Below are 72,089 nucleotides of genomic sequence, written 5' to 3'. Positions count from 1 at the left end.
TAGTATAAAATTATTTTAAATAATGTAAATATATAATTATAATAATTAATGATATATTTAATAATAAATTACAAATACCATATATAACAAGTTAATATTTTACTATGTATATATATAGTTAGAAATATAGAATTTCAACTTATTTAATTATAGTTAAACTTAAGTTAAATATAAATGTCTTAAAAGATATATTTATATATATTAAAGATAAGTACTATAGGTGTTAGAGCTAAATTATATATATATTAGAGATAAGTACTATATATATTAGAGCTACGTAATATATATATTAGTAATAAGTAATATATATATTATTAAAGATTTTATATAGTAAATATAAAAACTTTTCTCATTATTTCTGATAATATCTATATCTTACAAATAATAAAAGAATATAATTTTATTTTTAAAATATAGTTAATTTAACACGGTAGTTATTTTTTAAAAATTTACTTCTTAATATATTAATATATTAATATAATAAACGTTAATATATATATAAAATAAAATAAAAACTACTATGAAAGAATATAAAAAGTTTCTCTTATAATATAAAAGCTTGAATATAAGAAAAAGCGTTACCAAGTACTGAACAGGAGCAGCGTAGGCACGCTGTGATGGAGGCACGAAACGGCTACCCAACTGCCAACAACTGGCCCAGTGCCGATCAACCAAGATCACAGCTGTAAACAGCTGTAATCGGTTGATCGGCCAGCTGAAAACGGCAGCTGGGAAAGGAGACTAGAGAAAGGGTAACGAGGATGGCTAGAAAGGCATGGCAAGAAACGAGTGAATAGCTGTAGGTCCTGATGTCTACAGGTCTAAGTCTAACTGATGAAAATATGAGTGCGCGACCCATATAAATAGACATCGAAAAGGCTACGTGGCCTAGATCCACCGCACCACTACAGTACTTACATAGTAAAGTTACGAGAGGGTTTACGGGTAAGGATAATAATATAAAGCGATATAACGAAAGCCTTAATATATATATAGTATATACGGTAAATATATTTAATTAATGTTACGGAGCAGTTGAAGCAGCCTTATAAGCCTACATACCGTAAAGCGTAAATGTAGGCGTTTACGTTTTATACGATAGTAAGGAGGAGCAGAGCGTACGTGATGCTGGAGACCCGGATAGGTCTACTCGAAGGTATACTCTATCGAAGACTATAATACGTACGATAGTCTAAGATAGATGAAACTAATACCGCTATATTAACCGAAAGGCAAGGAATCTAATGTAGTTATCGTATCTTAGCTATGCCCCTTGGTCGTAGAGATATAGTAGTCGCTAGCCCGAAGGTATAAGAGGTAAGGAGAGAAAAGGGATAAAACGTAAAAGTTACTTATTCGGCTATAGCGGTACGACGAAGTAACTTAAGTGCCTATAACTAAGATAAATATATTAATTAAAGAACGACGAGTCTAATAATAAAAACGAATCTTTAATTAAAGTAAAAATAATAAAGATAATAATCTAACTAAGTATTAAATTAAATTATAAATATAATATAGCCCGTACTTACGGAAGCTATAATTACTTTATATAAGTATAAGGCCTATCGTAACGTATTACGTAATATATTAAGCGGATATATTTTACCGTATTACTATAACTTCTTTAGTTTAATTATATCGTAAGGAATAATTAAATTAAAAATGATAATACGATAAGTCCCGATTAATATCTCCCTTTAAAAATTATCGCGAAACTCTATTCCTCCGGCTATTATTTAATTATTATAGCCGCGCCTTTAACTTATCGTTTAATATTATAAGGAGGCCCCTTTATTACTTTATAATTAACTTAGCTTAGTTTATCTTTACCGATCTAATACGATCGGCGTACTCTTTCTTTATTTCGGCTACCTTCTTCTTAGTTTCGTCCTAGCCCTCCTAGTTAAGGGAATAGTAAGGGAGCGGGCGGGTTCCGAGGATTAATTAGGTATCTTCCTTTTACTTATACGGTATAGAGATCTCCTCGGACTAGAAAGCTTTAATCCTTACTAGGCCGGGGGAAGGAAAGGAACGGGTCGTAACCTTAACGAGGTTATCGTAACGGAGGTTTATATCCGTTAATACGAGAAAGTAAGGGGGATTAGGTACTAAGGCTATAAAAGAACGGCGGACCTTCGCTTACGCGATCGAGCGAACGGAGGATTTACGGCTAAGGGATTCGCCGATCGGCGTATTTTAAACGGATGCTATAACGTTAATAAGGTCGATTCGCTTTTAATAATTTACGGCTTATTAAAAACGCTTAATAATACCTACCCCCTCCTTTAAAATTCGAACGCTATAAAATTACTTTACTACCTCGGCGTATTTTCTTATAGTATTAAGGAAATTAAGCCTCTTATTTTCTTAGTCTTAACGTACGACTTCGATCGATTATTTAAAGATAAGATATAATAAAACGCCGCTTTAAAAACCGTAACTATAGTTATTTTATTAATTTATTAACGCGACGTAATAAGTAAACTAAGAGGTTATACCGGGCTCGAGGCTACCGTCTTCCTAGGCTCGCTATAATTAACCGAGCGTATGCGCCGCCTAATCGAAGGCGCCGTTCCTAACTATATTAAAGCTATATAATCCCCGAAGCTTAGGAAGGTATAGCGCTACGGCGAAATAAGCCTAGGAGAACTTCGAGGAATCGGTAATAACTCGTTTAGGATTTATTAAATCCGTATAAATCGTAAAGATTAAAATAAAAGCGGGGTTATCGAAGAGGTACCGGCGGGTTAAGAAGTTAAACGATTCTACCGATCGATAGCTTATCGTTTAATACGGATTTATTTCGAAGGCCGCCTTCCTATCTTCGAGGTCGTAACTTATTATGATATAAAGGGTACGGATATTTTCATTAATAAGGTAATCGTAACGGGCGATATAAACGAAAGAATTAACTAGAGCTACTTTCGTTTATTCTTATTATTATTAGTTTATAGTTCGGAACCGATTAGCGGATAGCCGGAAGGCCTAGGCTATATCGGATCGTAGCTCGATCTAGCCCCTCCCCGAATCGTAATTATCTAAAATACTAAGCTAATACTTCTTTATATTACTCTAGTTATCTTTACTACTGTAAATCTTCCGTAGGAGTTTAATTAAATCGGCTAGATCGGTACGACGTACGTCTCTATAAATAGAGGAAAGGAAGAAGGAGAAGGGAACGCCGGCGGAACGGGGGAAAGATATCGTAAAAAATAAAAAAAAAGAATTAAAAGAAGAGGGAAAAAGATAATAAGTTAAAAGTAAAAATAAGAATTTAAATTAATAATAAGGAAGGCAGGCTAGAGATTAATAAGAATATAATAATTATAGGGGGGGGGGGGTTTCGAAATAAGATACCTAAAGAGGAAAAACAGAGGGAAGAAGGGAAACGTATCGACGATATAATTAGATATATCTTTACGGCTAACGTTTTAGGAAAGCGCGTTCCCCCGTATACGTATAAAGCTATAATAAGAGATACGTTAGCTTATAACTTCCTATCATATATTCTTAATAAAGTAATAAATACGTACGTTCATAGACTCGTAATTAAACGTAGGTTAGGATAAGTACTATTAAGACTTTCCTAAGTACGGTACTTACGACCTAGGTAACGTATTCGACTCTTTCGTTCTCGTCCGACCTCCCTTCTTATTTTTCGCTATTCTACGGTTCCGATTTATTTCCTTTCTTCCTTTCCTTAGGTCCTTTATCTTCGTTTTAATTCGTTTTTCGATTTTTCTTAATTTTAGATTTATAATTTCGTTATCCCTATCTCTCTCTTTCTTATATATATATATATAATAAACCCTACCTCCTAAAAGAAACTTTTAAAACTAAACCGGGCGTCCGCCCTTAAGCTACTCGAGTAGCTTAGGGCTACGGGAATTACCGACGAAAAGATCGCCGGGGCGTCTAGGAAAGCTAAGAATAATAAGAAAAAAACCGTAACGTATTAACGGGTTAAGTCGATACCGTCGCTAGTAAACTTAATAAATAAATAGCCTAACGAATCCTTTTACCGCTTACCTTTTACCGAGAAGTTCCGGGACGTTAATCGATTAATTCCTAAGCCTTAGTAGGTACCGTATATCCCGTACTCCCGCCTCTTAAACTAAAGCCCGAAAGTAATTATCGGCCGGTAGCTCCGAAGTATCGAAGGAATTCGGATAATAAACTAATAGCGCTAAGTATATAGCTTTTAATATTAATAAGATCTATTAATCGAAAGCTAGATTAATTAATGGTAAGATAATTCGTAACGTTTGGTTTTATTTTCTAGGTAGGCCGGCGGCCGGCCGGTATATTATATAGGAAATCCCGAGTAAGAATTTCTAGGAGGTTACCTACCTCTAGAGCTATGCTATACTCCTTACCCGTTACGTTTAGTCTTTCCGTCGTCGGACGTTATTTATAAAAATTAATAATAAAGGCCCGGTTAACGAATATTTCCGTCGATTAGCGACGGACCTTCGTTACGTCGTTAGTTTATTCGTTTAATAATATAAGATACCTAACGAGGTACCTTACTAGTACTACGAACGTCGGCTCGCCTCTTCCGATACCGCTAAGTACGCGGGTATATAGCCGTTCTTTTCTTATCGTTCCCTAGCTCCCGATCGTATTTTCAGGTACTCCTACGGCGTCTACCTCTTCTTTATTAACGGGGTACGTTATAAATTCCGGGACGAGCGGTTTACCTACCTTCGGACGAGGATAAATCGTAATATCCCTTTAGTAAAGGATCTAAGCTAGGCCGTATACCCGCTTATAATACGGGTAACGGGAAACGAATTACTAATTATAATAAACTCGAAAATTACTACGTTCCGGGGGTCGGGAAGTAAGTAAGTTTTTAGTTTTCTTAGTAATTAATAAATAAGGGATAAGATAAAGGGACTAAGAGGAAAAGAGAGGTATTAATCGGCGGGTATATATTACTTCTAGCTTATTTTTAGATGCGTATTCCTTTTCTTTCCTTTTTCTTTTGCTTTTATTAATATAAATTACTTTCCTTACTTTCCTTTTAAATACTAAAATATACCTATATTAAAATATAATAGTTTCGTAATATTAGGATATTAATATTCCGGATTTCTAACGATAAACGTAAAGGATAACTTATCTAAGTATAAGAACGCGTTAATCGGCGTTAATAATCTATGGAAATATATTTTCTTTTAAGGTAAGAAATAAGGAAGCGCGTATCTATTAATATTATAATTTAAGGTATTAATTTCGTATATAGGCTACCGGTTTAATAACTATATAGAAATAACTTCTTTCCTCCTTTACTTAGGAAAGCGACTATATATTAAGCTCTTAGGTTTTATTACCCTTCGATCGGTATAGGTAGGTCATTTTAAGGCACTATAACCTTATCGTATTATAGTAAAAGGGTTATTTATATAGTCGGGTCGATCTTCTTAGTCCGGGTTTATCGTTAGGTATAACTTCGTATCCTTTAAGCTTTTTATTTAATATTTCTACTATAATTCGCGCCTTATCGTTCGGGGCTAACCATTTTTCTTCTTCGTCGTCGATTACCGAGGATAGAAGCTCTAGGCTTTCTTTAGCTTAAGGGTCGTTAGTAATCGTCGATTCCTAGTCCTTATATTTAATCGGTAGTAAGCGTATATTTTATTCGTCCTCCTCCGGGTTTTCTAGCTCCTAAAACCCGTTAGTATCTTAGATAAATTTCCGTAATCTATAGCCTAAAACTAGGTATAATAACGTAACTCTATCCGGTTCTTTAAGCTTATAACGACTATAGCTTAAATCTTTAGCGGTTAAATACGGTTTCTTTTAATAGTACTTTAGTTTTACGGCTATCGACTTATTTATATATCGTAACGTATCGTATAATAATACGAGGTCGTCGGTTTTTAAGGGCTCTTTTCGTATCCGGTAAACGTTCTTCTCGTCCTAATACCGGATAGCTTCTTTATATTTAGCCGCTAGAACCTTAGCTACGGTTAATATATTTTCCTAGCCTCTCTCGATTAATCGTACGCGTATAACTAAAAGCGATTCTCGGTCTAGGATATTCTTTTAGTTTATAATACGTTAGGTCGGAATAACGGTTTCTATTAGAATAATAACGTTACGCTTTTATATTAATTCGTATAACTATATTCTATATAAGCGCGTCGAAGTTTTATCTACTTATATAATTACCTTTAATAGGTTCGTCTACCTTTAATTACTACCGTTTATACCTTTTATAATGCCTTCGCGAATTACTTTATATCTAACCTCGATTATATCTTAAGATTACGGGAAATAAATAATACTGACTTTAATTCTAGTACCGATTAACTCCGTTACTTTACGGACCTTCTTTTTATTTTCGGAACCGCTATTATACTTAATTACTAGGGATACGCCGTATTATAGGAGTATCTACTCCTAAAGGAACTTAGCGATCGTCTTAAAATCTATCTTTTTAATGGCTCGGACTTCGAGAAAACTAAATAATTCGTCTCGTACTTCGATTATTATAATAAATCCGTTATTTATTAATATATATTATACGTTTATTACCTAATAAGTAAGAACGTTAACTAGCTCGTTATTTAAAGCGGGGTCGACTTTCCGAGTATTATTTCCTTTTTAATATCTAGGATACGATTTAACCTTTCGAACGACGTATTCGAATATACCGCGCTAGTAATATAATTTAATTATCCGATCGTAGGTCGAAATATGTCCCTTATAGCCGAAATCCTTATAGTAATCCTTAATTATAGCTTTACGTAATTTCTCTTAGTCGATAACTCGTCGTATGCCTTTATATTTCTCGGGCTTCCTTTATAGGATACCCTCCGAAACGACGTATTTAAGCGCTTCCTTCTTAAACCGGATCTATCGCTTTTAATACCCTATTAATCGGTTATCTCTTAACCGAATAAGTAATTAAAATCGCGTAGGAAATATTACTATTTCTTACGACTCTATCGATTATTCTTCCGGCGATTATAACGATAGGGCTTTATCGCTAGATTATTCGACGACGTTAAGTAATACGACTATATTCGTATATATTATATTAAGCTATATATTAATAAAATCCTTTATATCGCCTTTCCATTAATTATTATCGTCGTCGCTTAGACCGTTAGATTTACGTAAGAAACCGTCCGTAGCGAAGTATCTCTTACCGGGTATATATTAAATATCGAAGTTAAATATCTTAATATAAGCTATCTACCTAATAAGGATAGTACCTAGGAGACTAAAGAATCCGTCGTTAAGCTAGGCGATTAATACTTTAGCGTCGGTTTTAAGTACGAAGTAAATACCGTAAAGGTAGTTTCGAAGCCGTCGTAAGGACTTAACGATTCCTAGATACTTTCGTTTCGTAGCGTCGTAATTTGACTCCGCCTTTTTTTAAATCCCTAACTCGTATTTCGGAGGTCTAAAGTTATCTTTATCGTTATCCTAACTTAATACGTAGCCCTAACCGTTTCTTAATACGTCGATTTTTACTCGGATTAATTATTTGATAATATAGTTTAAAATATTTAATACCGGTACGTTAATAAAAGTAATCTTAAGCGAATTTATAATATATTATTAATCGATACCTTAGATAAAATATACTCCCTTACGTATTAATATTAGGAAAAATTTAGCGACTATAGCGTAATAATCGATCTATATCCTAAAGAAAACTATAATATTAATAAAAGACCTTACTTCGTTTATATTCTTATATAACTTTTACTCTAAGATCTTAACTATTTTCGCTTCCGAGGACTTCCTATCGTTTATACCGTATAAATATCTAACGATTACCGTATTATCTTTATATTAAGTAAACTTAATGGCGCTAATAATAATATTAATTAATTCGAAGTTTAGGAAAACGGCGTCGATATTCTCTAAGTGCTTTAAGATAAAGCGTCGTATTCCCGGAAAAGCCTTCTAGTTATCGTATCTCGATACTAGCCCTTTAATACTAACGTCGTCGAAGAAGGGCTCGTATTTAATAGGAATTAAATCGTAAAGAATTCGTATAACGACTCGGAAAAAAGCGGTAATTAAATTCGTCGCGCCTTATAGTAAAGTCGTTATACGTAAAAGGCTAATAAAATTAGCGAACGTAGTTAGGTTACGGTTCGTTTCCGTTAACGTTACCTAATCGTATCTAGAAAAAAAGTCGATAACTATAAGAATTAAATATATAACGAATTCTTAGGTAAAAAAGTCTCTATCTCGGCGTAAAAAGGCGTCGCGAATAATCTAGACGTTACGTTTCATCGTAGATTTAATAAATCGTAAACTATTATCTTTCTTTTTAATTACGAATTACGTATTTCGATAAGAACCGTAACTCTCTTCTAAGATTCCGTTCTTTAGTCGTATACGTAAGACTTCGATTACTCGTTCCTTAAAGGATACTAGGATAAGGATACTCTTAGCTTATTAGGCGTTATATAATACCGTTCTAATCTTATAATCGGGGTAAACTTTAGGTCGGATTTTCCCGATTTTAAAGAAATCCTAGGCTAAGGCTATCTCTCTTCGGTATAGAATCTTAATAAGTACGTTTTTCTTTTAATTTGTTAATTCCGTATCTAATAAACCTACTTTAATAATATTAAGCCTTTCCGTTATTAATCTAATACCTCGGAGGTTTCTAGCGAATCTTAGGATAATATTCTTATAAGGTTTATCGCGCTATAATGCCTCTAGCGGTTCGTATTTCGCTTTAACCTCTCCTAATATCTAATCCTTTTAATTAAATATTCCTAGTAATATCTAGCCGTTTAACGGTACGTTATTTACGGGCTAAACTTTACGCGACTTAGGTTTATATATAGTATTTATTAAAAACGTACGTTTAACTTAGTAAGTTAATTCCGAAATAAAGGCTAGGTCTCGCCTATGTTATTTCGATTCTTACGTCGTATATCGAATTACTTTCGTAACCGCTTTATTAAAAACGTAAAGAAATTCTTCGTCGCTTAATTTAGCGATCGCCTTATTTCCTTTATCTAGATTAAGTTCGAGGGCCGATAAGTCCTTAGCTTCGGAAATAGGTACTACTTCTATATCGTTGTCGTAAAAGTAAGTATAATTAATTTTAGCTTAGAAATTAACGTTAGTTTCTAAGTACTCGACTAGGAACGCGTTTTTAGGCCTATATACGTTATTAAAGCGGCTTAAGGAAGTAATAGCATTTAGTTTTCTTAATCGCCGAGTATAAGGCTTAATAACGTATCGCTTCTTAAGTTAATAACGAAAGGAATTATTATCCGGGCCGAGCTAAAGTTAACGGTTTCTATAAAGGTACTTCTATCGAATTCGAGTTTTATGCGGAATTAAAAAATAAAGTTTATACCAAGTAATAAAGGATAACTAACGAACCTATCTTTAACGACGTAAATCGGTTAACGAAGGTAATAATTAATAAGTTAAATGGAACCGTCGATTATTCTTATATATAGGGTCTCTATAGAGGATCTAAAACCTCGTTATATCGCTTAAATATTAGTTATAAGAAAACGCTACTTCTTTACGTAGCTTTCTACGATTATACTAAACTACGTTCCTATATTGATTACCGTAGATATGAGAGCTTCGTTCCCGTTAGGTCCTACGTTAATTACTAGCTTAGGAAAAGGCCGGATATAGTTCCTAGTATCCTTTACGATAATAAAATTTACCGATATTTTATTCGAAGGGTCGGTAAACGAGGCGGTAGTTTACGGTATGCTAAGTATTTTAACGCTTTCTTTCTAATCCTTTTATACCTATTCCTTTATAATCTTAATAACCTTAGGCTAACCTTCGTTAATTTCTATAACGCGTATCGTAAGGTACTTAATTACTTATTCCGAAAACCCGGGTATAAACTTAATTAAGTCGTCCTACGAAACCTCGAAGCGCTTTTATTATTCTTATTAATTTTATCTAGCTAAAATTCTTTTAATAACTCGTTAATAATCTTACCTTCCTAGCTTAGTTATTTATATTTAAAGTAGCGTTCCTACCGGCTTTAGTTAGTTTACGCTTAAGTTAAAATGATAGAACTTTTATATCCTCTTAATCGGGTACTTCTCTTTCGATATATTCGCCGTTAGGACCTTTAGCTCGCTTAACTACGTTAACTTCGACTAAATCCGTCTTAATAATACCCTTATAATAATAAATGCCTTCGTCGTTAATAAGACCCTTCGTTTAATTATAACCTAGGATCCTAGTCTCGTATAGTTCGTAGTTATATTTACGTTCGATTATTTAAATAACGTTAATTTCCGATACGGCCCTTAGTATTTCTTCCTACTTTAGTACTACTTCCTTATTCTTAAAGTATCGTAAGTTAAGGGATATAAACTTTAGCTTCCCGGCTAGGTAGTAATATACTATCTTACGTACCTACTTTAGAGATTCCTTACTTTAATATACGTAAAATAAAATATAATAAGCGATCGGTTTTCTTTTACGCTTAGCTTAGGTAATAATCGATCCTAAGATTAATATTAACTTTAGCTTATTTAGGTCTTCGTTTTTAAAGTAATATAATCGCTCTTTACTCTTATAATAAAACCGATTTTAAGTTATATTTATTAATAGCGGATAACGGGTATAGTTATAAAGCCGATCGAAAGTACTATAAAACGAGTATTCGAATTCCTTATAGTTACTCGATTAAGTTAATAGAATCTTATTACGTATGCCTCGGTAATTTAATATAATATTACGTCTAGAACTTATTAAGGTCTTTCCGTTAGTTTATAGGTTATAAAGACTTAGGTTCCGAACTACGTTTATTAGGAACGGGTTTTCCGATTAATATTATTAATCGGCGCTATATATACCCCTAGGGCTATAAGAGCTACTCTCCTAACGGTAGTTCTACGAAGTTATCTTTATCTCTAGAGCGTTAAATCGGTCGTAGAAAGCTTATATATTAGCTTCCTAACTAGCGCTTAAGTAACCGTAAGAAGGTCTAAACTACGAGGGAGGCGGTAGTAAAGGCATTTAAAGGCTAGGAGTCGCTAATCGTTAAATTATTTATATTATAATCTTCTCGGGCTCTTCGAAAGTTACCGTTTTATATTATCGTCGTTCTTCGGCTTAATTCTTATCGGTAATTTATATTACTATACGACGTTCCGCTTATTTATAAAGCTAGGTATAAAGAATCCGGTAGTCGATATCTCCGATATTATTATAGTTATAATTTCCTATCTTATAGAACTTTATAATTAAGGATATTAGGAATTGATCGGTTAGATATCCTACTTTTTAGGAAAGCTTTCCGTTATTATTTACGAGCTTAGAAAGACGTTTATAATTTATAAGATACGTAAAAGTAGCCTTAAGATCGTAAATTACGTTACCTCGTTCTAGTTATACGAATTTACGTTTAACGTTAACTTAATCTAGTCTATCGGTAATCTTAAAACGGTACTTTAGGGTTATAACGATAACTCTTTAGATCGTTTAATCTTTTATAACGTTATTAATACGCTTTCTAATAATCTTAATCGTAATTTATTCGCGGATCTTTTTAATTTTATCGTCGTCGCTTATATAGTAGCGGTTAAATAATCGATTTACCTTCTTTAGTTATTAAGTTATATTACGTTTATTAAACTTAAGCCTAAAGTAATCGATAAGGTTTAGGAATCTAATGATTAGTATTACGATAATCGGGATAACTACTAGTATATTTTAACTATTAGAGGCCCCGTTATTATTATTTTAAAATAATATCATAGGGATTAGCGGGATAAGTATAGAGCTACGGGTAAGGGATAGCTAAGTAGGAGTTTTATCGTCGTCCTCTTTTTCTTCGGGCGGATATAGGAGCGGAGAATTAGTATCGACTTTTAATGTCTTTACTAATAATTTAATCTTTATTACTTCGGGTCCCGACGGCGATCTATTCCGTTTCCTAGCTACGGATTCCGATTAATTTATCGGTACGAGGTATAAAGTAGAAAGAAAGGTAGTAAGGGTCTTATTATCTAATATAAGAATAAAGGTAAGATAGTTATTATCTATATCCTAATACTTTTCCTTTAGTATAAGTATTTTATTATTTATTATATTATCTTAATCGATAGGATACGGATATTATATAAGCTTCTTTAATCGGCTAACGCCTAATTAAAGTACGATACGTATTCCTTAAACTAAAAGTTTAATTATTATAAATAAGTCGACGATAATTTCTTTTATTAAGGTATAGAACTTCTAACGTATAACCTTCGTTAAGGTAATACGTATAAGGAATAGATCCCGAGTAAAGGATCGCGTTAGATACGATACCGGTTATAGCCATAGGCCGGTTTCGATTTAACGGAAGCTATTTAATAATATTAGCGGTATTACCGCTAGGCGCCGTTTTACGCCTATATTAATACTTCTCGCTATGCTAGCTATTAATTAGTAATATAAGGCCAGCCTATATATAGGTATACGTATTAGCTTAATTCTAGTTCCGTTTCCTTAATCCTTTATATCTACGTAGTCTTATTAATATTAATTCCTAGTTTTCTTTAAAACTATCGGTTATTAATAACTATTAGTTTATTAATTTTATTTATGTTATTAATGTTAATATCTATATTATATCGTATATTATATCGTCGAATCGCTACGCCTAGGTATCCTAAAATGCCTTTAGTATAATGTTACGTAGCTAGCGAGAGCTAAGCTTGGGTTGATAGGTTGTTCGCAAAGAAAGCAATGGAATGAGGGTAAGAAGGTATATATTGACTAACTAGAAAAGAAGGAAAGCTACTAGAGAATATGGAGCGATCTATAGGTATATATAGTAGTACTTAACTAGCTTAAGTAAGCTAGGTAGTTCCTATTAGGGGTATATACTTACGTAATATACCCCCTAGTTAAGCTTACGATAGTAAGGTTAATTATAATTCTTTACTTACGATGGTAGCCTAAGGGATTATTCCCTAGTCTCGCTATACCTCGTTAAGGTTAATCGATTACTAGGTACCCTATCTCGGGCTTTCTTATATCTCCTTATCCGTATATACTCCGGTTTATTATTAATAATATTTTCTCCTAAGTTATATATTCTTCGTACCCCTTACTTAGTACTTTATAGTCTATTATAAATGAAAATAATTACTCGTATAATTATTCGTATAATTACTCGCTTTCGATTAAGCGGTAGTTAACTATATATATAATGTAATAGTAGTTATTCTAATATTAATACTAAGATTTGATTTCCTTTATTACTATCGCGCGCGTTCGCGCGCGTTACCTATGCTAACCGATTCTATCGTTTCTCTTACGAAGGCGGTTAAGTATAAATATATCTAAGATTTCTCGCTCTCGAATTAAGCGTACCTTTCTTTCTTTTCCTTTCTTCCCTAGGTTATCCTTTATAGGTATATATACCTAACTATAATTAAGTAATTCTATTAATTACGCGATCGTAAGTTAATATAACTAGTAAAGCTTCGTTAATTTATTATCATAAGATAAGTTTACTTTCTTTATAGTTTACCTAAAGCTTAATTCGCGTATTATACGAATTATAATATACTTTTATTAAGTAACCGTAGGATAATAACTTAGCCTATCGCGGTAAGGGTTATTATTTATAATTAGTATATTATTTTTTAATATTAAAATATCCTAAGATAATAAAGCGATCGTTAGTTATTTTATATTAATAAATAAAGGATTATTTAAAATAATCCGTTTATTACTTACTCGTTATTTACCGATTATAATATAATACCGTAATTAATAATCTCTTAATATATTCGATACTTAAGAGCTTCGTAAGATAATATTAGCGCTTTAAGGTATCGTAACCTCGCTAGAGTAAAAGGTATTCGGCTTTTCCGCCGCGAGCTCTTAACCTATCTCCCGTATTCGTATAAGAAGTAGCGTTAGAACTTCGGCCGGTAGCCCCGCTCGCCGCGGAAAGATATTCTTTACTTCCGGGTCCGGGGCCTTAGTTATCGCTTAACCCCTTAAGGACCTTTTTACCGACGAAAGCGACGTCGATATAATCGTATCTAGCTCCTTAGCGTAACGCCTTTAAGCCTTAGTTACTTGCGTTTCTTAAGGTACCGTATCCCGAGTTATTAAAGTCTTTACCGACGAATCCTTTAAGGAAGAGTTTTCCGAGGAAGACTTTTCCTCCTTATACGAGGAAGTAATCGAAAAGGATAACCGCCCGGTTATATTAATTACTCGTAAGATTTCCTCGCGTAAAACCCGAGCTTAAATTCGCGTATATTAGGTTACGTTTTTTAATAATATCGTTATTACTCGCGTAATTTAAGCGACCGTTATTATTATTATTTCGATCCGTAATAATATCGTAAGACGAAAACGAGGATAGGAACGAAGCTATAGCGCTTTCTCGGTTCCCGGAACTATTACCGCTTCCGTTACTTCCTCTAGCCCGGCCGTTCCGGCGGTCTCGTTTAATATTCCCGTAGCGCCGGTTACTTTAGCTCTTATTACCTTCGTTATAGAAACTACCTCGGCTTTTCGTAATCGAAAGTACGGAGTTCGACGCGTAGTTCCTTACTTAGCTTATATACGTAATACGGCTTAAAATAAGTTTACTAAGGAATATTTCGATTTCTTTTAAAGTACGGGCCGTTATTACCGCTACTTATCCGGTTACGCTTACGTATCTTTATAAGTATTCTTACCTTCGTACGTCGAGGTCTAAAGCTAATATTATATAAGGCCGACGCTTTTATTTTATTAGCTACTTACTTTATCGTCGTTTATATCGAATCCTCGGTTAATATATAAGTTTTATTTTACGTTAATTAATATTCGTTAACGTTACTTATAGGCCTTTAAGTTCGTTATAATAATAAAGGAATTCTTTACGCTTTATTAAAACGAAAAGTAAATACCTACGGTTCCTAAGACCGTAAAATTACGACGAAGCGTAGCTAATTCCGGTTAGTTTACTTAGTTAAGCGTAAGCCCTTCCGTTACCGGACCTTCGACCGTTATAGCCGTACCTATCCCTAGCTTTATACTTACTAATTCTTTTATTACTTCGGTTAACGCGAGTAACGTTTCCGCCGCCTTATCGATCGTAATATCTAGCGCGGCTTCGTCGGCCGTCGCCTCCGAATAAGAGTTAAACGTAAAAATAAAAGACGTTAAAGGAAAGAAGGAAGAAAAGGAAACTTCCGAGAACGAAAAGTAATCTTTTAAGGAAGTAGTATTTAAGGTCGCTCGCGATTAAGCGCCTATGTTTTTCGGGTAATACTTATACGAAGTATTATACCGATAAACCGACCGCTTATACGAGGAAATTATTAAATATTAAAACGAACCGGCTAATACTTACGTATCCCGCTAGTCTAGCCTTATTTATTATTCCCGTAGTTAAGTTCTTAATCTTAAAGTAACCTTTCTATATTAAGATTTAAAAGTAATACGAGTTCGGTATTTAATAATAAGAAAAGTTATTTCTATATAGCGATAGTACTTTATACTTATATATTAATTAATTAAGAGGAGAATTTACATACCGGTAGTACTTACGGCGATTCTTTAAGTATTATCGTAATTATTTCTCCGCGAGTATCTTATAGGTTAAGTAATACTTTAAAGTATTCGAACGACTAACGTAATAAAGCTTTCGTAAGTCCGTTTACTAGCATTTAATTAGTATAGAGGTAGATTACTTCGAAGGTATCCTTTTAGTACTCCTAGCGTAGCTAAAAATTCTATATATTTATATAACGTAGTTTAATATTAATCCTTTCTTTTTCCCTTATTACTAGTCTTATCGTTTACTAATTATCGCTATATATCCTCTAAGGTTCTCCTAGCTTTAAGGTAATATCCCTAAAGAAACGTTTAAGAGCTATCGTTTCTTTAGCTATGTACTTTAGAGCGAGTAGTTTAGCTTTAGTCGTCGATATCGATACTATGTCCTAGCGAACGGCTTTCTATATAATCGGACCTTTAAATAAGGATATTACGTATCTTTAAGACGACTTTCTTAACTCGGAATCGTTTATAAACGAAGCGTTACTATTAATTAAGAATACCTACGCGTTATTATTCTTATCCCTATACCTTATACTAAGGAAGCGAGTAATATATAGGTATTTAATCGTTTAGTTAATCGCTTTAAAGTACTAAGGTCTTAGATTAATTAGGAAATAAGATAGTTATAACTCTACGAAAGCGACGTTTAAGCGTATTATAATTACGTTATAGAGTAGTAACCTTACTTTCTCTTAGTATTCCTTAACTTATTATTTCGAAGTAACGCCTATATACTTTACTAGTTCTATAATTAATAGTAATATTATCGGAAACTAATTATTATCCGTTAGTTTAAAGCGTTTAGTAATTTTCTCGATATAAACGTCGTATATTAAGGTTATAGTTCGTACTTTGCGATTACGTATTACCTTAATCCCTAAATATTACTTTACCGGTTTAAGTTCTTTCGTTTTATAGGTATCCTTTAACCCTTAAGTTACCTTTTATATTATCGCTTCTAAGTTTTTATAGTTTATAACTAGTATATCGTTTACGTATTAAGGAGGTACAGAGCGTACGCGATGCTGGAGACCCGGATAGGTTTACTCGAAAGTATATTCTATCGAAGACTATAATACGTACGATAGTTTAAGATAGGTAAAATTAGTATCGCTATATTAATCGAGAGGTAAGGAATTTAATGTAGTTATCGTATCTTAGCTATGTCCCTTGGTCGTAGAGATGTAGTAGTCGCTAGCCCGAAGGTATAAGAGGTAAGGGGAGAAAAGGGGTAAAACGTAAAAGTTATTTATTCGGTTATAGCGGTACGACGAAGTAACTTAAGCGCCTATAACTAAGATAGATATACTAATCGGAAAACGACGAATCTAATGATAAAAACGAATCTTTAATTAAGGTAAAAATAATAAAGATAGTAATTTAATTAAGTAATAAATTAAATGATAAGTATGGTATGTCCCGTACTTACGGGAGCTATGGTTATTTTATATAGGCATAAGGCTTATCGTAACGTATTACGTAATATATTAAAAGGATATGTTTTACCGTATTATTATAGCCTCCTTAGTTTAATTATACCGTAAGGGATAATTAAACTAAAAAGGGTAGTACGGTATATCCCGATTAATATCTTCCTTTAAAAACTACCGCGAAACTTTATTCCTTTGGTTATTATTTAATTATTACGGCCGCGCCTTTAACTTTTCGTTTAATATTATAAGGGGGCCCTTTTATTACTTTACGGCTAACTTAGCCCGGTTTACCCTTACCGATCTAACCCGATCGGCGTTTTCCTTTTTTATTTCGGCTACCTTTTTCTTAGTTTCGTTCTAGCCCTCCTAGTTAAGGGGATGGTAGGGGAGCGGGCGCGTCTTAAGGGTTAATTAGGTATCTTTCCTTTACCTATACGGTATAGAGGTTTCCCCTAACTAGAAAGCCTTAATTCTTTCTAGTCCGGGGAAAGGGAGGAGGCGCGTTATAACTTTAACGAGGTTATTATAGCGAAGATTTACGTCCGTTAATACGAGGAAATAAAAGGGATTAGGTATTAAAGCTATAAAGGAACGACGGACTTCGGCTTACGCGATAAATCGGACGGAGGATTTACGGCTAAAGGGTTCGTCGATCGGCGTACTTTACGCCGAGGCTATAGCGTTAATAAGGTCGATTCGTTTCTAGTAATTTACGGCTTACCGGAAACGCTTAACGATACTAATTTTTCCCTTTAAAACCCGAACGTTATAAAATTACTTTACTACTTCGGCGTATTTTCTTATGGTATTAAGAAGGTCGAGGTCCTTATTTTCTTAGGCTTAACGCGCGACTTCGATCGGTCGTTTAAAGATAAGATACGGTAGAATACCGCTTTAAAAACCGTAATTAAAGCTATCTTATTAGTTTATTAACGCGACGTAGTAGGTAGATTAAAGGGTTATATTAGGCTCGAGATTACCGTCTTCTTATATCCGCCGTAGCTAGCCGAGCGCGTACGCCGCTTAATCGAAGGCGCCGTTCTTAATTATATTAAAGCTAAATAATTTTCGGGGCTTAGGGAGGTATAATATTACGGCGAAATAGGCTTAGGAGAACTTTAAGAGGTCGGTAATAGCTCGTTCGGGGTCTATTAGATCCGTATAAATCGTAAAGATTAAAATAAAGGTAGGGTTATCGAGGAGGTATTAACGGGTTAGGAAATTAAACGATTCTACTAATCGGTAGCCTATCGTTTAATACGGATTTACTTTAAAGGCCGCCTTCTTATCTTCGAGGTCGTAGTTAGTTATGGTATAGAAGGCGCGGATATCCTCGTTAATAAGGTAGTCGTAACGGGCGACGTAAACGAAAGAATTAGCTAGGGTTATTTTCGTTTATTCCTATAGCTATTAATTTATGGTTCGGGGTCGATTAGCGGATAGCCGGAAGGCCTAGGCTATATCGGATCCTAGCTCGATCGGACCCTTTTCCGAATCGTAATTATCTAAAGTATTAAGTTAATACTCCTTTATATTACTCTAGTTATTTTTATTACCGTAAATTTCCCGTAGGAGTTTAATTAAATCGGCTAGATCGGCGCGACGTACGTTTCTATGGACGGAGGGAAGGGAGAAGGAGAGGGGGATTCCGGCGGAGCGGGGAAAAGACATAATAAAAATAAAAAAAGAATTAAAGAAAGGAAGAGAAAAGATAATAAGTTAAAGGTAAAAATAAGAATTTAAATTAATAATAAGAAAGGTAGGCTAGAGATTAATAGGAATATAATAATTATAAGGGGAGGGGGTTTCGGAATAGGATACCTAAAGAGGAAAAAGAAAGGAAGGAAGGAAGACGTATTAACGATATAGTTAGATATACTTTTACGGCTAACGCTTTGGAAAAGCGCGTTTCCTCGTATATATATAAAGCTATAATAAGAGACGCGTTAGTTTATAGCTTCTTATTATATATTCTTAGTAAAGTAATAAGTACGTACGTTCGTAAACTCGTAATTAAACGTAGGCTAAGGTAGGTATTATCGAGACTTTCCTAAGTACGGTATTTACGACCTAGGTAACGTATTCGACTCTCTCGTTTTCGTCCGACCTTTTCTTTTATTTCTCGTTATTCCATAGTTCCGATCTACTTCCTTTCTTTTATTCCTTAGGTCCTTTATCTTCGTTTTAATTCGTTTTTCGATTTTTTTTAATTCTAGATTTATAATTTCGTCGTTTTTATTTTTCTTTCTTATATATATATATATATAATAAACCCTACTATCTAGAAGTAACTCTTTAAACTAGACCGGGCGTCCGTCCTTAAGTTATTCGAATAGTTAAAGGCTACGGGAATTACCGACGAAGAGATTACCGGGGCGTTTAAAAAAGCTAAGGAAGATAAGAAAAAGGCCGTAACGTATTAGCGGGCTAAGTCGATACCGCCGCCGGTAAACCTAATAAATAAATAACCCGACGAATCCTTCCGCCGTTTACCTTCTACCGAAGAGTTCCGGGACGTTAATCGGCTAATTCCTAAGCCTTAGTAGGTACCGTACGCCCCGTACTCCCGCCCGTTAGACTAAAGCCCGAAAGTAATTATCGGCCGGTAGCTCCGGGATATCGAGAGGATTTAGGTAATAAATTAATAACGCTAGGTATATAGCTCTTAATATTAATAAGATTTATTAATCGAAGGCTATATTAATTAATAGTAAGATAATTTATAACGTTCGGTTCTATTTTCTAGGTAGGCCGGCGGTCGGCCGGTATATTACATAAGAGATTATAAGTAAGGACTTTTAAGAGGTTACTTACTTCTAAAGCTACGCTATATCCTTCGTTCGTTACGTTTAATCCTCTCGCCGCCGGATGTTATTTATAAAGATTAATAATAAGGGCTTAATTAGCGAGTATTTCCGTCGGTTAGCGACGGACCCTCGTTACGTCGCTAGCCTATTCGTTTAATAGTATAGGGTACTTAACGAGGTACCTTACTAGTACTACAAGCGCCGGCTCGCTTCTTCCGATACCGCTAAATACGCGGATATATAGCCTTTCTTTTCCTATCGATCCTTAGTTCCCGATCGTATCTTTAGGTACTCTTACGGTATCTATCTCTTTTTTATTAACGGGATACGCTATAAATTCCGGGACGAGCGGTTTACTTACTTACGGGTAAGGATAGATCGTAATCCCTCTTTAATAGAGGATTTAAGCTAGGCCGTATACCTACTTATAATACGGGTAACGGGGGAAGAGTTATTATTTATAATAAACTTAAAGATCGTTACTTTCCGGGGGTCGGGAAGTAAATAAGTTTTTAATTTTCTTAATAACTAATAAGTAAAGGATAGGGTAAGAAGGTAGAGAGAAAAAGAAAGGTATTAATCGGCGGATATACGTTACTTCTGGCTTATTTTTAAACGCGTATTTCTTTCCTTTCCTTTTCTTTTTCTTTTGCTATTATTAATATGAATTACTTTCCTTACTTTTCCTTTAAATATTAAAATATACCTATGTTAAAATGTAATAATTACGTAATATTAGGATATTAGTATTCCGGATTCTTAACGATAAACGCAAAGGATAATTTATTTAAGTATAGGAACGCGTTAATCGGCGTTAATAATCTATGGAAATATACTTTCTTTTAAGGTAAGAAGTAAGGGAAGGGCGTATCTATTAATATTATAATTTAGGGTATTAATTTCGTATATAGGCTGCCGGTTTAATAACCATATAGGAATAACTTTTTTCCTCCCCTACTTAGGAGAGCGACTATATATTAAGCTCCTAGGCTTTATTACTCTTCGATCGGTATAGGTAGGTTATTTTAGAATATTATAGCCTTATCGTATTATAATAAGAGGGTTATTTATTAAATCGGGTCGATCTTCTTAATCCGGGTTTATCGTTAGGTATAACTTCGTATCCTTTAAGCTTTTTATTTAGTATTTTTATTATAATTCGTACCTTATCGTTCGGGGTTAATCATTCTTTTTTTTCGTCGTCGATTACCGAGGATATAGGCTTTAGGCCTCCTTTAGCTTAGGGGTCGTTAGTAGTCGTCGATTTTTAGTTCTTATATTTAGTCGGTAGTAGGCGTATAATTTATTCGTCTTTTTCCGGGTTCTTTAGTTCCTAAAACCCGTTAGTATCTTAGATAAATTTCCGTAGTTTATGGCCTAAAACCGGGTATAATAGCGTAACTTTATCCGGTTCTTTAAGCTTATAACGACCATAGCCTAAATCTTCGGCGATTAGGTACGGTTCCTTCTAGTAGTACTTTAGTTTTACGGCTATCGACTTATTTATATATCGTAACGTATCGTATAGTAGCACGAGGTCGTCGGCTTTTAGGGGCTTTTTTCGTATCCGGTAAGCGTTTTTCTCGTCCTAGTACCGGGTAGCTTCCTTATATTTAATTACTAGAACCTTAGTTACGGCTAATATATCTTCCTAGCGTCTTTCGATTAGTCGTACGCGTATAGCTAAAAGCGATTCTCGGTTCGGGATATTCTTTTAGTTTATAATATGCTAGGTTAGGATAACGGTTTCTATCGGGATAATAGCCTTACGCTTATATATTAATTCGTATAGCGACATTCCGTATAAGCGCGTCGAGGTTTTATCTACTTATATAATTACCCCTAATAGGTTCGTTTATTTCCGATCGCTACCGTTTATACCTTTTATAAGGCTTTCGCGAATTACTTTATACCTAACCTCGATTATATCCTAGGATTATAGGAAATAAGTAATACCGACTTTAATTCTAATACCGATTAGCTCTATTACTTTACGGACCTCCTTTTTATTTTCGGAACTATTATTATATTTAATTACTAGGGGTACGCCGTACTATAGGAATATTTATTCCTAAAGGAACTTAGCGATTATCTTGGAATTTATTTTTCTAATGGCTCGGGCTTCGAGAAAACCGGATAATTCGTTTCGTGCTTCGATTATTACGATGAATCCGTTATTTATTAGTATATATTATACGTTTATTACTTAATAGGTAAGAACGTTAATTAGTTCGTTATATAAAGCGGGATCGACTTTCCGGGTATTATTTTCTTTTTAATATTTAGAATACGATTTAACCTTTCGGGCGACGTATTCGAATATACCGCGTTAATAATATAGTTTAACTATCCGATCGTAGGTCGAAGTACGTCCTTTATAGCCGAAATCCTCGTAGTAATCCTTAACTATAGCTTTACGTAGTTTTTCCTAGTCGATAACTCGTCGCATGCCCTTATACTTCTCGGGCTTCCTCCATAGGATATCTTCCGAAACGACGTATTTAAGCGCTTCCTTCTTAAACCGGGTCTATCGCTTTTAATATTCTATTAATCGGTTATCTTTTAATCGGTTAGGTAATTAAAATCGCGTAAGAAACGTTATTATTTCTTACGACTCTATCGATTATTCTTCCGGCGGTTATAATGATAGGGCTTTATCGCTAGATTACTCGACGACGTTAAGCGATACGATTATATTTACGTATATTATATTAAGCTATATATTAATAAAGTCCTTTATATCGCCTTTTTATTAATCGTCGTCGTCGTTACTTAAGCCGTTAGGTTTACGTAAGAAACCGTCCGTAGCGGAGTATCTTTTGCTAGGTATATATTAAATATCGAAGCTAAATATCTTAATATAGGCTATCTACTTAATAAGGATAGCGCCCGGGAAACTAAAGAATCCGTCGTTAAGTTAGGCGATCAATACTTTAGCATCGGTTTTAAATACGAAGTAAATGCCGTAAAGGTAGTTTCGAAGCCGTCGTAAGGACTTAACGACTCCTAGGTACTTCCGTTTCGTAGCGTCGTAATTTAACTCCGCCTTTCTCTAGATCCTTAACTCGTATCTCGAAGGTTTAAAGTTACCTTTCTCGTTATCCTAACCTAGTACGTAGCCTTAACCGTTTCTTAATACGTCGACTTTTATTCGGATTAATTATTCGATAATATAGTTTAAAATAATTAATACCGATACGTTAATAAGAGTAATCTTAAGCGAATCTATGGTATGTTATTAATCGATATCCTAGATAAAGTATATTCCCTTACGTATTAATACTAAGAGGGGTTTAGTAACTATAGCATAATAATCGATCTATATTTTAAAGAAAACCGTAATACCGATAAAAGACTTTACTTCGTTTATGTTTTTATATAACTTCTACTTTAAGATTTTAACTATCTTCGCTTCTAAGGACTTCCTATCGTTTATACCGTATAGATATCCGACGATTACCGTATTACCTTTATACTAAGTAGACTTAACGGCGCTAGTAGTAGTATTAATTAATTCGAAGTTTAAAAGAACGGCGTCGATATTCTTTAAGTACTTTAGGATAAAGCGTCGTATTCCCGGAAAAGCCTTTTAGTTATCGTATTTCGATACTAGCCCTTTAATACTAACGTCGTCGAAAAAAGGCTCGTATTTAATAGGGACTAAATCGTAAAGAATTCGTATAACGGCTCGGAAAAAAGCGGTAATTAAATTCGTCGCGTCCTATAGTAGAGTCGTTATACGTAAAAGGCTAATAGGAGTAGCGAACGTAGTTAGGTTACGGCTCGTTTCCGCTAGCGTTACTTAGTCGTACTTAAAGAAAAAGTCGACGACTATAAGGATTAAATATATAACGAATTCTTAGGTAAAGGAGTCTCTATTTCGGGGTAGGAAGACGTCGTAAATGGTCTAGGCGTTAAGTTTTATCGTAGAATTAATAAGTCGTAAATTACTATCTTTCTTCTCGACTACGAACTACGTATTTCGATAAAGACCGTAACTCTCTTCTAAGATTCCGTTCTTTAGTCGTATACGTAAGACTTCGATTACTCGTTCCTTAAGGGATACTAGGATAAGAATACCCTTAGCCTATTAGGCGTTATATAGTACCGTCCTAATCTTATAGTCGGGGTAAACCTTAGGTCGAATTTTTCCGATTTTAGAGAAATCCTAGGCTAGGGCTATCTCTCTTCGGTATAGGATCTTAATAAGTACGTCTTTCTTTTAATCGGTTAGTTCCGTATCTAATAAACCTACTTTAATAGCGTTAAGTCTTTCCGTTATTAATCTAATACCTCGGGGGTTACTAGCGAATCTTAGTATAATATTCTTATAGGGTTTATCGCGTTATAATACCTCTAGCGGTTCGTACTTCGACTTAATCTCCCTTATTACTTAATCCTTTTAATCTAGTATTCCTAGCGGTATCTAACCGTCTAACGGTACGTTATTTACGGGCTAAACTTTACGCGACTTAGGCTTATATATAGTATTAACTAAAAACGTACGTTTAATTTAGCGAGTTAATTCCGAAATAAGGGCTAGGTCTCGCTTATGTTATTTCGGTTCTTACGTCGTATATCGAATTACCTTTATAACGGCTTTACTAAAGACGTAAAGGAATTCTTCGTCGCTTAATTTAACGATCGCTTTATTTCCTTTATCCAAACTAAGTTCGAGGGCCGACGAATCCTTAGCTTCGGAGATAGGTATTACCTCTATATCGTCGTTATAAAAGCGGGTATAATTAATTTTAACTTAAAGGCTAGCGTCGGTTTCTAGGTACTCGGTTAGGAACGCGTTTTTAGGCCTATATACGCCATTAAAACGGCCTAGGATATTAATGGCATTTAGTTTTCCTAATCGCCGAATATAAGGCTTAATAGCGTATCGCTTCTTAAGTTAATAGCGAAAGGGACTATTATCCGGGCCGAGCTAAAGTTAACGGTTTTTATAAAGGTACTTCCGTCGAATTCGAGTTTTATACGGGACTAGAAGATAAAGTTTATACTAAGTAATAAAAGGTAATTAACGAACCTATCTTTAACGACGTAAATCGGTAAGCGAAGGTAATAATCGGTAAGTTAAATAGAACCGTCGATTATTTCTATATATAGGGTCTCTATAGAGGATCTAAAACCCCGTTATATCGCCTTAGTACCGGTTATAAGGAAACGCTACTTCTTTACGTAGCTTTCTACGATTATACTAAATTACGTCCTTATATCGATTACCGTAGATACGAGAGCTTCGTTCCCGTTAGGTCCTACGTTAATTACTAGCTTAGGAAGAGGCCGGATATAGTTCTTAATATCCTTTACGATAATAGAATTTACCGCTATTTTACTCGAAGGGTTAGTAAACGAGGCGGTAGTTTACGGTACGCTAGGTATTTTAACGCTTTCTTCCCGATCCTTTTATACCTATTCCTTTATAATCTTAATAACCTTAAACTAACCTTCGTTAATCTCTATAACGCGTATCGTAAAATACTTAACTACCTATTCCGAAAACCCGGGTATAAACTTAATTAGGTCGTCCTACGAAACCTCGAAGCGTTTCCTGCTATTCTTATTAATCTTATCTAATTAAAACTCTTTTAATAACTCGTTAATAGTCTTCGCCTTCTTAGCTAAATCGTTCGTATTCGAAGTAGCGTTTTTACCGGCTTTAGTCGGTCTACGCCTAAGCTATAACGATAGGACTTCTATATCCTCTTAATCGGGTACTTCTCTTTCGATATACTTACCGTTAGGACCTTTAGTTCGCTTAACTACGTTAACTTCGATTAGGTCCGTTTTAATGGTACCCTTATAATAATAAATACCTTCGTCGTCGATAAAACCCTTAATCTAATTATAACTTAAGATCCTCGTCTCGTATAATTTATAGCTATATTTACGTTTAACTATCTAAATAACGTTAATTTCCGATATAGCTCTTAGTATTTCTTCTTACTTTAATACTACCTCCTCGTTCTTAAAGTATCGTAGGTTAAGGGGTATAAGCTTTAGCTTTCCGGCTAAGTAATAATATATTATCCTACGTACTTACTCTAAAGATTCCTTACTTTAATATACGTAAAATAAAATATAGTAAGCGATCGGTTCTTCTTTACGCTTAGCTTAAGTAATAATCGATCCTAAGATTAGCGTTAACTTTAACTTATCCGGGTTTCCGTTCTCGAGGTAATATAGTCGCTTATTATTCCTATAGTAGAACCGATTCTAGGTTATATTTATTAATAACGGATAACGGCTATAGTTATAAAGCCGATCGAAAGTATTATAAAATTAACATTCGAATTTCTTATAGTTACTTATTTAGGTTAGTAAAATCCTACTACGTATGCCTCGGTAGTTTAATATAGTACTACGTTTAAAGCCTATTAAGGTCCTTTCGCTAATTTATAGGTTATAAAGACTTAGGTTCCGAACCGCGTTTACTAGGAACGGGTTTTCCTGCCGATATTATTAATCGGCGCCGTACGTATCCCTAGGCTTATAAAAGCTATTATCCTAACGGTAGTTCTACGAAGTTATCTTTATTTCTAAAGCGTTAAATCGGTCGTAAAGGGCTTATATACTAGCTTCTTAACTAATACTTAGGTAGCCGTAAGAGGGTTTAAGCTACGAGGAAGGCGGTAGTAAAGGTATCTAAAGGCTAGGAGTCGTTAATCGTTAAACTATTTATATTATAAGCTTCTCGGGTTTTTCGAAAGTTACCGTTTTTTATTATTATCGTTTTTCGGCTTAGGCTTTATCGGTAATTTATACTACTATACGACGTTCCGCTTACTTATAAAGCTAGGTATAAAGAGTCCGGTAATCGACATTTCCGATCCTATTATGGTTATAGTCTTCCGTTTTATAGAACTTTATAATTAAAGATATCCGGAGTTTATCGGTTAGGTATCCTACTTTCTAGGGAAGCTTTCCGTTATCGTTTACGAACTTGGAAAGGCGTTTATAGTTTATAAGATACGTAAAGATCGCTTTAAGATCGTTAATTACGTTGCTTCGTTTTAGCTATACGAGTTTACGTTTAACGTTAGCTTAGCCTAGTTTATCGGTAATCTTAAAACGATACTTCAGGGCTATAACGATAACTCTTTAGATCGTTTAATCCTTCGTAACGTCGTTAACGCGCTTCCTAATGGTTTTAGTCGCGGTTTATTCGCCGATTTCCTTAATCTTATCGTCGTCGCTTATACGGTAGCGGTTAAATAATCGATCTACCCTTTTTAGCTACTAGGTTACGTTATATTTATTAAACTTAAGCCTAAGGTAATCGGTAGGGTTAGGGAACCTAATAGCTAGCATTACGATAATCGGGGTAACTACCGATATATTCTAGTTACTAAAGGTCCCGTTATTATTATTCTAAGATAATGCCATAGGAATTAGCGGGATAAGTATAGAGCCGCGGGTAAAGGGTAGTTAAGTAGGAGTTTTATCGTCGTCCTTTTCCTTTTCGGGCGGATATAGGAACGGAGAACTAGTATCGATTCTTAAGGTCTTTATTAGTAGTTTAGTTTTTATTACTTCGGGTCCTAACGGCGATTTACTTCGTTTCCTAGTTACGGACTCCGTTTAATTTATCGGTATAAGGTATGAAGTAAAAAGAGAGGTAGTAAGGGTTTTATTACCTAATATAGGGGTAAAGGTATAATAGCTATTATTTATATCCTAATACTTTTCCTTTAATATAGGTATGTTATTATTTATTATATTATCCCGATCGATAGGGTCCGGATATTATACGAGCTTCTTTAGTCGATTAACGCATAACTAAAGTACGATACGTATTCCTTAGATTAATAGTTTAATTATTATAAATAAATCGACGATAATTCCTTTTATTAAGGTCTAGAACTCCTAACGTATAACCTTCGTTAAGGTAATACGTATAAAGGATAAATCCCGAATAAACAATCGCGCTAGATACGATACCGGTTATAGCCATAAGCCGGTCTCGATCTAACGGAAGCTATTTAATAGTATTAGCGGTATTATCGCTAGGCGCCGTTTTACGCCTATATTAGTACTTTTCGCTATACTAGTTATTAATTAGTAATATAAGGCTAGCTTATATATAGGTATACCTATTAGCTCGACTTTAGTTCCGTTTCCTTAATCCTTTATATCTACGTAATCCTATTAATATTAATTTCTAGTTCTCTTTAAAACTATCGGTTACTAGTAGCTATTAGTTTATTAATCTTATTTATACTATTAATATAAATATCCATATTATATCGTATACTATATCGTCGAGTTACTATACCTAGGTATCCTAAAATACCTTTAGTATAATAAGTTATTAGTATTTATATATTTAGTTTATATCGATTAATAGGTTTAGAAGGAAAAAGAAGCTATCGTAAGGTCGGTTAGGGTATAATTACTATTAGCCTTTATCCGCCCTTAGTATTAGTAAAGGAGTAGCGGGTCGTATAGATTATCGTAATTTATACTAAGGTATTCGTACGTCCTTTATATAGCAGGTAGATAATTATAAGGGGACTGCCTTAATCGCTATAAGCTTTATTTATTCGTACGAGATATACTATACTATTAGCGGTTCGAGGAAGCGGTTAGTATCGAAGGCTAAGTATTATCCCTAGTAGCGGTAGTATTACGACGAAAGTTCTCCCGGGTTTTACGGGTTCCTCCGTATAGGTAGGTAAATAACGATACGAGGAATATCCTAATCGGTATAAACGCGGTTTAATCGTCGTATTATATCGTAGTATCGATAACTTAATAACGTTATAAGTATTAAGGGCTAGGTATTATCCTAATAATAATAATATCGTAGTAAAGGTTCCCGGGCTTATACGTACCTCCTTATAATAAATAAATAACTATAAGGCGGGATATTTTATTTAACGTAAAACGCGGACTACCTCGCGGGTTAAATAGCGGCGCCGACGGCGATCGGTATCCTCTAAATCCTAATAGCGTAATAGAAATTCCGTAAACTAAAGGTTAAGGGGTCGAAAAAGTTATAGGGTAGTCGCTACTAAGGAGGTATAAAGCGTATGCGATACTAGAAACCCGGATAGGTTTACTCGAAAGTATACTTTATCGAAGACTATAATACGTACGATGATTTAAGATAAGTAAAACTAATGTCGCTATATTAATCGAAAGGTAAGGAATTTAATATAGTTATCGTATCTTAGCTATACCCCTTAATCGTAGAGATATAGTAGTTACTAGCCCGAAGGTATAAGAAGTAAGAGGAGAAAAAGGGTAAAACGTAAAAGTTATTTATTCGGTTATAGCGGTACGACGAAGTAACTTAAGCGCCTATAATTAAAATAAATATACTAATCGGAAAACGACGAATCTAATAATAAAAACGAATCTTTAATTAAGGTAAAAATAGCAAAGATAGTAATCTAGTTAGGTAATAAACTAAATAATAAGTATGGCATATCCCGCACTTACGGGAGCTATGGTTACTCTATATAGGCATAAGGCCTATCGTAGCGTATTACGTAATATATCAAGAGGGCATGTCTTACCGCACCACTACAGTATATTAGTACGAAGACTTTTCGTTCTTTTATATTGAACAGGAGCAGCGTAGGCACGCTATAATGAAGGCACGAAAAGGGCTACCCAACTGCTAACAACTGGCCTAGTACCGATTAACTAAGATTACAGCTGCAAACAGCTGTAATCGGTTGATCGGCCAGCTAAAAACGGCAGCTAGGAAAGGGAGGACTAGAAAGGGAAAAGGAGGAGGCTAGAAAGGCATGGCAAAAGGAGTGAATAGCTATAGGTCGTGATATCTATAGGTCTAAGTCTAGCTGATGAAAATATAAGTACGCGACCCATATAAATATACATCGAAAAGGCTACGTAGCCTAGATCTACCGCACTACTATAGCCTTCTTAGTTTAATTAATCCGTAAGGAGCAATTAAACTCCTAATAGCAACAGGTGTAGTAGCTCTCGTTCCTGTTGAACCTAATTAACCTAATCCCGATCAACCCTAATCAATTAAAAGCTAGCCAGTTCAATTAAAGGCCAACAGGATAAGTCAGGAAATAGGTTAACTGGGCGATTACAACAGCAACAAGTGGGTGGTAGGGTGGGTGACTAACTGCAGCCGTACCTGATCCTAAACCTAATCCTGAACCTAATCAATCCCGAACCTGTTCAATCGCTACTAACTAGGAGCTAAGCCAGTTCAATTAACGATTAATAGGAAACAATAGGAAAGATTAGGAAAGATCCGATAACTAGGCTGGCGGAGCTATAACTATAAACTAACCTAATCAACCTATTCCTAATTAACCCTAATTAATTAGGAGCGAGCTAGGTTCATTAGGGCCATTAAGAAATAACAGGGATCAATAGTTAGGAAACAGGAACTATAATAGGTAAGTAAAATAAGCGTAGCTCCCGTAAGAAACAAAGAAATAATCCCATACGATATAACGTAATCTCGTCCTTCTCGTCCATGACTATTTTTTACCGATCCTTTTTAACTGATTCCTAATCCTATAAACTAACTAATATATCCTATTCATACTGAACAGGAGCAGCGTAGGCACGCTAACGGAGGCACGAAACGAGGGCTGCCTAACTACTAACAACTGGCCTAGTGCCGATTAACCAAGATTATAGCTATAAATAGCTATAATCGGTTAATCGGCTAATTAAAAACGGCAGCTAGGAAAGGAGACTAGAAAGGTAAAGACGAGGATGGCTAGAAAGGCATAGTAGGAAACGAATAAATAGCTATAGGCTGTGATATCTATAGGTTTAAGTCTAGCTAATGAAAATATAAGTACGCGACCTATATAAATATATATCGAAAAGGCTACGTGGCCTAGATCTACCGCACTACTACAGCCTCCCTAGTTTAATTAATCCGCAAGGAGTAATTAAACTCCTAATAGTAATAGGTGCGGTAGCTCTCGTTCCTATTAAACCTAATCCTAATCCCGATTAACCCTAATTAACTAAAAGCTAGCTAGTTCAATTAAAGGCTAATAGGATAAGTTAGGTAGGTTAACTAGGAACGATTATAATAGTAATAAGTAGGTGGTGGGGTAGGTAACTATAACCGTACCTAATCCTGAACCTAATCCTAAACCTAATTAATCCCGAACCTATTTAATCGCTGCTAACTAGGAGCTAAGCCAGTTTAACTAACGATCAATAGGAAACAGGAAAGATCTAATAATAAGAATAACTAGGCTGGCGGAGCTATAACTATAACTAACCTAATTAACCTATTCCTAATTAACCCTGATTAATTAGGAGCGAGCTAGGTCCATTAGGGCCATTAAGAAACAACAGGGATTAATAGTTAGGAAATAGGAATTATAACGGGCAGGTAAAACAAGCGTAGCTCCCGTAAGAAACGAAAGAAATAATCCCATACGATGTAACGTAATCTCCGTCCTTTTCGTCCATAGCTATCTTTTGCCGATCCTTTTTAACTGATTCCTAATCCTATAAACTAACTAATATATCCTATTTATGCCCGATTATTTCCGTTTCTAACTATTATTCGTATAACCGTTCTTATATTCGTCCGGTAGTATCTACCGGGCTTCCTTTAACCCTCGATCCCTCCTTTGTACGTGGTTCTAGGGGCTCTTTAGGCTCTTCTTACTAACCATATATCGGTAAGGGCGATAAGAGGGGTCTCCGGGTATTAACCTATAACTCGTTTCTTTCCTATAGCTATTTCTAGGCTATCTTATTTAATATTTTATTTATTTCGTATCGCGGTATCGTCTGTATGGGTCTTTCGCGTTAATCGGTAGGTTCCCCGATTAAGTTCGTAGGTATAAGGCCTGTCGGTATCTTCGTATGGTAATTAAGGGTATCGTAGTACCTATCGGTTAGGGAGAAACCTCCTTAGGTACCGTAATTAGCTAGTAGGGATAAAATAAAGGCGATCGGAGCTATCGGTAAGCCTCTTGTAATTAAAATAAATCGATCGGAAAGGACTAACTGCCTTTAAACGCGTGTTATAAAAAGGGGTGGTAGCGGTAACTTAGTCAGATTAACTAAGGGCTAAAAAACTGCCATCTAGGTACTAGTGAAAAACGACGGAGGCAAAACCAGACAAAAACGGGTACTACTCCTTTAAAAGAGATAATTAAGAAACGAGGATAGGATAGATCTACTGATCGGCGAACGAGCTTTTAGGTAAGCTAATTAAAAGCTGATGGGAGGGCGTAGGTTGTTAAGATGGTCGCTATGGTTATTTGCCCTTCCTATTGATCTAGCTATCTGAAAATTTAGGCTATGGCCTAAAAAGGCTTAATCCGAAAGCTACGAAAAAAACGGCTCTGGAGCCACGAAAATAGCTCCTGATTAATTAAAAAACAGGGAATCTCTTGATCGACGAATCCTGAACCTGATGACTGCAAAAACGGTCGCAAAAGGTCACTCCTAAGATGAGGTGAGGTTCGAGCTACTGGGTGGTCGCTATTGAATAGGAGTAGCGTAGGCACGCTAACGGAGGTACGAAACGAGGGCTGCCTAACTGCTAATAACTAGCCTAGTGCCGATTAACCAAGATTATAGCTATAAATAGCTATAATCGGTTAATCGGCTAGCTAAAAACGGCAGTTAGGAAAGGAGACTGGAAAGGTAAAGACGAGGATGGCTAGAAAGGTATGGTAGGAAACGAGTAAATAGCTATGGGCTATAATATCTATAGGTTTAAGTCTAGCTAATGAAAATATAAGTACGCGACCTATATAAATATATATCGAAAAGGCTACGTAGCCTAGATCCACCGCACCACTACAATACCCGATTATTTCTCGTATAACCGTTCTAATTATTATTCGTCCGGCAGTATCTACCGGGCTTCCCTTAACCCTCGATCCCTCCCCTATACGTAGTTCTAGGGGCTCTAGCTCTTCCTATTAATTATATATCGGTAAGGGCGATAAGAGGGGTCTCTAGGTATTAACCTATAACTATTTCCTATCTTATAACTAATTCTAGGCTATCTTATTTAATATCCTATTTAATTCGTATATCGCGGTATCGTTTATATGGGTCTTTCGCGTTAATCGGTAGGTTCCCCGATTAGGTTCGTAGGTATAAGGTATATCGATATCTTCGTATGGCAATTAAAAGCATCGTAGTACCTATCGGTTGGAGAGGCAAAGAGAAACCTCCCCAGGTACCGTAACTAGCTAGCAGGGATAAAATAAGGGCGATCGGATGGCAAGCCTCTTGCAATTAAAATAAACTGATCGGTAAAGAACGGATGCCTTTAAACGCGTACGAGGTTATAAAAAGGGGTGGTAGCGGTAACTTAGTTAGATTAACTAAGGGCGAAAACTGCCATCTAGGCACTAGTAAAAACGAAGGCGAAACCGGGTAAAAACAGGTACAGCTCCTTTAAAAGAAATAACTAAGAAACGAGGATAGGATAGATCCACTGATCGGCGAACGAGCTTTTAGGTAAGCTAATTAAAAGCTGATAGGAGGGCGTAGGTTGTTGAGATGGTCGCTATGGTTGTTTGCCCTTCCTATTGATCTAGCTACCTGAAAATTTAGGCTATGGCCTAAAAAGGCTTAATCCGAAAGCTACGAAAAAAACGGCTCTGGAGCTACGAAAATAGCTCCTAATTAATTAAAAAACAGGGAATCTCCTAATCGTCGTATCCTAAACCTATTAACTATAAAACGGTCGATTAAAAGGTCGCTCCTAAGGCTAAGGTAAGGCTCGGGCTATTAAGTGGTCGCTATTAAATAGAAGCAGCGTAGGTACGCTATAATGGAGGCACGAAAAGGGCTACCTAACTACTAATAACTAGCCCAGTACCGATTAACCAAGATCACAGCTATAAATAGCTATAATCGGTTAATCGGCTAGCTAAAAACGGTAGCTAGGAAAGGAAGGACTAGAAAGGGAAAAGGAGGAGGCTAGAAAGGCATAACAAAAGGAGTAAATAGCTATAGGTTGTAATGTCTATAGGTCTAAGTCTGGCTAATGAAAATATAAGTACGCGACCCATATAAATATACATCGAAAAGGCTACGTAGCCTAGATCCACCGCACCACTATAATATAGAATAAGTACGGCTCTTTTAGAGAGCTCTAAAGTCCTAAGCGGTTAAGGGTACTTTCGATCTCCTTGAACCAGAGTAGGGATAAATCTCTAAACCCGTATACTACTTTTATAGCGAGGGCGCATTTTCCCTCTTCCTTAAATCCGTTTAATAACTCTATAGGTATAAGGTCGCTTTCCGGTCTTATAACGTTAAGGAACGTGTTTTTAATGTTATACTAATTAACTTCGAGGTCGAATTAAGTTACGATAATTATTATTATACGGAACGATTTCGCTATTAACGTAATTACGTAAGTACTCTCGAGTAACTCTTTAGGCTATAAATTTCCTCGCGTTATTAAGCGCGACTTATAGGTAGTAAGGAAATTATCTTTATCGAATTTATAATTAAAGACCTATATTAATAAAATTAGCTTTATTCTTACTTATTTACGATTAATAATACGTTATATTTTAATACGTAAGAAGGCCTTAATCTTAGATCTAGCGTTTTCTTTAAATCGCTTTCCTAATGAATACTTATCTAAGTCCTTTTATATCTTTCGCGGTTTAAATAGATCGTCGCGGTAAATTCTTATCTTATTAAGCGATACGCTTAATCGCTCGGCCTTCGTTTAATTAACGGCTATTACGAAAACTAAGTATAGTATAATATATTTATCGTAGCTCTTTATTTATTATCCTTTTAATTAATTAAGTTAAAAGGTTATTACGAAGTCGAACTAGCGATCTCTTAAGAGGTTATTCTTAACCGTTAAGTTATCCGATATTACGTAGATTTTAGTACTTAAGCTATTTATTATTTTATTCCTTTCCGGGCTTTCTCTTCTTTTCCTTTTATTATAACGGATAGTAGGAGGATGGACCTTTCTCTTGCGTTACTTACGCTAAGTAGTTTACGGGGATAGGTTATATTACTCCTCTTTCTCGGAGGAAGTACGAGTTTTTCTAATTAATTACTCTTGAGGCTATTCCCGAGTATTTATTCCGTCGGCGAAGTATACTCGCCGCTCCGGACTTTCGGTACTTTTACTAATAGCCGTATCTAATTCTAGTTACTTTATACTCCTTATCGGAATGCTTTTATTTCCCGTAACTTCCGCGGATATAATTAAAGTAAGTCTTAAACTCGGGAGCCCGTAGGATATATCCGGTTTTTCGTTTAATTTCTCCTAGGTTTCCGCTTCGAGTTATTTTTATATCTCCTACTCGATTAATTCGAATAATTTTATTAACTCTTACGGTTATTCGTCTTTAGACTTAGCCGTTTCGTATTTTAAATTATCAGAACTTATTTCTGGTTTTTCTTTTTCTAGAGGCTACCCCTCCCCCGAGCTAAGACCGGCGGATTAAGTCGTATCTAGATCCTCGTTACCCGAGGTAGGCTCGCTATTCCCGAAAGGAGTTAGCTCGTTACTTAGCTTTCGATTAAATAATACGAACGAATCCTATAGGTCTAATACTTCGATAATTAATTAAGTAACGTTATTACTTATACGTATCGAGAGATCTATTCGATTAATTTCTTCCCGTTCGAGTTATTAAGCTTTTAGGTTATCTATTTAACTATAAAACGTTTCTTCGTTAAAGATTATATCCTTAGTTAGGATTACTTTACTTAGCTTAGGAACCTAGATTCGGTATAGGTTACTAATATAATATCCTATTAAATACCCGATATAAGCTCGTAGGTTTACCTTAAACCCTTTCCTATTAAGATCCTAAGTACGCTTTCCTATTAAGGAATACGCGCGATACCCGTATATAAAGATACCGTTCTAATCCGGTCGTAGGTCGTTCGTTAGCTTACTTATTACCTCTAAAGTATACTATCTAAAGTATTATTTAAACTAGGTATCTAAGAGCTCGTAAGGTATACGAAGATTATAAGCTTAGTTAGGGCTAATGTTAATTAGATATACCGCGGCTTTAACGGTTTCCGGCTATAGTTTTTCTAGTAGCCTTACTTTAATCCTTATCTTAATCGACTTAACGATAATGATCTATTTAGCTCTCTTACCCTTACCGGTTAGCTCCTTAGTATTAATCGGCGGAAGTTCGAGATTAATACCCTCTTCTATTACCTAGATTTTATATTTAGATATACCTTTAATACTTATTACTAAACGCTCGTTATCGTAACGTATCTTATAAATTAAGAGTCGGAATTACTTCCGAACCTATCTTTTAAAGAGTCGAAGAGTTTTTATTATTAATAAACCTTACTTACTCTCTAGGGTCTTAACATATAATATTCCGTTAAATTTATCCCTAATTATTATAAGCTACTTAGATCCGTCGTAACCTTCCGGGTAATTAAATAGATCCTAGTATATCTTTTAAAACGGACGTAGCGAATAATATATTAATAGACGGCGCGAAATTACTCTCTTACCTATCGCTTAATTATAATACTCGTACTTAATTATAAATATACCGTTAATCTTAACGTTCCGGGCGTTTTTAACGAAGGCTCTAAGCGCTTTAAGACTAAGATGCCTTACTCGCTAGTACTAAAATGCCTTAGAGTTTTCTTTCGGTTTAGTAGTATCTTTCGATCTTCTCTACCGAACGTTTCTCTCCGGGAAATAAGGTATTATTACGATCGACGTTACGTTACGTAGAATATTCGATAGTATTATAAATAATATCACGGGTAAGACTTACGAATAAGAAAAGAACTACTTAAATTCGAAAAAGATTAAGTTAAAGCGTCGCTTTAGCTTCCTTACTATGGTACTTTTCTCGAGGGTTCCATTCCTTAAAGTATAATCTAAACTATAAAACTAAATACCTATACTACGAAGTTTCGCTTTAGAAATAATATTAACGTAGAAATCTTTAATAAATACGACGTTTTTAAGCTTTAGATTAAAGGTAGGCTTATTAGATTAATCTAAGATATATTTTTCGATAATCTTACGACCCGTACTAGTAATAGGAAAGCTCGTAGTACTAGCTTCGACCGTTTATCCGTCTCTAGCGGGAACGAACGACCCCTTTACTAGAAGATTACGATTATTAATAAGGTAAACTACTCTATAATTATCGAAGACGGTACTTTCCGATAATAAGTATCGGACTAGGTCTATAATAAAATAGATCCTAATCTAGGTAGATAGGTATATAATACGTAGGTCGATTATTATTACGTTAATATTAACTAGCTAAGTAGTAGCGTTATTTCCTTTCTTATTCCCGGAGCGATTATTAAGTATATTATTTACGGGAACGTCCTACCCCTAGCGGTTAATTTAGTTTCGGAGCTTAGCGTACTTAGGTAAGTCGTATCCAGCCTTAATTTTTCGTATAATATTAGCCGGGATCGGCTTTAGGTTACGTATAGTCTAATTAGTAATAGACTTTTATAAGATTTTATAAAAGCGAGCTACTTATATATATGGTTTACCTCTTAATTTATAAAGGTAATCGTAGCTCGTTACTTTTCCTTAGCCGCTATTATTATTTAATTTCGCTCTTAGAATCGGTCCTTAATAGGTTATTACGAAAATTCTATAACTTAATTTACCTTTTTACTTATTCTCGGTAGCGAAAGCGTTAAATACGATGCTTAATTACTTAAGGGTCTTTAGTTATTCGTTAAGTTTATCGGCTTCCGTAAGAGCGATTAATATCCGTATAGCCTAGTCGATTACGATCTTAGCCTTAACTACTTCGAGGAAATCCTTTACTCCTATAACGCCTTTAATTTCGTTAATGTAATAGGCGCGAGTATAGAGGAAGGTATATTACTATATAACGTAGAACTACTCGGGATTATAAGTACTTACCTTTATTCTCTAGAGTACCTTACGGTATTCTCGCCTAACGAACGTCTTAATAATAGCTTCGGTAGGAGTAATCTACTTACGGAGGATCTTTACGAGGTTTTAAATAATCGGGTCGAGATTTAGGAACTATATTTCTATATTAGCTACCTTAAGAAAGCCTATAGAAATAGATACGAGAATCTAGCCATAAAGAACCTGTTACGTAGCTGGCGAGAGCTAAGCTTAGGTTGATAGGTTGTTCGCAAAAGAGAGCAATGGAATGAGGGTGAGAAGGTGTGTATTGACTGACTAGAAAAGAAGGAAAGCTACTAGAGAGTATGGAGCGATCTATAAGTACATATAGTAGTGCTCAACTAGCTTAGGTAAGCTAGGTGGCTCCCACTAGGGGTGCATGCCTACGTGACAGAACCTTATGCTACTTATTAGTAACTACGACCTAAGCCTCGATCGTTATTTACTAGGAAACGAGCTTATTATACGCTACCGTTTATTACTCTCGAGTTCGTACCTTAAGCCTTAATAGTTAATTTCTTCGGTTTTCGGTTAAGATCGACGCTTATTCGTAGACGGCTTTCTTAAAGTTTTCTTTAAGGAATTCGTTTTCTTAAGTAATATATTCCTTAAGAATACCTACCACGACTCTAGTAACATTAAACTTAGCTCCATCTAGATTAACGTCCTTCTAAATACCGAACTAAGTAGCTATCGACTTAAGCGTAAGGAACTAACGTAGCTATTTATCGTAAGCTCGTAAGTAAACGTTAATAGGAATCTTATCTAGGGAGAATTCGGACGTATTAATCGTTATAGCGAAATAAGTAAGCGATTATCTAATGCTAGATACGAGAGTAGAATACCGGTATAGAAAGTAAGAAGGGAGTATAATCGCAAGATCTAAGAGATAAATAAATATATATTACTTACTTACGCTAGAATAACCTAAGTAATAATAACTCCTTAAAAGTACCCCGGGCTTATAACTATTACGTAGCTAGCGAGAGCTAAGCTTAGGTTAATAGGTTATTCGTAAAGAAAGTAATGGAATAAAGGTAAGAAGGTATATATTAACTAACTAGAAAAGAAGGAAAGCTACTAGAGAGTATAGAGCGATCTATAGGTATATATAATAGTACTTAACTAACTTAGGTAAGCTAGGTGGTTCCTATTAGGGGTACATGCCTACGTGACATATAATAAGTTATTAATATCTATATATTTAATTTATATCGATTAATAGGTTTAGAGGGAAAAAGAAGCTATCGTAAGGTCGGCTAAGGTATAGTTATTATTGGCCTTTATCCGTCCTTAATATTAATAAGGGAGTAGCGGGTCGTATAAGTTATTGTAATTTATATTAAAGCGCTCGTACGTCTTCTATATAGATAAGCGAGCGTAAGGGGATTATCCTAATCGCTATAAGCGCTCTTTACTCGCGCGAGATATACTATATTATTAGCGGTTCGAGGAAGCGGTTAATATCGAGGGCTAAGTACTATCCCTAGTAGCGGTAATATTATAACGAAAGTTCTCCCGGGTTTTACGGGTTTCTTTATATAGTAAATAAATAACCATACGAAGAATGTCCTAATCGGTATAAACGCGGTTTAGTTATCGTATTATATCGTAGTATCGATAATGTAAAAGCGTTATTAGTATTTAAGGGCTAGGTAATATCTTAGCGGTAGTAATATCGTAATAAAAGTTCCCGGGCTTATACGTACCTCCCTATAGTAGATAAATAACTATAAGGCGGGATATTCCGTTTAATGTAAAACGCGGACTACTTCGCGGGTTATATGGTAGCGCTAATAGCGATCGGTATCCTTTAAATCCTAATAGCGTAATAGAAACTCCGTAGATTAAAGGTTAAGGGGTCGAAAAGTTATAAGGTAATCGTTACTAAGGAGGAGTAGAGCGTACGCGATACTAAAGGCCCGGATAGGTTTACTCGAAAGTATATTCTATTAAAGACTATAATTCGTACGATAATCTAAGACGGATAAAACTAATATTACTATACTAATTAAGAAACGAGAAATCTAATGTAGTTATTATATTTTAGCTATACCCCTTAGTCATAGAGATATAGTAGTCGCTAGCCCGAAGGTATAAGAGGTAAGAAGAGAAAAGGAGCAAAACGTAAAAGTTACTTATTCGGCTATAGCGATACGACGAAGTAACTTAAGCGCTTATAACCAAGATAAATATACTAATCGGAAAACGATAAATCTAATAATAAAAACGAATCTTTAATTAAGGTAAAAATAGTAAAGATAGTAATCTAATTAGGTAGTAAACTCGATAATAAGCATAGCATAGCCCGTACTTACGGGAGCTATAGTTACTCTATATAGGCATAAGACCTATCGTAGCATATCACGTAATGCATTAAGAGGGCATGTCTTACCGCACCACTATAATACCTTCGGACTTTTAGAATAAAAATTAAAGAAAAAGAGGATAGTATTATAAATTACGATTAGAAAGATATTAACCTATAGAGATTATAAGATATTATTACGTAAAACGTAAACGCCTATATTTACGTTTACGGTATGTAGGCTTATATAGGCTGGTTTAACTGCTCCGTAATATTCCCCCTAGTGTTTAGTCACTTAATGGTAAGTAATAATTACTTACTCTCAGCGTTAAACCCTCTACCTTTCTTAGCGCTAGTCGTATACTTTTCGGCGTTAGTTATATTAGGTTGGTCTAATAACTACTGTAGTGGTGCGGTGGATCTAGGCCACGTAGCCTTTTCGATGTCTATTTATATAGGTCGCGCACTCATATTTTCATTAGTTAGACTTAGACCTGTAGCTATCATCACAGCCATTCACTCGTTTCTTGTCATGCCTTTCTAGCCATCGTCGTTGTCCTTTTCTAGTCTCCTTTCCCTTTCCCAACTACCGTTTTCAGCTAGCCGATCAACCGATTATAGCTATTTACAGCTGTAATCTTAGTTAATCGGCACTAGGCTAGTTGTTGGCAGTTGGGCAGTCCTTGTTTCGTGCCTCCGTCAGCGTGCCCACGCTGCTCTTGTTCACTACTCGATATGGGAATTAAACCCTTAACCTCTTAACGCGACGCCTTACTACTAGTTCTAATCTAGCTCTGGGGCTTTACCGCGTAAGGGGCTGCGCTTGCCGCGCCTATATACGCGTAATTAAAGGAACTAAGCCACTAAGCCAAAGTACCTAAAGCGGGGACTAGGCTTATAGCTATCACATAAAACGCAGACGCCTACATTTACGCTTTGCGGTATATAGGCTTATATAGGCTGGTTCAACTCCTTCGTGACAGATATATAAAGGGAAGGTATATATATATTAAATAAAAGAAAGGTTATTCTACTTTTTATTATACGAGTAACGGGTTTTAATAAAGTTAGGGCTCGCTTAAGGCGATAACTTTTAATACCCTGACGGATTGCCTAAAGGGCGATAGTCGCCTTAAAAGTAATTACTCGCTTAAAGGGCGATAGTCGCCTTAAAAGTAATTACTCGCTTAAAGGGCGAGGGTTGTCTGTTATCGAAATAACCGCTTATTATATAAACGAAACCTATATAAAAAATAAATCTTTTCCTTTAATTTAAATAACCTTTATTTAATTTATTAGTTATCAATCTACGATATATAGTTTACTTTTAATACGTACTTTAAACCTTAAGACCAAGAAGTATATAAAGTTTTAGTTATATAACTATAACCGATTTCTGAATATATTAAGATAAGTATTACTACTACTAAGTAATACTAATAAGTATAGCTTAGTTATAATAAGAAGATAGTATAGCTTTTTATTATAATTTTAAGAATTATTCGTTAGGTAAAAGGATAAAAATTAAAGAAATAAAGTTATATAAGAAAGAAAAAGAAGAAAGGTATGCTTTATTAAGGCCGCGCTTTTAGGAGTTAGTTATATACGGGAGGAGCGGTTACGTGCCCTAGTGCTATACTAACTAGAGTTCGATGACTAGGCGTAGCCCATTACAAAAAGCGTTAATTCTTTAAACGGACAACGTCACCTTTTACAGGCGCTATCGCCTTCTACAGACGACATTACCTACTTTAGCGCCTGTTGCTTACGTTGTTACTTTAGGAAGATGATAGGTTAGGACGAAAGCCTACTTTTCGTACTAAGGTACTTCCCTGCTTCTAATAATACCCGTTGGCTCCCTCTTCTGTATATGGTTTCTAACAGAAAGCATGTTTTACTATACTACTAAAATGTCTATAATTAAGGTTAGTTATTATAGGTACAAACTATAGAGTATACTCTTTCTTAATTTTTTCCTCGTTTAGCTTTCCTTGTTAATGAAAAGATTTTATATAATAAATAGTTTTTAAAATCGTAATAAGTATAAAATATATAGAACTCTAATATTGCATACACTCTACTTCTTCTGAGTATGAAGAGGGTAATTACGTATTAAGCTCTTTTGTTAACTAAGATTCTATTTTTAAATATAGCCTATTATATTTATTATCTTTAACTTTAAGCTAGCGACTATTATAATTTAACGACCGTAAGCTAGACTGAAGATACGATAACTTTATTAAATTCCTTACCTTTAGATTATTAAATTAATATTACTTTTATTTATTTTAAACTACTAGAGTATACTTTAATATTTATTATATAAAGCTTTAATATTATGTACGCGCTCTTTATTATTAATATATATATATATTAAAAAAGTACTAATTCTTTTATGCTTTTCCTTTTAATATTAATTATAGTCTAATCATTTGTCAAACTAATCGACCTGTTCTTAACACCATTCGATAGAAACGCCTTATCTTTTCGTTACGTTACATTTCCTTGCCCGCATGCCCGTGCTTACAGGGCGAGCCACGTCTTGTGTCTTCTCCCCCCCCCACCTCTCTCCCCTCTCTTCCCCAACCGCGCCTCCCCCCCTATATCCCGACGACCCCCCCTCTCTCTACCGCTAACGCTGGCTCTGCTACTCGATCGCAGCATCGCAAACTGCCTTGACTTCGTCATTTAATCCCACCTCATATGCCTTCTATTCCCCTATGGTGCTGCATCTGTGTCAGAAGGGAGCTGACAGAAGGGACCAGTCGGCGTCTGCATTCATTCACCCGCCTTCTGAGGTATATCACCATTGGAGACCAGAAGAGAGCCGAGACAACCAAGAATCATACATCCTCGCAGGCGCACCAGCCAAAATTAATCGCGCGTCAAATCTCCAAGCGCCGGCCCATCTTGTACGCTTGAATAAGGGTCAAGGATCCCAGCACGGCCGGGGGGATGGAAACAAGGGTAGGATTAAGGGAAGCAAGAGTATTTCTTGATTGGATCTCGACGAGTCAAGTTGCCGCCCTCGTGGGCCGGACCGCACGATAATGATCTGGTGTTTTTCGTTTCTTCTCTGTTTCTTGCCGCAGCATCGTGGCCATCCTGGCCAACCATATATATACCACTGGCTTACAACAACAACAACAACAACTGCTGCTGCTGCTGCTGCTATTATTACTACTAACTCTTATTCCTCTTCGGCCCACTCCTCATCCACAAAGGACCATTCCCCGGACCGGCGCTCCAATTCGCAGTCTAGGCGAAGCGCATGCCCAGGCGCAGCAGCCTACGGCCTCACGGCTTGCAAGTTGCAGCCTCTTGCTTACACCGCAACATAGCTTAGCAGAACAAGACAAATTGTACCTCACCGGCCCCTGAGCCCTTGTAAGTCACGGTCGTATTGCGCAGCCATACGCAGAGAGAAGGAGACGTGCGGCTCGCATTCCCGCTCCCTCACGCGCTCTCCCTCTCCCTCACCCTCTCCCTCTCCCTCTACCCCCCTCCTAAAAATTATTATCCCCCGCGCACCTGTTTTCGAAGCTCGTCATCTTCCGAAAAATAAGATCCCTAAGTTCTCTTGCGGATCACCCATCGCTGCGCGCCGCGACGAAGGCAGACCCGCTCCCCTTCTGGTCATAAAGGATATAATAATACATCGCTTCCTGTTTGATGCGCCGACTTCTAGAAACCTGAATAACGAAATTTTTGGACGTTTTCGCGGCAATCTCAAAATCGCATACGGACCGTTCCTAATTTTCTGGCGGCTCCCCCCTTCCTCTTCCTTCCCATTCTCCTGCCTTTTCGCTCTCCCTTTTATCTGTCTTTTCCCTTCTCCTTCCCTCTCCCTCTGTCTCTCTTTTTAAGGGGGGGGGGTTGCTCCTTTCAACGCCCAGTACCTACTCTCCTCTCTCGCTATTTATCGAGGCATATTTTTTTTCAACTTTCTTCCAATTCTGGGCATCAGCTCAATCGTCACATTGATCGTCGCGAGACCCGTGGTCGGTTCTTCATCAATCTCAATCGTAGGAGGGGCGCTCCATTCGCAGGTTTCTGAGCCCCGTGTGCCAATTCCATTCCATCGAGGCCCGGGGATTTGATCACGCAACAGCTGCTTTCTCGCCAGTTTTATTCCGAGTGTCGAGCGCTCCTATGCACCTAACTCCAGGCTGTTGGGCTGAAGATATCGTTGGTCGAACCATGGCAACCTTCACGGCGCTAAATGGAGGCGAACAGAAAGGTCCCGAGATTCCTAGTGGAAGTCCTACCTCCATACCCGGGGTCTCTGAAGAGGAGCGGCCGGCTCGCCAGGGAGTCCCCAAGGAACCCAGAGCCGAAGAGAACTCTTCGAGTCAGAGGGAACGCTGGCCAGCATCCGGGACCGACCGACCGCCTTATCAACCAAACGCCTACCCCAGCACCGATGGCCTCCACAAGCGCAAACGATCGCTTTCTCACGATTCCCAGGGGGATGGACCAGGCACTCGAGACCAAGAACAGCAGTCCCAGTCGGAATCACGTGACGTATATGTCACTGCGCAGCGAGAGCATAGGCAGCTCGGCGAGGAGAGTCGGGAACACCATGAATCTTGGTATACGCCACAAGGACGCATAGACGATCGCAACGCGTACGACCATCAGAGCTCTACTGGATTCGTTACCTCGCCAACCGACCAACCGGCGGGCGATTCGCTCCGAAGAGCGGCTCCCCACCCGACGGAATCTCAGCACGATTACTCGGTGACGAGTCCTGATGGCGAGGACGGTGCCGTAATCTACAGCGGCACCTACACGACGGGGCCAAGGAAAGGTGATGCCGTGATCCAGTCGGACCCGAAAAAGCGGAAGCGCAATTTCAGCAACAGGACAAAGACTGGGTAAGTTCATCTCCTACCATGCCGCCAAACCTCGAGATCGATCGTTAGGATTCCATTGCTAACTTCGAAGTATGGCGGGGCCGGTCGCGCGTTTCCTGAGGTGTCACAAGTGCGCAAGCGCTCTCAAAGACCCGAGGGTGCGGCATCCGCTCTCCATACGTAAAAATATAGCTGCTTAACATGCCGAAAGAGGAAGAAGAAGTGCGACGAGACTAAACCGCAATGTAAGCAGGTTGATATTACGGTAATTTTCGTCTCTTCTACTCACAGAGGAACAGGTACCAACTGTGTTCGTGGCGGATTCGTGTGCCACGGATATCCGAACCAACGAGGTTACCCGAAGATGGAGAACAAACCCGCCGCCGTTCCGCTCGAGTCCAAGGATCCCACGTATGTCCCCCCCGGCGCTTATGGAATGCCTCAACAGGCGAGTTATCCGATACCGCCCCCGCCACCCCCGAAGCGAGACCCGGTTCACTATCGTGGTCAGCAGCTCCGCATAGAACCTGTGCAAGGGCGGCCCGTCCCCAAAACAGACGATCCCCGACACCCAACGACCTCCTCCCTTCAGACCCCATCTGCCACTAGTCCCGAGAATAAGTTATCCTCAATTGCATACTCTAACTCGGCAAACGTGTTTCCCACTCCGATAAGTGCTACAAGCAGTACGATGCAATTGCCGACACCATTGAGCGGCGTCGAACGACACAAAGATTACCAGAGGGTGCCACCGCTACACGATCTAACCCGGACAGAACACGAAACTCCGCACACGACATCACTCCCGCAGATCAACATTCTTCCGCCAACCCGAACTAACAGCCCTCCGGCGCAACCATCTAACCAACACCCGCCCCCGCCTCCTCCAGCGACAACCAGCCCCCAGGAAGCGGCGCGGCTTGCTCTCTCACATTCCCACTTCCCGGCCAAAATATCTAGAACACAGAAGGAGGAAATGCTCTCGGGGAATCAGTATTATCCATTCGACGAGGAACTGGTAATGGAGAGGCAAAGATGTAACGCCGCCTGCTGGAGGTTTAACAACTCCACAAACCCTAATTTTGGAGTTTCAACGGTGGAGCGCTCTCGTCTCTTCCGAGAAATCCTGAGCCCACAGGAGCCTCTGAACATTGCTCCACATCTGGTAACGCCCGTCACCAAAGTTGGCAGTGTCGGGCAGGATGTAGTCGTCGAAGCGCCGTTTACCTGTGACTACGGCTACAATATCATGATCGGTAGCAACACGTTTATCGGCCGGAATTGCACTGTTATTGATCCCATGGAAATCATCATCGGCAATAACTGCTATATCGGCCCGAACGTCAGCTTGTTTGGTGCTACATTGCACACCGACCCCAAAAAACGCAAGGGGAGTAAGAGCCCCCACCACGGAGCCTCGATACATGTCGACGACGACGTATGGATCGGAGGTGGTGCGATTATCCTCCCAGGCATGCGGATTGGGAAGGGAGCCACTGTAGCCGCTGGGTCGGTAGTCACCAAGGTGAATCATCCAGAGGGCGCCTTTAATGAGATTTAGTACTAATGAAAGCTTAGGATGTCCCTCCCTTTACCGTCGTGGCCGGCAACCCCTCCCGAGTAACCCGTGGCGCCATCAGCTGACAGCCCCAACAAGATTCAGGAATGATTCCATATCATTACCCACTCTTTTGCTGCGAATCAGCTTCTATACCGGCCTTCATTGTATATATAGCCTACTTGGTTTGTGGTATACAAGAAAGACAGGGACGTATCCTATGAGATTTCGATTCCTAGGTGACGCCGAAAGTCATACGATGATACTGGATAGAGGCCAGCATAAAAGCCTTTTATTGACGTTTTAAGAGAGACAGGAAGCACTAGCGGGACAAGTTTTACCCTTCTGTTCCCCTACCTGAGAACCTGGCTATCTTGTCATTCATACCCATCCTCATCTGACGAGAGAAGTGGCTTGGATGTGGCTTTACGAATGCGTGACCGCCCATTACTATTACGCCGACCCAGCAACAGGAGTTTATGTGAAGACGAAGGGCAATGACAAGAGGATATGACATGATATAGAGATATTTCTTTATACGAGATACCCGGGTTTCTTCATGTATTTTGATAGTTAGTATTTTTCTGAATTTACGTGCCAATATTCATATTGAGATTTATAGAGTCGTTGGGTAGTTTCATATTACAGTGGAAGATAGGCATGTACCTAGTAGTAGTAGTAGTAGTAGTGGTGGTGGTGGTGGTGGTGGTGATTATTAACGTCCGTAGGAATTGCCTGCTGAGGCTATCCTGTGACCTCCTATACTGGAGGAGTTCTAGGCTACGCTATTTACAGCCTTTTAACACCCTATCTAGCATCTCTATTCTTCGTTTCGCATTACGCGGTCCGTTCTGTGTCCTCCCTTTCCCCTGTGAGGGCAATTCCCACTTCGTTTCCCCGTTCCTTGTTTCGTGGGGGGAGGGGGAGGGGGGTGTTTCCCCGGGTTTCCCCTTTCCCCTTTCCCCCTGTTCCCCCCGATCTCAGCAGCCCGTTTACAGGGCTACTTGTCTCCCAGGCCCCGAGTCAGTTGGTGCCTTATCTACAGAGCGCTTACGCGCAACAAAGGAAACAAGGTGAGGGTTGGTGGAGTGAAAAAACGTCAAAGAGTGGAGAAAAGAAAAAAAGAAGCCGACGCAGGCCTGATTCGAACAGACGCTCCCGAAGGAACGAGATTTCTAGTCTCGCGCATTAGACCACTCTGCCACTGCGCCACCATCCCAGGTAGGCCCGGTCAGTTGTACATGTACAGAAGTGCTCTCACACTGTGTGGTTTTAGGGGCCAGTAGTGTAGATTATAAGGCGGATTTCAACTTTAGCATATCTCTACCCTTGGTTTGGCTGTAACAGCTAGCGAGGCAAGGTGGGCAAACACAGGCTCCATACATGCCTACCAGCAGTGACTGTGGCCTGGGACAGACTTTTGGAGCAGGGAGAGAGACGGGTTTCACCTCCATCCGTACATGGTAGGGGGGAGTACTGAAGTGGCGGCTGGCTTAGTTGTATGTACACAAGGCAGATGCGATGCAGCGATATCATACATAAGACCGAGTAATCGGCGTGCAGGATGATTAAGAGCGAGGGGGGTAGCTATTATAGCACAGCTTCTCATAATGTGGTTAAATACTCAGGTAGGTGACAGGTTTCAGGTAACAGGTAAAAGGAAGTCAACACATAGGAACAGAAGAGGTGAGCGAGGAGAATGTCTGGAAGTCAATCGTGTCTCAATGAGTGGCATCGTTACTTGTAAGAGAAAGTCGTATGAAAAGGAGCGGTACCAACCAAAAGGGGTGTATACCAAGTATAATTATCCACCGATCACCAGTAAGTAGTGGCATCAGATTCGTCTCCTTTCCTCTCTACCCGACCCAAAGCTATTTCCCATTCCCACAGCCACACCTACTCCTCGTTCTTGATGAAGAAAACAGTTCTATTGTGTTAGTTCCTCCCTGATTCCATGTCACCCGTTATTTTGCCCACACCACAGACAATCACTGTTAGCTAGAACAAAAAGCATATATCTGTCCTTCTATTTCTTCTGCCTTTTCATGCCTCTATCACTAGCACTGCTCAGCTCGCTGGCGCTCCTCTTGTGTCCACCGCCCCCTAGTTGCCCGCCCCTATGATCCTCTGCAGGGCCCTGTCTAACCGGCCCAGTAGCGGTCTCGACACTGTCTGCTGCCAGTGTGCTCTTGCCTTCTGCTTGGTAGTCGGTCATGTTGTTCGTAAAGGAGGCCGCGTCACCGTTGGGCTTCACAGCCACGGCAGGGGCGGTATACAGGGAGTCCCTGTCTGCGCTACTAACGTCCTCATTGACAACACTTCTGACCTTCGCCTGGCCATCGTTAACTGCTTCTACATCGCTTGTCTTAACCGCGGCCTCGAGTTGTGCGGGTGCGAGGGCCTTCTCTCGCTCTACCTTCTTAGCTTTCTCCAATCTGATTTCGGCGTCGATCTTGTCATTCATCTTACGCATGTCAAGGAGGATACCGATGGAATTGAGAAGCCTCTCCATCTCCTCTACTACTGCTCTCGTGGGCATGTTGAGTCTGCTCGGGATATCTAGTTCGGCGAGGGTGTTCGTGATACGTTGGTGTTGAGCATGACTTTTCGTGGTGAGAATCTTGTTGATTCGTTCGTAACGGAAGGTCGGCCCCGAAGGTAGACGATCATGGTGCGATACACCGTATAACCTCTCTTCCTGCTCGCCAAGCTTCCTCCGTTCGGGTTGAGCACCTTTCTTAGCCGGCCGTTCTGGTCGGTCAGTTCCTCCCATCGAGTCACGGTGCCCTGTGGAGGAAGCAGCAATGCTCTCCCTGCGGGTTTCTGTGGTGGGCGTAGGGTTTCCGTGGCCTGAGAGATTGTTCGAAGGATGGGCGGACGTCGGGGTGTTGCTCCCGTTGGCTTCCAAGAGGGATTTCCGCTTCTTAGACTTGTCGACGTTCATTAGGTTTTGAAGCAGGGTCTGGAGGCCGGCACTAGATTTGAAAGCGTTGATATCCTGCTCGGTGTGGGGATATTCGAGGCGGTTGTAGAGCTCGCGGCGCTCCTGGTTAAATTTCTCCTGTCGGGCAACGATGCGCCGAACTTCGACAAGCAGCAACTCCTCCTCGTGAGCCTCATCTCTCGATCGCGTCAAGGCGTCTGCTGCGAACTTTTTGCGATGTGCCTCGGAGATTGGGTTGAAGTTGGCCATAACTTCATGCAAGGCAAATTCGGCTTGGGTCATATATTGAACGGGTTTTTGAACCGCCATCATCTTAGCTGCCACCTCGTAATAGCGCGCCTTAAGGTCTTCCATAGTCCGGACCTTTGATGCCGACACCATAGCGGTATTAGGTTCCGTGCCACTTGATCTGTCTCCATTCGCCAGGTTGTCGGGTAGCTTAGGCTCATATTCATATCGGTCCCATATCAGCGGCCATCGAAGATCAAAGTCCCGAGCGAGGTCAAATAGGTAGTCGGTTTCATCCTTCGTCCATTCGCGACTTGTCAAGTTTGAGTAGTATTGGTCATCGCTATACTGAGGAATATCGACCTGCACGTTGAACTTGGCAAACCCGGAATCGTCCAGCTGTTTCTGCTTATTATTCACGATGGTCCCAGTCGCTGTATCTTGCCTTTCCCGAGCTGTCGACTGCTCTTCCGTCTGCCGCCTCCAATGCCGCAGACTCAGCGACTGATCGTACCGCGCCGAGTTGTAGAATGTCCGCCACTCCCACCGTGCGGCTGGCTTCCTACTGCCAAACCGACGCCTCTTGAAGTTGGAAATTTCGGGGACAATAGCGATAGGATTGTCACCCCCCAAACTCTGGACCTCCCTCGCCAGGCCCTTCAAACTTGGTCGCTGGACGGTGTTTTTTGGTTTCTTGGCTGGTCGCGGGCCAGTATTGTTGAGTGGTAAGTTAAGCACGTCGTGGACATCGTGCGAAGTCATTGTAATAATCTCTGCGTCAGAGCAGTTGAAATAACCACAATGACCGAAGGAGCGTGTGCCAACCGGTACGCAAATCAGCGCATGGCTTTGAATCAGATGGCGCCTATATGGGCGATGGCGCTTCGGGTATGATTCGTTTTGGAGCGATTGTAGGCAAGTGACGGAGAGGAGATAAACATTACCGGTCGGTTTTTAATGAGAGTCGCAGATAAGCTCAACTAATCCCCTGCACCCCAACCTTTAACTGGATTAAGCGAAAATCTCACTTTTATGCCGAACTGTATCCTGTGGATCCCCGCCACCCTATTAATTGCCTGATTGATTATTAATGGCACCTTAAAGTATAAGCTAATATTTACTTAAATGCAGTTAATATAAATAAGCTATTTAATTAGTAGTTGGATTTTACTTTTTACTTAGTAAATTGATATATATTTAGTATGTTTAAAAATATATATTAATAATACGTAGATGAGATAAGCTACGTAGGTAATAAGGTTGCTTTTAGGAGTAACGGAATATGGGAAAAAGAAAGTAAATTAGTTAACTATTTAAGAAAGAAGAAAAAAATAAAGAAAATACGAGCTACCTATATATATTTGATAAAGAGCTACGAATTACGTTATATAAGTAAGTTAAGAGCTAGGTTAAGTAAGCGAGTAACTAAAGAAGAAGTAAAGAACTATATATAAGTAGTTCTTTACGTAATATACCCCTTAGTTAAGCTTATGAAAGCGAGCTTAGCTAAATAATAATAATAATTTAACTACAGAGCTCGTAATAGTTAATTCCACCGCCTTTTTAATAGTAAAGCTAAGTGTTAGCTTTAGCATCGCTCGCGTTTTTAACTTTTCTTAAGTAATATATTTATTACTTTTTTTATTCTTTATATCTTACTTTAAACTACTTATAATATTCTGTCGTGTAAAACGTAGACGCCTACATTTACGCTTTGCGGTATATAGGCTTATATAGGCTAGTTTAATTACTACGTAACATATTCTCTTATTTAATTATTATAATAACTCTTCTTAGTTACTTTAATAAAAAGGATATATTGTAGCTTTTAATTAAGTATATTAACTATATATACTATATATATAACGGCTCTCGCCGTATCGCTTTATATTATTATTCGCGAATGCGAATTCTTCTCGTAGCTTTACTAAATAAATATCCGGTAACGCTCCTTTCCATATTCGAACTCTTATATTATAAAAAAATTCACCTACGTTTTCTTAATAGATTTCTACTAGAAACTATAGTTAAGAAGGGTACTAACAGATACAGGTCAGAAGATATAAGAAGGGAAGGTACGGAAGTACTAAGTAGAAAAAAGTTATTCTATTTCCTATTACACGGGCGCCGCTTTTCTCGTAAGCGCCGGGCGCTCGCTAAGGCGTTAAGCGCTTATTAAAAGAAAGGCGGCCGTAAATAAAGGAACTTAAATTATCTAACCTTAAAAGTTTATATAAGACTAACGAATATCTTCTTTCCTTTTTTATAACTATTCTTCTAATTCTTTAGTTATTGATTTAAAATATATAGTTTACTTTTAATAAGTATCCAAAACTGCGGGATTAAAATTTAAGTAAAGTATAAGTTATATAATTATAACTAATTCCTTAATATATTAAAATAAGTATTATTATTATCTAATAATATTAATAAACATAGTACGGTTATAATACTTTAATAATTCCTTAATCTCAGAATTAACTATCAAAGGAAATAAACGACGTTTCTTAAGGAAACGAATAACTAGATAAGCACCCTCTGGCAAGTAAAGAATAATTACAAACTCTAATAAATAATAATTCTTTAAGTAATTCATTTCCTCTTGAGGAAGATAAACTACTTAAAGAAAACTTTAGAAGCCCCGAATAAATAAAAAGCCTCGAAGAAGAAAGAGCCGAGTTAGCCCGTAACTTATAAAACCTAGGTATCGACGACGATAATATTAATGAAATATTTACGTTAGAAAATCTAATATTGTCACGTAGAGGTTGCACCTCTTCGTTACTTACCTCAATAACAGAAGCTCCTATATATACGCTCCCGTTGCTTTTGTTCTTTTAACTCGTTCTTAGATAGATCTAATACCTTTTTACCTTTTACTCCTCCTCCTGTTACTCGTAAAATAACTCTTTATGCGCGTTTTCGCGTACGTAGCTCCTTTACTGAGCTACGTAATAATTATAAGCCTAGTTAACGCTTCAAGGACCTCTTGGAGCCGCAGGACGCGCGCGAGCTCTTCGACATTTTCTTCAAGCTTCGTTCCTTTCTCCTGGCTCTCGAGGCCTTCCTCGCTCGCCTTAGAGCTCGACTTAATCGGGTAGTAAGGCAGACGGCGGGAGGCTGCTAGGAAATCTCTCAGGTTTCTCTTTCTTCTCCTTTTCTCCGACGGCTTTACGTTTCGGCGAGCGGAATAATAGTCGCTCTAGTAAGTAATACGCTTTAATAAGTAGCCCGTTTCGATATCGCCCCCTGACTAATTAGCTACGGGTTTTAGCTCGTTCCATTTTTAAAGAGGGTTGATCCGACGTCAGAGAACGGAGACTTAGGGGAAGATAGCTCGTAGAGGAGTAAGATCGATAATAGGGGATCGGTCTTATCTCTGGAGAGAGCTCTAAGGAGTAATTGGCTCTCGTTCTCTCCGCCGCCCTAGTAGTCTCCTGCTATACGGTAAAAGTTCCGACTCGCCGATAATATTTTCGGCCTTCCCGTTCGTTTTTAGGCTCTTCCCTCCGCGATCGAAAGTAGTCTGAGGGGGTAAAGAGAGCTAAGGGCGTTAATTAACGCCGCGAGCTCTTAATTAAGCTACCCGTAATTAGAAGACGAGTATTAGAAACGTATACCTTATTAATAATTCGTTATATACGTAAACCGTCCGTTAATTAGTAACGGTTATAGGTCGAGGCGTACCTTCGGAGAGTTAATTAATTCCCGATTATAGATCGATTACCTTAGGGTAAGTTATTGCCAGGTTTTAAAGTACGAATTTTAACGTATATGGTTTTAAACGTACGGTCGTTAGGAATTACATAGATAATATCTTTGTCACGTAGGCATACACCCCTAGTAGAAACCACCTAGCTTACCTAAGCTGGTTAAGTATAACTATATATACCTATAGATTACTCTATACTCTTTAGTAGCTTTCCTTCTTTTCTAGTTCGTTAATATATACCTTTTTACCCGCATTTCATTACTTCCTTTACGCGTAACCTATGAACCTATACGTAGCTCTCGCTAGCTACGTAATAATTATAAGCCCCGGGTACTTTTAAGGAGCTATTATTACTTAGGTTATTCTAATATAAGTAAGTAATATATATTTATTTATTTCTTAGATCTTACGATTATATTTTCTTCTTATTTCTATATCGGTACTTTACTTTTGTATCTAATATTAAATAATCGCTTACTTATTTGCTATAACGATTAATACGTCCGAATTCTCCTTAGATAAGATTCTTATTAACGTTTACCTACGAGCTTACGATAAGTAGCTACGTTAATTCATTACGCTTAAATCGATAGCTATTTAATTCGGTCTCTAAAAGGACGTTAATCTAAATGTAGCTAAGTTTAACGCTACTCGAGTCGTAGTAAGTACTCTTAAGGAATATATTACTTAAGAAAACGAAGTCCTTAAAGAAAACTATAAGAAAGCGGTTTACGAATAGGTATCGATCCTAACTAAAAACCGAAGAAATTAATTACTAAGGCCTAAGGTACGAATTCGAAGGTAATAAACGGCTACGTATAATAAATTCGTTTCCTAATAAATAACGATCGAGGCTTAGGTTATAGCTACTAGTAAGTAATATAGGGTTCTCTATAGCTAGATTCTCGCATCTATTTCTATAGGCTTTCTTAAGGTAGCTAATATAAAGATATAATTCCTAAACCTTAACCCGATTATTTAAAACCTCATAAAGATCTTCCGTAAGTAAATTACTTCTACCGAAGCCGCTATTAAGACGTTCGTTAGGCGAGAATACCGTTAGGTATTCTAAAAAATAAAGGCAGGTACCTATAATCCCGAGTAATTCTATATTACGTAATAACATACCTTCCTTCGTACTCGCGCTTATTATATTAACGAAATTAAGGACTTTATAAGAGTAAAGGATTTCCTCGAAGTAGTTAGGGCTAAGATCGTAATCGACTAAACTATACGAGTATTAATCGTTCTTACGGAAGCTAATAAACTCGGCGAGTAACTAAAGATCCTTAAGTAATTAGGTATCGTATTTAACGCTTTCGTTACCGAGAATAAGTAAAAAGGTAAATTAGGCTATAGAATTTTCGTAATAGCCTATTAAGGTCCGACTTTAAGAGCGAAATTAAGTAATAATAATAGCTAAGGAAAAGTAACGAGCTACGAATACTCTTATAAGTCTAGAGGTAAATTATATATATAGGTAGCTCGCTCTTATAAAATCTTTTAGAAGTCCGTTACTAATTAAACTATACGTAACTTAAAGCCGATTCTGGTTAATATTATACGAAAATTTAAAGCTAGATACGACTTACCTAAGTACGCTAAGCTCCGAAATTAAATTAACCGTTAGGAATAGGACGTTCCCGTAAATAATATACTTAATAATCGCTCCGGGAACGGAGGAGGAAATAACGCTACTACCTAGCTAATTAATATTAGCTTAATAATTATCGACTTACGTATTATATACCTATCTACTTAAATTAGGATCTACTTTATAATGGATCTAATTTAATACCTACTATTGAAAAGTACCGTCTTCGATAACTATAGAACTATCTACCTTATTAATAATCGTAACCTTTTAATAAAGGGATCGTTCGTTCCCGATAGAGACGGATAAACGGTCGAAGCTAGTACTACGAGCTTTCCTATTACTAATACGGGTCGTAAGATTATCGAGAAGTATATCTTAGATTAATTTAATAAGCCTACTTTTAATCTAGAACTAAAGGACGTCGTACTTATTAAAGATTTCTACGTTAATATTATCTCTAAAGCGAAACTTCGTAATATAAGTATTTAGTTTTACGGTTTAGATTATATTTTAAGGAATAAAACCCTCGAGAAAAGTACTATAGTAAGGAAGCTAAAGCGACGCTTTAACCTAGTCTTTTTCGAATTTAAGTAGTTCTTTTCTTACTCGTAAGTCCTACCCGTAATATCATTTATAATAACATCGAATATTCTACGTAACGTAGCGTCGATAGTAATAATACCTTATTTCCCGGAAAAAAACGTCCGGTAAAGAAGATCGAGAGATACTACTAAACCGAAAGAAAACTCCGAGGTATTTTAGCACTAGCGAGTAAGGCATCTAAGTTTTAAAGCGCTTAAAGCCCTTATTAAAAACGCCGGGAACGTTAAGATTAACGATATACTTATAATTAAATACGAATATTATAATTAAGCGATAAATAAGAGAGTAATCTCGCGCCGTTTATTAATATATCGCTCGTTACGTCCTTTTTAAAAGGTATATTAAGATTTATTTAAATACCTAGAAGGTTACGACGGATCTAAGTAGCTTATCGTAATTAAGGATAAATTTAACAGAATGTTATAGGTTAAGACCTTAAATTATAAGTAAGGTTTATTAGTAATAAGAACTCTTCGATTCTTTAAAAGATAAATTCGGAAGTAATTCCGACTTTTAATTTATAAGATATATTACGATAACGAGCGCTTAATAATAAGTATTAAAGGTATATCCGGATATAAGATCTAAGTAATAAAAAAGGGCATTAATCTCGAACTTCCGCTTATTAATACTAAAGAGCTAATTAATAAGAGTAAGAAAGTAAGATAGATTATTATCGTTAAGTCGATTAAAATAAAGATTAAAATAAGGCTATTAGAAAAACTATAGCCGGAAACCGTTAAAGCCGTAATATATCTAATTAATATTAACCTTAGCTAAGCTTATAATCTTCGTATACCTTACGAGCTCTTAAATACCTAGTTTAAGTAATACTTTAGATAATATATTATAGAGGTAATAAGAGAGCTAACGAGCGACCTACGACCGGATTAAAACGGTATCTATATATACGAATATCGCGCGTATCCTTTAATAAGAGAACGTACTTAGGATCTTAATAGGAAAGGATTTAAGATAAACCTACGAGCTTATATTAGGTATTTAATAGGATATTATATTAATAACTTATACTAAACTTAGGTTCCATAGCTAAGTAAAGTAATCCTAACTAAGGATATAATCTTTAACGAAGAGACGTTTTATAGCTAGATAAATAAGCTAAAAGCTTACTAACTCGAACGAAAAGAAATTAATCGAATAAATCTCTCGATATGTATAAGTAATAACGTTATTTAATTAATTATCGAAGCATTAAACCTTTAGAATTCGTTCGTATTATTTAATCGAAAGCTAAGTAGCGAGCTAATTTCCCTTAGGAGTAGCGAGCCTACCTCGGGTAACGAGGATCTAAATACGACTTAATCCGCCGGTCCTAGCTCGGAACAAGGGTAGCCTCTAGAAAAAGAACTAAAAATAAATTCAGATAATTTAAAATACGAAACGGTTAGATTTAAAAACGATTAACCGTAAGAGATAATAGAACTACTCGAATTAATCGAGTAAGAGATATAAGAATAACTCGAAGCGGAAACCTAGGAAAAATTAAATAAAGAAGCGGATATATCCTACGGGTTCCCGAGTTTAAGACTTACTTTAATTATACCCGCGGAAGTTACGGAAAGTAAGAATATTCTGATAAGGAGTATAGAGTAACTAAAGTTAAGTACGGCTATTAATAAAAGTACCGAAAGTCCGGAGCGACGAATATACTTCGCCGACGGAATAAATACTCGGGAATAACCTCTAGAGTAATTAATTAAAGAAATTCGTATTTCTTCTAAAGAAGAAAAGTAATATAACTTATTCCCGTAAATTACTTAGCGTAAGTAACGTACGAAAAACATTTACCCTTTATTATTCGTTATAATAAAAGAAAAAGAGAAGAAAGCTTAAAAAGGAATGAAGTAATAAGTAACTTAAGTACTAAAGCTTACGTAATATCAGATAACCTAACGGCTAAGAATAACCTCCTAAGAGATTACTAGCTCGATTTCGTAATCACCTTCTAGCTTAATTAATTAAAAGGGTAGTAAGTAAAGAGCTACGATAAGTATATTACGCTATATTTAGTTTTCGTAATAGCCGTTAATTAAACGAAGGCCGAGCGATTAAGCGTATCGCTTAATAAGATAAGAATTTACCGCGACGATCTACTTAAACCGCTAAAGATATAAAATGACCTAAATAAGTATTTATTAAGAGAGCGATTTAAAGAAAACGCTAAATCTAAGATTAAAGCCTTCTTACGTATTAAAGTATAGCGTATTATTAATCGTAAATAGATATAAATAAAGCTAATTTTATTAATATAGGTCTTCGATTATAAATTCGATAAATATAATTTCCTTATTACCTATAAGTCGCGTTTAATAACGCGAGAAGACTTATAGCCTAAAAAGTTACTCGAGAGTACTTACGTAGCTACGTTAATAACGAAATCGTTCTATATAATAATAACTATCGTAACTTAATTCGACCTCGAAGTTAATTAATATAATATTAAAAACGCGTTCCTTAACGCTATAAGACCGGAGAGCGACCTTATACCTATAGAGTTACTAAACGGGTTTAAGGAAGAGGGAAAATACGCCCTCGTTATAAGAGTAGTATACGGGTTTAGAGATTTATTCCTACTTTAGTTTAAGGAGATCGAGAATACCTTTAACCGCTTAAGACTTTAGAGCTCTTTAGAGGAGCCGTACTTATTCTATATAAAAGGACGAGAAGTCTTCGTATTAATATACGTAAACGATATATTAATTATAAATCATAAAAACTTAAAAGCGATAATATAAAAGGTAACTTAGGGGTTAAAGGATACTTATAAAACGAAAAAGCTTAGACTAATAAAGTAATATTTAGGGATTAAAGTAATACGTAATCGTAAAGTACGAATTATAACCTTAATATATAACGCTTATATCGAAAAGATTACTAAACGCTTAAAATTAGTAAATAATAATTAGTTTCTAATAATAATATTATTAATTACCGAGCTAGTAAAATATATAAACGTTATTTCGAAATAATAAGTTAAGGAATACCAGGAGAAAGTAAGGTTACTACTTTATAGCATAATTATAATACGCTTAGACGTCGCTTTCGTAACGTCTGAACTATTCTATTTCCTAATTAATTTAAGACCTTAGTACTTTAAAGCGATTAATTAAACGATTAGATACCTATATATTATTCGCTTCCTTAATATTAAGTATAAGGATAAGAGTAATAACGCGTAGGTAATTTTAATTAGTAATAACGCTTCGTTTATAAACGATTCCGAATTAAAAAAGTCGTTTTAAGGATACGTAATATCCTTATTTAAAGGTCCGATTATATAGAGAGCCGCTCGCAAGGATATAGTATCGATATCGACGACTAAAGCTAAATTACTCGCGTTAGAGTATATAACTAAAGAAACGATAGCTCTTAAACGTTTCTTTAGAGATATTATCCTAGAGCTAGGAGAACCTTAGAAGGTATATAGCGATAACTAATAAACGATAAAACTAGTAATAGGAGAAAAAGAAAGGATTAATACCAAGCTACGTTATATAAATATATAGAATATATAGCTATGCTAGGAGTACTAAAAGGATACCTTTAAAGTAATCTACCTCTTTATTAACTAAATATTAATAAACGGACTTACGAAAGCTTTATTACGTTAATCGTTCGAATACTTTAGAATATTACTTAACCTATAAAATACTCGTAGAGAAATAATTACGATAACGCTTAAAAAATCGCCGTAAGTATTAACGGTACGTAAATTCTTTCCTTAATTAATTAATATATAGATATAAAGTACTACTACTATATAAAGATAGCTTTCCTTATTATTAAATACTGAACTCGAATTATTCCTATATCTTAATATATAAAGGTTACTTTGTTACGTAGGCATGCACCCCTAGTGGGAACCACCTAGCTTACCTAAGCTAGTTAAGTACTACTATATATACCTATAGATCGCTCTATACTCTTTAGTAGCTTTCCTTCTTTTCTAGTTAGTTAATATATACCTTCTTACCCGTATTTCATTACTTCCTTTACGAATAACCTATTACCCCAAGCTTAGCTCTCGCTAGCTACGTAACATACTTTAAAATAAAAAACTTAATTACGAGAGTCGTAAGTAAGGCCGGATTAGCGGGATACGCGAGTACTAGCGGGCTCGTTTTAATATTCGATAATCTCTTCGTATAAGCGATTAATTTATCGGTATAATACTTCGTATAAGTATTATTCGAATAAAATAAGCGGATAATCGCGAGCGACCTTAGATATTACTTCCTTAGAAGATTATTCTTCGTCTTTGGAAGATTCCTTTCCCTCTTCCTTTCTTCCTACGTCCTCTATCTTTATATCTAACCTTTATTCGGGAGCGATAACCGGCGAGGCTACGCTAGGTATTACGGTCGATAGGCCGGCGGAGACGTTACTTACGCCGGCTAGAGTAATAAAAAAGCTAATAGGTATAAAGCTAGGGACGGGTACGGCTACGGTAATCGATAAACCGGTAACGGAAGGGCTTATGCCTAGCTAAGTAAACTAACCGGAGTTAGCTACGCCCCGTCGCGATTCGGCGGTCTCGGGAACCGCGGATACTTCTTTTCCGTCCTAATAAAAGACTAAGAGCTCCTTTATTATCGTAACGAACTTAAGGGCTTATAAGTAACGTTAACGAATATTAAATAACGCGGAATAAAGCTTATATATTAACTAAAGCTTCGATATAGGTAACGATAAAATAAATAACCAATAGGATTAAAGCGTCGGCCCTACGTAAAGTTAGCTCTAGACCTCGACGTACGAAGGTAAGAATACTTATAAAGATACGTAAGCGTAGCCGGACGAGTAGCGGTAGTAGCGGCTGCTACTTTAGAAAGAATCGAAGTATTCTTTAATAAACTTATTTTAAGCCGTATTACGTATATAACCTAAGTAAGGAATTACGCGATAAGCGCCGTACTCTCGACTTCGTATAGCCGAAGTAATTCTTAGTACGGTAATAATAAAAGCCGGAGTAACCGGAGCGACGGAAATATTAAATAAAACCGCTAGAGCAGCGGAACTAACGGAACCGATAAGGTTAATAATTACTCCGGAAATTAATAAAGCGTTTCGACCTCGTCCTTATTCTTATCTTCGTTTAACGATATTATTATAAATCGGAATAATAATAATAATAACCGCTTAAGTTACGCGAGTAATAATATTATTATTAAAGGACGTAATTTAACGTATACGAATTTAAGCTTAGGTTTTACGCGAAAAAACCTTACGAGTAATTAATATAATTAAGCGGTCGCTTTTCTTAACTATTTCTTCGTATAAATAAAGGGAGTCTTCCTCGGAAGATTATTCTTCGGAAGACGAATCGGTAAATACCTCGATAGCTCGGGAAGCGGTACCCTAAGGACCGCGAGTAATAAAGGCCTAGGTACGTCGCGCTAAAGGGCTAGGTATAATTATATCAACGTCGCCGTTATCGATAAAAAAGTCCTCTAGGGGTTACGCGATAATTAAGGCCCCGGACCCGGGAGTAAAAGGTATCCTTCCGCGACGAGCGGAACTACCGGCTGAAGTTCCAACGTTACCTCCCGTACGTATATAAAAGGTAAGAGGCTAGGTATTCTTAGCGAAAAGGCTAAGTATCCTTTACTTTAACGAGGTTACGGTACCTTAAAGCGTTAGCATAATCTTACGAAGCTTTTAATTTTCAGATATATTAAGAAATCGTTAATTACGGTATTATATTACTACCGGTAAATAACAAATAAGTAATAAACGGATTATCTTAAATAACCTTTTATTTATTTACCTAAAATAATTAACGATCGTTTTATTATCTTAAGATAATTTACTACTAAAAATAATATATTAATTATAAATTATAATCCTTACCGCGATAAGTCAAGCTTTTACCTTACGATCGCTTAATGAAAGTATATTACGATTCGTATAATACGCGAGTTACGCTTTATATAAATTATAAAAGAAGTAAACTTATCTTACGATAATAAATTAATAAAGCTTTATTAATTATATTAGCTTACGATCGCGTAATTAATAGAATTATTTAATTATGGTTAGGTATATATACCTACGACGAATAACTTAAGGAAGAAAGGAAAAGAGAGAGGTACGTTTAATTCGAGAGCGAGAAATCCTAGATATATTTACGCTTAACCGCCTTCGTAAAAGAAACGATAAAATCGATTAATAAGAATAACGCGCGCGAACGCGCGCGATAGTAATAAAGGAGATTAAATCTTAGTATTAATACTAAAGCGATTACTACTACATTATATATATAGCTAACTACCGCTTAATCGAAAGCGAGTAATTATACGAGTAATTATACGAGTAATTATTTTCATTTATAATAAACTATAGAATATTAAATAAGAGGTACGAAGAGTATATAACTTAAGAGAAAATATTATTAGTAATAAACCGGAATATATATAGATAGGGGGACATAGGGAAGCCCGAGATAGGGCACCTAGTAGTCGATTAACCTTAACGAGGCATAGCGAGACTAAAGAGCAATCTCCTTAGGCTACTATCGCGAATATAGGACTATAATTAACCTTACTATGGTAAGCTTAACTAAGGGGTATATTACGTAAGTATATACCCCTAGTAGGAACTACTTAGCTTACTTAAGCTAGTTAAGTATTACTATATATACCTATAGATTATTCTATACTCTCTAGTAGCTTTCCTTCTTTTCTAGTTAGTTAATATATACCTTCTTACCCGTATTCCATTACTCTCTTTACGCGTAACCTATTAACCCATACGCAGCTCTCGCTAGCTACGTAATAATCTTATATAAGGTTATCAGATAGGTATATAATTATAGTAACTATACCCTTTAGAAGGCGATTTATTACGTCTATATCTTATATAGAAAAGAGTTAAATTATAGATACGTTCGTTACGTTTATTAATTATAATAGGTATATACGAAATAGAGCGTTTACGTTAGTATATTATTTTCCTAAGCGGTAAATAATCTCAATACGTTCCTTATACTAACTTAGATATAAGCGCTAAGTTAATAGGCGTCGTTACTTACAAGGGATATCGTCTTTAATGAAGGCGTCTCGAATCGCCGTATAATTAGTTACGACGTATATGAAGTTATGATCTAAGATATATCCTAGTTATTATAACGCCTAAATAAGAGCTCCTGTCTTTAATTTCGTAGGCTAGTAGTACCGTTAATATTTATCTAAGGTTTTAGAGAGAAATATTAACGGAACGTATTTTCCGTTTTGAATTTAGTATACGGCCGCTCCGTAACCTTCAATACTACCATCGATAAACAGGATAAATAATTTATCGTAGTCCGGGAACGCTAGATTAACGGCGGTCTTTAGTTTAAGCTTTAACGTATTCTAAATTTACTTTACTTTACTTTAGAGATATTATCGCTAGTCAACTTCCTTCTAGTAGGCTTTTTCGTTCGTTTTTAGTCCTAACGGCGGCGGTAGAAGAGGCGTGTTCTTAACGTATATCTTTTTTAGGGGGTTCTTTTTAAGTACGGTTTTAAAACCTAACGCCTTAATCTCGAAGAGTAGTTAGATTATGATAGAATATTTAGGTATATAATTCCTATGATAGTCTATAAGGCCTAACCCATGCTTTAAATCGTTTAAAGTATAAAGTTTTAGTTTTTAGATTACCTTAGTTTTATTTTCGATAGTATTAATACCTACGCAAGATACCTATCTACTTAACGCACGTAATCCGGGTTAAGCGAAGTAGTATTTAAATAGGGCTATTAAAATTCTAGATTTTTCTAGGATCGTTAGGATAAGGTCTATATATTGTATATATTCGTCTATAGTACGGCTATAAATAATAATGTCGTCGACGTAAACCAGGACGAATTATTATAGGTATAAGAAAAGAAGCCTTTCCATACAGTATTAAAAGAAACTAAGCGATGTTATTAGTCCTATTATATTAACTATAAGTTATTTATATCCTCGATATTAAGGAATAAAAGTTATTTTCCAGCGATCCTCGACGACGATATTAAGGAGGAGCAGAGCGTACGCGATACTAGAGACCCGGATAGGTTTACTCGAAAGTGCATTCTATCGAAGACTATAGGTCTAAGATAGATAAAACTAGTATCGCTATATTAATCGAGAAATAAGGAATTTAATGTAGTTATCGTATCTTAGCTATGCCCCTTAGTCGTAGAGATATAATAGTTGCTAGCCCGAAGGTATAAGAGGTAAAGGGAGAAAAAGGGCAAAACGTAAAAGTTACTTATTCGGTTATAACGGTACGACGAAGTAACTTAAGCGCCTATAACTAAGATAGATATATTAATCGAAGAACGACGAATCTAATAATGAAAACGAATCTTTAATTAAGGTAAAAATAATAAGGATAGTAATTTAGTTAGGTAATAAATTAAATAATAAGTATAGTATATTCCGTACTTACGGAAGCTATGGTTACTTTATATAGGTATAAGGCCTATCGTAACGTATTACGTAATATATTAAGAGGATATGTTTTACCGTATTACTATAGCTTCCTTAGTTTAATTATACCATAAGGAATAATTAAATTAAAAAGGGTAGTACGGTATATCCCGATTAATATCTCCCCTTAAAAACTACCGCGAAAGTTTATTTTAATAGCTATTATTTAATTACTAAGGACGGGCCTTTAGCTTATCGTTTAATATAATAAAGGGGTCCTTTTATTACTTTATAGCTAACTTAGTCCGGTTTACCCTTACCGATCTAACCCGATCGGCGTATTTCTTTTTTACTTCGGTTATCTTCTTCTTAGTTTCGGCTTAGCCTTCTTAGTTAGAGGGATAGTAAGGTAACGGGCGCGTCCCGAGGGTTAATTAAGTATCTTTCCTCTACCTATAGGATATAGAGGTCTTCCCGGACTAGAAAGCTCTGATCCTTACTAGGCCGGGGGAAGGAAAAGGGCGGGTCGTAACCTTAACGAGGTCGTTATAGCGTAGGTCGGTATTGTAGTAGTGCGGTGGATCTAGGCCACGTAGCCTTTTGGATACGTATTTATATAGGTCGCGTACTTATATTTTCATTAGTTAGACTTAGACCTATAGATATTACAGCCTATAGCCATTTATTCGTTTCTTACTATGCCTTTCTAGCTATCCTCGTTACCCTTATCCCTTTTTAGTTCCCTTTCCTAGCTACCGTTTTTAGCTAGCCGATTAACCGATTATAGCTATTTATAGCTATAATCTTAGTTAATCGGTACTAGGCTAGTTATTAGTAGTTAGGTAGCCGTTTCGTGCCTCCGTTAGCGTGCCTACGCTGCTCCTGTTCAGTATCTACCGATACGAGGGAATAAGAGGGGTTAGGTATTAAAGCTATAAAGGAACGGCGGACTTCGGCTTACGCGATAAACCGAACGGAGGATTTACGGCTAGGAGGCTCGCCGATCGGCGTATTCTACGCCGAGGCTATAGCGTTAATAAGGTCGATTTACTTTTAGTAATTTACGGCTTACCGGAAACGCTTAACGATACTAACCCCCCCCTTTAAAACCTAAACGCTATAAAATTACTTTACTACCTCGGCGTATTCTCTTATAATATTAAAGAAATTAAGCCCCTTATTTTCTTAGGCCTAACGCGCGACCTCGATCGGTCGTTTAAAGATAAAATACGGTAGAATACCGCTCTAAAAACTGTAATTAAAGCTATCTTATTAGTTTATTAACGCGACGTAGTAAATAAATTAAAGGGTTATATTAAGCTCGAGATTACCGTCTTTCTATACTTACCGTAACTAACCGAGCGCGTACGCCGCTCGATCGAAGGCGCCGTTCCTAACTATATTAAAGCTAAATAATCTCCGGGGCTTAGGAAGATATGGTATTATAACGAAATAAGCTCAAGAGAACTTTAAAGGATCAGTAATAGTTTATTTAGGGTTTATTAGATTCGTATAGATCGTAAAAATTAAAATAAAGGTAGGGTTATCGAGGAGGTATTAACGGGTTAAGAAGTTAAACGATCTTATTAATCGGTAGTCTATCGTTTAATACGGATTTATTTCGAAGGCCGCCTTTCTACTTTTAAGGTCGTAGCTAGTTATGGTATAAAAGGCGCGGATATCTTCGTTAGTAAAGTAATCGTAGCGGGCGAGGCATACGAAAAAGTTAGCTAGGGTTACCTTTATTTATTCTTATAACTACTAGTTCATGGTTTAGGATCGATTAGCGGATAGCCGGAAGGCCTAGGCTATATCGGATCCTAATTCGATCGAACCCTTTCCCGAATCGTAATTATCTAAAGTACTAAGCTAATATTTCTTTATATTACTTTAGTTATCTTTATTACTATGAATCTTCCGTAAGAGTTTTATTAAGTCGGCTAGACCGGTACGACGTACGTCTCTATAAACGGAGGGAAGGAAGAAGGAGGGGGGGATTCCGGCGGAGCAGAAGAAAGACATGATGAAAAAAAAAAAAGAATTAAGGGAAGGAGGAAAAAAGATAATAAGTTAAAGGTAAAAATAAGAATTTAAATTAATAATAAGAAAGGTAGGCTAAAGATTAATAAGAATATAATAATTATAGGAGGGGGTTTTCGAAATAAGATACCTAAAGAAGAAAAAGAAAGGGAGGAAGGAAGACGTATTAACGATATAATTAGATATACCTTTACGGCTAACGCTTTAGGAAAGCGCGTTCTTCCGTATATATATAGAGCTATAATAGGAAACGCGTTAGCTTATAGCTTCTTATTATATACTCTTAATAAAGTAATAAATACATACGTTCGTAAACTCGTAATTAAACGTAGGCTAAGGTAGGTACTATCGAGACTCTCCTAAGTACGGTACTTACGACCTAGGTAACGTATTCGACTCTTTCGTTTTCGTTCGACCTCCCCTCTTATTTCTCGTTATTCTACGGTTCCGATTTATTTCCTTTCTTCCTTTCCCTAGGTCCTTTATCTTCGTTTTAATTCGTTTTTCGATTCTTCTTAATTCTAGATTTATAATTTCGTCGTTCCTATCTCTCTTTCTTTTATATATATATATATAATAAACCTTATTATCTAGAAGTAATTCCTTAAACTAAACCGGGCGTCCGTCTTTAAGCTATTCGAGTAGCTTAAGGCTACGGGGATTACGGACGAGGAAATCGCCGGGGCGTTTAAGAAGGCTAAGGAGGATAAGAAGAAAGCCGTAACGCATTAACGGGCTAAATCGATGCCGCCGCCGGTAAACCTAATAAATAAATAACCTAACGAATCCTTTCGCCGGCTATCCTTTACCGAGGAGTTCCGGGACGTTAATCGGTTAATCCCTAAGCCTTAGTAGGTATCGCATATCCCGTACTCCCGTCCGTTAGATTAAAGCCCGAAAATAATTATCGGCCGGTAACTCCGGAATATCGAGAGAATTCGGGTAATAAATTAATAGCGCTAGGTATGTAATTCTTAATATTAATAAGATATATTAATTAAAGGTTAAATTAATTAATGGTAAGATAATTCGTAACGTTCGGTTTTATTTTCGAGATAGGCCGGCGGCCGGCCGGTATATTACGTAGGAGATCCTAAGTAAGGATTTTTAAAAGGTTACCTACCTTTAGAACTACGTTATATCCTTCGCTTGTTACGTCTAGTTTTCTCGTCTTTAGACGTTATTTATAAAGATTAATAATAAGGGGCTAGTTAACGAGTATTTCCGTCGATTAACGATAGACCTTCGTTCCGTCGTTAGTTTATTCGTTTAATAATATAAGGTACCTAACGAGGTACTTTATTAGTACTACGAACGCCGGCTCGCCTCCTTCGATACCGCTAAGTACGTAAGTATATAGCCCTTCTTTTCCTACCGATCCCTAGCTCCCGATCGTATCTTTAGGTACTCTTACGGCGTTTACTTCTTCTTTATTAACGGGATACGTTATAAATTTCGTAATAAGCGGTTTACCTACCTACGGGTAAGGATAGATCGTAACCCCCTTTTAATAAAGGATCTAAGCTAGGCCGTATGCCCGCTTATAATGCGGGTAACGGGGAAGGAGATACTAGCTATAATAAACTTAAAGATCGCGGCGTTCCGGGGGTCGGGGAGCAAGTAAGTTTTTGGTTTTCTTGGTAACTAGTAAGTAAGGGATGGGGGTTTTATTATCTAACATAGGGGTAAAGGTAAGATAGCTATTATCTATATCCTAATACTTTTCCTCTAGCATAGGTATGTTACTATTTATCATACCGCCCCGATCGATGGGGTCCGGGTATTATACGAGCTTTTCTAGTCGGCTAACGCCTAACTAAAGTACGATACGTATTTCTTAGACTAATAGTTTAATTATTATGAATAAGTCGACGATAATCCCTCTTATTAAGGTCTAGAACTCTTAACGTATAACCTTCGTTAAGGTAATACGTATAAGGGATAGATCCCGAGTAAAGGATCGCGTTAAATACGATACCGGTTATAGCCATAGGCCGGTTTCGATCTAACGGAAGCTATTTAATAATATTAGCGGTATTACCGCTAGACGTCGTTTTACGCCTATATTAGTACTTATCGCTATATTAGTTATTAGTTAATAATATAAGGCTAGCTTATATATAGGTATACTTATTAGTTCGACTCTGGTTCTATTTCCTTAATCCTCTATATCTACGTAGTCCTATTAATATTAATTCCTAGTTCTCTTTAAAACTATCGGTTACTAGTAACTATTAGTCTATTAATCCTATCTATGCTATTAATGTTAATATCTATATTATATCGTATATTATATCGTCGAATCGCTACGCCTAGGTATCTTAAAATGCCTCTAGCATAATAAGTTATTAGTATCCATATATTTAATCTATATCGATTAATAGGTTTAGAGGGAAAAAGAAGCTATCGTAAGGTCGGTTAGGGTATAATTATTATTAGCCTTTATCCGCCCTTAATATTAATAAAGGAGTAGCGGGTCGTATAGGTTATCGTAATTTTATATTAAGGCGTTCGTACGTCCTTTATATAGTAAGTAGATAACTATAATGGGGCTGCCTTAATCGCTATAAGCTTTATTTACTCGCACGAGATATACTATATTATTAGCGGTTCGGGAAAGCGGTTAGTATCGAAAGCTAAGTACTATTCCTAACGGCGGTTAATATTACGACGAAAGTTTCTCGGATTTTACGGTTACCTCTATATAGTAGATAAATAACCATGCGAGGGTTATCCTAATCGGTATAAACGCGGTCCGGTCGTCGTATTATATCGTAGTATCGATAGCGTAAAGGCGTTATCGATATTTAAAGGCTAAGCGTTATCCTAATAATAATAGTATCGTTATAAAAGTTTCCGGGCTTATACGTACCTCCTTATAGTAAATAAATAACCATAAAGCGGGATACTTTATTTAACGTAAAACCCGGACTACTTCGCGGGTTATATAGCGGCGCCGACGGCGATCGGTATCCTTTAAATCCTAGTAGCGTAATAGAAACTCCGTAGACTAAAGGTTAAGGGGTCGAAAAAAAAAGTTATAGAGTAGTCGCTACTAAGGAGGAGCAGAGCGTACGCGATACTAAAGACCCGGATAGGTTTACTCGAAAGTATACTTTATCGAAGACTATAGTACGTACGATGATCCAAGATAGATAAAACTAATATCGCTATACTAATCGAGAGATAAGGAATCTAATATAGTTATCGTATCTTAGCTATACCCCTTAGTCGTAAAGATGTAATAGTCGCTAGCCCGAAGGCATAAGAGGTAAGGGAAGAAAAGGAATAAAACGCAAAAGTTACTTATTCGGCTATAACGGTACGACGAAGTAACTTAAGCGCTTATAATTAAAATAGATATACTAATCGGAGAACGACGAATCTAATAATAAAAACGAATCTTTAATTAAGGTAAAAATAATAAGGATAGTAATCTAACTAAGTAATGAATTAGATAATAAGCATAGCATATCCCGCATTTACGGGAGCTATGGTTATTCTATATAAACATAAGGCCTATCGTAGCATATTACGTAATACATTAAGAGGGCATGTCTTACCGTACTACTACAATATCTTATTGGAAAAAGCCTTTTACGACGTCCATTGAAGTAAAGATTATCACTCCGTATATGCTTTATAACATATCCTTTTAACGCGGTAGCGGGTATTCGTTAAACTATATTTTAATATTAACTTTAGGAAGATTTACTACTATCTTTAACTGATTATTTCTCTAGACGATAAACGTTAGGCTAGAATATAATAATTCGGTTCTAAGGGGAACGTTTTCGACGATACGAGTTTCTTTAAGGGATCTAGTATACCGTTTATCGCGTCTCTATCTCGTTTAGATATGTAATAGAGGTTTTACCATCGGTCCGTTAAATCAACTCTTTCTTTAAAGTTAATAAGTATTTTAACGCTATCTTTAAATTTATCTAATTATTATCGAAAGAAATAGACGTATGATTTAATGATTTCCTATATAGTGGCTTTTATATTAGGTCCTTAATAGTTAAATATATATATATCTTCGTTTATCTGAGTAAAGGATAACGCCTCCTATACGTCTTCTGGTTTAGGAAGATAGTATAGGTAGCCGTTAAGGTATTTAAGGTATTCAAGGTCGTCTAAAAGGTCGTCGGTATTACTTCATAGGTTTAAAAGTAGGACGGCTTAATATCATTCGGGTTTCTCTTAGTTTATTCTTATAAGGTACGACTAAATTAAATTATATATATTAACTCTAACTTAGGATCCTATATGTCGTTCGGTAGGGATACGTATCCTGGTTTTATTAACGTTAGTAAAAGGAAGGGCGGCGTTTTAACCGTTAGTAATACCGTTAATAAAGCTTTCTAATGTATTAATTCTTTTAGAGGAGAAGACCTTTAACTTAATTACGTAGCCGGATTTAAGAACGGGAAGCTTAGCGTATGATATCGGGATATTATATCCGTAACCTAGTTTAAGTATTATTATTTTAATCGTCCAGACAATAACTCGTTCTAATAGTTAACAATATAATTAGTAGTCTTTATATTTTTCTTTACATTTTATACTTATAGCCCGTATTTTAGAGTTAGAGTTAGTTATCGTTAATATATCCTCTTCGTTTTTCTATTTTATATAGAATTTATTAAGTTAAAGAAATAAAGTTCCTAAAAGAAACGAATACGATAAGGAGTTAACTATAAATACAGTATAATTAGTAAACCGTTCATTACTATCTGTGATTCGGAAGGTAAGTATTAAATAGATTAATATAATTACTATTAGACTGTTACCTACGCTACTTAGAGATATTAATTTAAAGAGATACGTTATTACTACGGATAGATAATATAAAGCGAATACTAGCCGGCTCATAAGGGTAATAAGAGAGTAAGTATTAATATATATTATTAATTTCGACGTTTCTGAATAAACCGTAGTTTGGAGTTATAAAAATGATCGAAAGAAGTATCTATCGTCGTTTAAAAAGAAAACGTAAGCGTTTTCTAGGACTAGATCGAAGTATGAAACTATAATAGTTAATATTGATTCTGTTTTTATAGGTTTCGCCGTTTTATAATGTTTTTAATTATTCTTTTCTTAAACTAAAAGTACGGATAATAATAGTACCCCTTCGTTAGTGCCGTGTAAGCTTAGGGTATTAATTAGGTCGCCGGTAAGTCGTTTTCCAGGTCTATAGCCGGATCGACGTTATCCGGGTTGACGTCGGAGATGTCTTATATAATACGGTTGAATTCCTCTCCAGGTAATAGGCTTTCCTCTCCGGTATCTAGGTTGGATATAATGATTACCTCCTCCATAAAGTAGGCATTAATTAGTTACCTAGGTTTATTATAGTTACCAAGGTAATTAATGTCGCCGTACTTATAATAGATCCATCGGCGGCGTCTGTTACCGTCGTTAGGTTATTAGGCAAGTGGTTATTAAACTGGTTAATATGTCGGCTGCGGTAGTTGCTAGACTGGTGTAATTAGTTGTGGATTGGGTTGCTAAATAGGCTACTGAATTGGAATTGCTTAAGATTTACCCGATTTCCTATACAAAATAACCTTGAAAAAATAATGAGATTTTACGTATTGTTTTAAGATATTCAATTAAAAAAAGATCAGATTATTAAATAAAAATAAAATAAAATAATATTAATCATTCCTTTAACCACAATATTAAGTATTACGTAATGCCCCCAGTTTATTATAGTAAAAAACAGTTTTTAAAAGAGTGATTCTTATAGATTTTAACACGGTCTTTAATTAATTATAAAAAACCTATTAATATAAGGAAAAACCCTGAAATCTTATGAAACCCTTTTCATTATTAATTAATTAACCTAGAAAAAAACTATCTAACTTGTCTAGGAAAAAGCCGTTTATAAATTAATACATATATACAAGGGTAGCTCGCGAAGGGGTGGCTCGTGAAGTGGTAATCTAACTTGGTATGTATATTATCCATTATAATATTAAAGAGATATATAACGTCTATAAATACGTCTACTGAAGGTATTACGACGAAAAGCCTTATAATTAAAAAGATTATTAAAAGTAATAGTATATCTATACTCTACCGACAAGTAATTATTAAAGTACTAAATAATAATTATAAATCCAGAAGAAAAGGCTCAATAGATTAATTACTTCGTATTATAACCAAGCTATACTT

At 36.6% G+C, this 72,089-nt stretch overlaps 2 protein-coding genes and 1 non-coding gene across 3 annotated transcripts; 1 reads left to right on the top strand and 2 right to left on the bottom strand.

The window, feature by feature from the left end:
* Positions 1-43,701: 43,701 nt before the first annotated feature.
* GGS23DRAFT_447377 (trimeric LpxA-like protein) lies at positions 43,702-46,731 on the top strand. The gene is made up of 6 exons (XM_051513994.1): positions 43,702-44,831; positions 44,902-44,968; positions 45,022-45,055; positions 45,110-45,221; positions 45,486-46,335; positions 46,384-46,731. Exons 1-6 carry the CDS (start codon positions 44,107-44,109, stop codon positions 46,432-46,434), a joined length of 1,839 nt encoding a protein of 612 aa, XP_051367163.1. The 5' UTR covers positions 43,702-44,106; the 3' UTR covers positions 46,435-46,731.
* A 766-nt stretch (positions 46,732-47,497) lies between these two features.
* On the bottom strand, positions 47,498-47,579 carry GGS23DRAFT_t87. The gene has a single exon. It is a non-coding gene; the product is annotated as a tRNA-Ser (tRNA).
* An 81-nt stretch (positions 47,580-47,660) lies between these two features.
* On the bottom strand, positions 47,661-50,302 carry GGS23DRAFT_619027 (uncharacterized protein; the record flags this gene model as incomplete). Its single annotated transcript, XM_051520982.1, has 1 exon — positions 47,661-50,302. The coding sequence occupies one exon, from the start codon at positions 50,300-50,302 to the stop codon at positions 48,395-48,397; it is 1,908 nt and encodes a 635-aa protein (XP_051367162.1). The 3' UTR covers positions 47,661-48,394.
* Positions 50,303-72,089: the final 21,787 nt, after the last annotated feature.

Source organism: Durotheca rogersii, assembly GCF_024521655.1.
Source record: "Durotheca rogersii strain YMJ 92031201 chromosome Unknown GGS23scaffold_57, whole genome shotgun sequence".
Classification (NCBI taxonomy): domain Eukaryota; kingdom Fungi; phylum Ascomycota; class Sordariomycetes; order Xylariales; family Xylariaceae; genus Durotheca; species Durotheca rogersii.
Note: the sequence above shows the minus strand (reverse complement) of the source record. Positions and strands in the feature narration are given on the sequence as shown.

What these genes read in the sequence shown, in the direction of transcription:
- GGS23DRAFT_447377 (XM_051513994.1), top strand. Translation starts at nt 44,107, where the DNA reads ATGCACCTAACTCCAGGCTGTTGGGCTGAAGATATCGTTGGTCGAACC. An exon ending in CGACGAGACTAAACCGCAAT is followed by an intron (nt 45,056 to 45,109) that starts GTAAGCAGGTTG and finishes ACAGAGGAACAG; the next exon opens with GTACCAACTGTGTTCGTGGC. An exon ending in CTCGAGTCCAAGGATCCCAC is followed by an intron (nt 45,222 to 45,485) that starts GTATGTCCCCCC and finishes CACTCCGATAAG; the next exon opens with TGCTACAAGCAGTACGATGC.